The following is a 72089-nucleotide window of genomic DNA, read 5'->3' on the forward strand; positions in this document are numbered from 1 at the left end:
AACAAATTGAAATGCATCTTTAACACTTTAACACCATGTTGTTGAAAATCGACGTGATGAGACCGTGAATTCGTGAAAATACAGGTTGATTCTTACATTACACTGCAAACAGCAAACAGCTAATTCTACTAACACTTTTTATTAAGAACATATGCTTCCGTTGCAGCCTTAGAGCGCGTTAATCAGCAAACAGCTATTAACTCTGTAAAGTACAGTCATGCTCAAAAGTATTCGAACGACCTGAATTGCATTTCGCCTGATACGCATACCACCCACATAACACAGCTATCTAGCACGTCCTCTAATCGCTCCTTGGTACAGTCGTTACTATTGAAAATGGTTCCAACAAGTCACCGCTAGAAAACTCAGCTCTGTATCGCAATAACTCAAGATGTAAAGTAATACCACGATACTACAAATATCAGGTAACATCTTATCACAGATAAGACTATCCTTAAGGCTTGAAAGCTCACATTTATTGTAGTAAATGACATACCTGAAATGTTACCACTCTCTTTAAAATCGTCGTATTCATGATTTCCTCTTCAAAGTAACATACCGTACTTGTTATTTAACACAAAATGACATTAAAAATTTAAGTTATTCACGAGCAGCTAGTTGAGAAGACGTATGAACTTCAAATGTCACGACGAACCGTCTCGTTCAGCATATGGTTTCAAACCCAGGTCATGCAGACTAAGATTTCGTGACTGACGGATACTAACAGTCATTCCTGACTAGGCATACAGAGAGTGATAAACCTCGATTTTAGACAGTATCAGCGAATATCAACTTTAAATTACATAACGTAAACATTTTTTACGGACGCGAATTCCTACCCAGCAACTATTGTCTCTGTTAACGAACTACGAGAGATGTTAAATATTACTTCTTCACAAGCAACTTACTTGAAATACCGTGAGGTAAAGCTTTGTGTTGGACAGGGATTCGAACCCAGAACCTAATCGGATTGTTATCGAAGCATAATCAACTGTGACATATCGGATCTTCTCGGCAGTAGCTAGATGTTTTAACTGAAATGACGAGACGAAACATTAATTTTTTCCTTCCCACGACTCCAACCCGGCACCTATCGCTGTTATATTCTACAGAAAACGAACGTTAAATATGGGTTTGCTACATCAGCAGCGACATGTGAGCATGTTTAAACTAGAAATAATATGACGAAGAGTTCAGTGCTGAATGGGTACAAATAGTTCAAATGGCTCTGAGCACTATGCGACTCAACTTCTAAGGTCATCAGTGGCCTAGAACTTAGAACTAATTAAACCTAACTAACCTAAGGACATCACACACATCCATGCCCGAGGCAGGATACGAACCTGCTGACTGGGAATCGAACCCCACACATATCGTTGTTGACTACACACAAAGAGACGTCAGCTACCGAATTTTTCTCCACCAGGAGCTCGGAACAACATCCTTGAACTTACAGTGATCTCTCAAATAGTTCTGTGTCTCACTGGGAGTAAAAAACGTCAGATGTCGTTAGTGTTGACAACGAATGAAAATGCATTAAAGATCATAATTATTATCCACCAGCAGATAGGTGCTCTCATGCTAGATCCTGATGATACATAATGAAAACTTCAGTGCCAGGCCAGGATTCGAACTCATTCAAGCGCAATATGTGGACACGTTGAGGAATCTGCAGTTTTGAACAAACAACAAATTGTAGTCGAGCTGTATTGTCGCGAAGGAATCAAATTCCGCGTTAAGGGCGGACTGAGTTGCATTCCAAGCTCAGAACCAATTTTATCGACATACAGAATCTCAAATAAAAGATGGAATAAGTGTCCTGTGACCCTACATAGCGTTTGTTTCGTCACTAGAAATAAATAACTAGTATAAGAAAGGATACTGGTGATAGAGTTCCCACATTTCGCCACTCCTGACTGTATTGTGGTTCATCGTAACGTCTTCTTGGTGGAGTAGGAATGTCATGTTTAATGTGAGTTTCATACCACAATGCCATTATACTTCCTTCACTTGGCGTAGCCAGAAGAGAACATAATCTGTCTCTCCCTATTAAAAATCATCGGCAGAAGGTGGAACCGAACCCAGACCACCATCATAGGACCATATCATCAATCCAACAGACCACCAAATGTTGTTCTCTCATTTTTCTATCATAACACCGTTGTGGCACACTCGATGAGAATTCTGACACACAGGCTCCCCGTGGTGGTTTGCAGCATGTTCAGTACATTCATTTACTTGGTTGACCGAATCGCCATGAACTAACTACCCCGGTGACCCAGTGCACACATCCGAATCTATTTTGTAATCACCGAAAGAAAATCACGTAGCTGCCACCTACACAGAACTGCCAAGAGTGTAGACTGCAGAAATTTATGTAGGAAGAGTACCTTTCCATTTGTTGAAAACGTCGTGCAGTGCAAAAGAAAAGCTGTAACTAACTGTCTTTCAGAAGTCTAGATCTGGCCATATGCATTATATCACAGCACTGTGGAATGCAGAAGTTCTGGAGGAACTGTTCTTGACTTCTTAAGACGCTGTAGCTACATGACAGGTACTAACGTAACGGTAAGAGTCGCGCACTGTAGATAAGACGTCGCGAGTTTTGTTACATTCGCTGCTACTTTTTACAACGCAATTCTGCTGTCTTCTGAAGTTATCAATTTAATGGAACTTTGAACATAATTCCCTTCACTTATCAACCCAAAATAGCCGCATGAGCAAAATGGGCTAACTTCTGCAACATTTTGTTCTTTTCAGATTTAATAGACGGCCAGGCAGCAGATGCATCTCGAAGATTTTGTATTATGTATGGGGCGAGCGCATAGTGCCAAAATAGTCAGAAAAGTATTTTCTAAATTATCTGTCGTCTGGTAGTGGCATTTTATTCTTCTTCAAACCTTGTTTGACTGCTTTAACTCAGAACAAGTTTTCTACATGCATGTAATCAATAACCTGCATGTGCATTGTCAGACTGTTATAGATAACATCAGAGAATTCGCATATATCGTTGATAATTAATTTCCCTCTCATGTTTAGTATTGTTTTAACAACACTAAAAGAAGCCTTACGAAAACTGTGCACTTTATTATAATAAATGAAATAAAACTACCCACGATAACCATACGACCAAAGTCTTTTTTAATAAAACTGAGTTCTGTACACAAGCGTGCTTCTAGCGGCACGGATTTGTAAAATACTACTCACTTAGATTTCGATTGGGTCTGTGTTTAATTGGTATGCTGCGTCATACTCAACAGGTATGCAAATGTGGCATTTCATAAATAAAGTTATGTATTCCTAGAAATCCGAAATTTGCTTGTCAGCAGCGGAAAGAAGCGTTACCTGTTGTACAGCACTGTAAGTTTTGCACCATTGCACTGTGAGCTGAAATTATTGTCTTGCGATTTCCTTATCGATGTTTGATCTGACTTCATATAGCTCTTTCACAGAAGGGATGAAAAGAAGTCATAGTCAGCGAGACTGGAACCGCGAACCATAACAGATGCTATTTCACAGGTCAGCACGTCCCCAGGGACCTAGCGAAGAGGTATGTGTTCTGCCTTCCTCTTACAAGGCCAATAGTGACTAGAACTCGTAAACCGCTGTTTAAAGGACGATATTAGTTGCCATTTCCACGTGCAACGGCTTTCCTGGGCTGAAAACCGTAAATTTACAATCTTTTGTTACACCTCAAGCGATAATAACTCAGATTATTCAATGGATATGACAGGAAAAATCGAGTGAACTTTGAGGCTTAATTCCGTGCACACCAGGAAGTAACCTGTCGATCACCTTGCCTTGTTGCCAAATGTCAGTTACAGTACCAGCAGGAAGAAGACGAACTGATGTGATCTTACAGCGGGCCGGGAAGTGACCACAACTGGCGTCTCAAAGACGTGGCTGCTACGGCCTGGAATACGTAATGCGTCTGATTCGCATTTCTGTAACTAGGCTTAGCGACTGGAGCGTAGTTACTAATAATACTCAGAACTGACTGCAAACTAAGCATCATAAATCAGTAGCTCTCGTAGTTGTTTTTATATTTCTTTCGTAGCTGTACTCAAAACTAAGAAACTCATTGACGGACGTTTTCGTGCCTCGCTGATATTCGAGCACACCAAACAAACAAAAATAAAAAAAGAAAGTATGTGAGTGTGTGTTTGTGAGAGAGAGGGAGAGAGAGAAGAGAGAGAGAGAGAGAAAGAGATAGAGAGGTAAATATATATAAAAATAAGAAAGAGTGAGAGAGAGAGTAAAAATTGTAAAGAAATTGAATACCGGTATGTAAGCTAATCTTTCATTAAAAAGACACATTCCACATTATTACGGAATGTCGTGTTCATGATCTATGTAACAAGTATTAATCTAATCTAATCTAATCATATTGCTGACTAGCTGTGAAGAGTCATGAATTACCGAAATTTTCGCCAATGTCAGTAACCAAATCTAAACTTGAAAATAAAAGACGAAAGTTTTTGTAATAAACCGGGACTCCTATCAAGACCCTTTCATCACTGTTAACTAACCACGAAAGATGTCTGATATACCTCCATTCAGCAGTAACAAAGTGTGTATGCATTTAAAGATGAAGTGAATGATGTGAAGTTCTGTGATAGAGATACGAACCCAACACGTAATCGGATTGTTAACTAAGTAAAATCAAATGTTTCGTATCGGTTTTTCTTACCAGCTGCTAGGTGTTTGAATCACTGGCAAACAGTCTCCGCTACATTAGGTTACTTAAACTGGTGTCACTCTGAGCTAGAATTTATGGTCAGCGACTATGTGTAAGGACAATGAGTCGGATGCAGATTTTGCAACTGTGAAATACTTTCCTACATTATATAAGCGAAATACCTCCCCCTCATGAACCATGGATCTTGCCGTTGGTGGACAGGCTTGCGTGCCGCAGCGATTCAGATAGCCGTACCATAGGTGCAACCACAACGTAGGGGTATCTGTTGAGAGACCAAACAAACATGTGGCTCCTGAGGAGGGGCAGCAGCCTTTTCAGTAGTTGCAAGGGCAACAGTCTGGATGATTGACTGATCTGGCCTTGTAACACTGACCAAAACGGCCTTGCTGTGCTTGTACTGCGAACGGCTGAAAGCAAGGGGAAACTACGGCCATAATTTTTTCCCGAGGGCATGCAGCTTTACTGTATGGTTAAATGATAATGGCGTCCTCTTGGGTAAAATATTCTGGAGGTAAAATAGTCCCCCATTCGGATCTCCGGGCGGGGACTACTCAAGAGGGTGTCGTTATCCGGAGAAAGAAAACTGGCGTTCTACGGATCGGAGCATGGAATGTCAAATCCCTTAATCGGGCAGGTAGGTTAGAGAATTTAAAAAGGGAAATGGATAGGTTAAAGATAGATATAGTGGGAATTAGTGAAGTTAAGTGGAAGGAGGAACAAGACTTCTGGTCAGGTGACTACAGGGTCATAAACACAAAATCAAACAGGGGTAATGCAGGAGTAGGTTTAATAATGAATAGGATAATAGGAATGCGTGTAAGTTACTACAAACAACATAGTGAACGCATTATTGTGGCCAAGATAGATACGAAGCCGACACTTACCACAGTAGTACAAGTTTATATGCCAACTAGCTCTGCAGATGACGAAGAAATTGAAGAAATGTATGATGAAATAAAATAAATTATTCAGATAGTGAAGGGAGAAGAAAATTTAATAGTCATGGGTGACTGGAATTCGGCAGTAGGAAAAGGGGGAGAAGGAAACATAGTAGATGAATATGGATTGGGGGTAAGAAATGAAAGAGGAAGCCGCCTGGTAGAATTTTGCACAGAGCACAACTTAATCATAGCTAACACTTGGTTCAAGAATCATGAAAGAAGGTTGTATACATGGAAGAAGCCTGGAGATACTGACAGGTTTCAGATAGATTATATAATGGTAAGACAGAGACTTAGGAACTAAGTTCTAAAAAGCCTAGAGATACTGACAGGATTATATAATGGTAAGACAGAGACTTAGGAAATAGGTTTTAAATTGTAAGACATTTCCAGGGGTAGATGTGGATTCTGACCTCAATCTATTGGTTATGACCTGTAGATTAAAACTGAAGAAACTGCAAAAGGGTGGGAATTTAAGGAGATGGGACCTGGATAAACTGACTAAACCAGAGGTTGTACAGAGTTTCAGGGAGAGCATAAGGGAACAAATGACAGGAATGGAGGGAAGAAATACAGTACAAGAAGAATGGGTAGCTTTGAGGGATGAAGTAGTGAAGGCAGCAGAGTATTAAGGTAAAAAGACGAGGGCTAGCAGGAATCCTTGGGTGACAGAAGAAATGCTGAGTTTAATTGATGAAAGGAGAAAATATAAAAAATGCAGTAAATGAAGCAGGCAAAAAGAAATACAAACGTCTCAGAAATGAGATCGACAGGAAGCGCAAAATGGCTGAGCAGGGATGGCTAGAGGACAAATGTAAGGATGTAGAGGCTTATCTCACTAGGGGTAAGATAGATACAGCCTACAGGAAAATTAAAGATACCTTCAGAGAAAAGAGAACCACTTGTACGAATATCAAAAGCTCAGATGGAAACCCAGTTCTAAGCAAAGAAGGGAAAGCAGAAAGGTGGAAGGAGTATATAGAGGGTCTATACAAGGGCGATGTACTTGAGGACAATATTATGGAAATGGAAGAGGATGTAGATGAAAATGAAATGGGAGATATAATACTGCGTGAAGAGTTTGACAGAGCACTGAAAGACCTGAGTCGAAACAAGGCCCCGGGAGTAGACAACACTCCATTAGAGCTACTGACAGCCTTGGGAGAGCCAGTCCTGATGAAACTCTACCATCTGGCGAGCAAGATGTATGAAACAGGCGAAATTCCCTCAGACTTCAAGAAGAATATAATAATTCCAATCCCAAAGAAAACAGGTGTTGAAAAATGTGAAAATTACCGAACTATCAGTGTAATAAGTCACGGCTGCAAAATACTAACGCGTATTCTTTACAGACGAATGGAAGAACTAGTAGAAGCCGACCTCGGGGAAGATCAGTTTGGATTCCGTAGAAATGTTGAGACACGTGAGGCAATACTGACCCTACGAATTATCTTAGAAGCTAGATTAAGGAAAGGCAAACCAACGTTTCTAGCATTTGTAGACTTAGAGAAAGCTTTTGACAATGTTGACTGGAATACGCTCTTTCAAATTCTGAAGATGGCAGGGGTAAAATGCAGCGAGCGAAAGGCTATCTACAATTTGTACAGAAACCAGATGGCAGTTATAAGAGTGGAGAGGCATGAAAGGGAAGCAGTGCTTGGGAATGGAGTGAGACAGGGTTGTAGCCTCTCCACGATGTTATTCAATCTGTATATTGAGCAAGCAGTGAAGGAAACAAAAGAAAAATTCGGAGTAGGTACTAAAATCCATGGAGAAGAAATAAAAACTTTGAGTTTAGCCGATGACATTGTAATTCTGTCAGAGACAGCAAAGGACTTGGAAGAGCAGTTGAATGGAATGGATAGTGTCTTGAAAGGAGGGTATAAGATGAACATCAAAAAAAGCAAAACGAGGACAATGGAATGTAGTCGAAATAAGTCGGGTGATGCTGAGGGAATTAGATTAGGAAATAAGACACTTAAAGTTGTAAAGCAATTTTGCTATTTGGGGAGCAAAATAACTGATGATGGTCGAAGTAGAGAGGATATAAAATGTAGACTAGCATTGGCAAGGAAAGCGCTTCTGAAGAAGAGAAATTTGTTAACATCAGGTATAGATTTAAGTGTCAGGAAGTCATTTCTGAAAGTATTTGTGTGGAGTGTAGCCATGTATGGAAGTGAAACGTGGACGATAAATAGTTTGGACAAGAAGAGAATAGAAGCTTTTGAAATGTGGTGCTACAGAAGAATGCTAAAGATTAGATGGGTAGATCACATAACTAATGAGGATTGGGGAGAAGAGAAGTTTGTGGCAGAACTTGACTAGAAGAAGAGATCGGTTGGTAGGACATGTTCTGAGACATCAAGGGATCATCAGTTTAGTATTGGAGGGCAGCGTGGTGGGTAAAAATTGTAGAGATAGACCAAGAGATGAATACACTAAGCAGATTCAAAACGATGTAGGTTGCAGTAGGTATTGGGAGATGAAGAAGCTTGCACAGGATAGAGTAACGTGGAGAGCTGCATCAAACCAGTCTCAGGATTGCAGACCGCAACAAAAACAACAACATAAGCGAATATTAAATTTGAACTTGGGTAGCTTAGAATGAAAATCTTTCTGTCCATTGCAAAGGAAAACATTTGATTTTCTAAAACATTCTCTGTCATACTCAACTTTTAACAGGTCACGTGGACCAAATCATATGGAAGAACTGACAGCGACGTACATCAGAAGGCAGTAGGATCTCATGGCTTTTGGTTTGGCAGTATTCGACAGCCATTTCTAGTCGCAAGTAAATGAAGAAAGGCAGCGCGTTTTTTTGTTATCAAGTAACGTCTTCATCAATTACTTCAGTTTTAATGTAATCTACTAGTAATTGCTGATGTTTGATATTAACATGAAAAGGATTCCGTAGACAGGGAAAGAACCTGTTCTTGGGCAACTACTTCCATAAAGACCAGAAGGCATTAAATGCTCTTCAAGCACATGTGTTCCAGCAGCAGTATGAAGAAAATGATAGTAAGAAGTACGGTAATAATTGAATTATCCGGTAACTTCACACTTCACAGTGGATTTTCTCAAACTAAGATATTTCCTGAATTAGTGAAAATTTCAAAATGGCTTCACATCGAGGCTATGATGCCTAGAAGAGTCTTTACATAGTGCTGACGTGAGAATAGCATAATCTCCGCGTCAGGAGCTTCCTTCTACTTAACCATTTAATAGACTCGCATTTTTTCCACAGTGAATAATTTTGTAAGCTAAGCACATAATCCGTTACAGCACACTCCTGGGGCGGGGAAATGTGGTCTGGTGGAACGAACTATCACAATACACTTGTGTGTGGGTACAAGTATTTACTTTTCAGAGGCAGAAACAGATTTACTTTACCTCTCGTAACCTCAAGAGAAAGATGTTATAATCCAGAATCCGCATTAAACATCACGATCCTTCATTCCCAACAGGGCAGAGCCGGTTTAAATTGCGAAATGACACAGGTGGAGGTCATGGTAAACAGAAATACTGTCGCCAGTAAACTTACTTACATTAGAAAATTTTATTTTATTTGCCGGCTTTTGTGGCCGTGCGGTTCTAGGCGCTACAGTCTGGAACCGAGTGACCGCTACGGTCGCAGGTTCGAATCCTGCCTCGGGCATGGATGTGTGTCATGTCCTTAGGTTAGTTAGGTTTAATTAGTTCTAAGTTCTAGGCGACTGATGACCTCAGAAGTTAAGTCGCATAGTGCTCAGAGCCATTTGAACCATTTTTTTATTTCATTTGATGAACCGACAGCCATTTAAAGGAGCAGGGCTCTTATTTTACTTGTACTTGACTGAACTAGAGACGTTGAAAAATTTGGTGCTGGAATGTGATTCGAATTCGAATCTCCTCTTTCGAGGATCTGACTCTCTCGGAACAGTATAGTTCGATCATTTCGTTCCTTTTTCCAAGACTGCAATATTCTCTAGGTCTCCTCCAAAGGTAAGTATGTGGGTCCGAGTCCTGTTCCAGTAAAAAAAAAAATTCATAATTTCATTTCAAGCCCTATCACGTGCACACCGGCCTGCTAGTGAAAATTACCGTGCATTTTTAATGTCTGTTCATGTGTTGAAACAATTTCTTGTCAAGCACGCATACATCTTACTGTTGGTGGGTAAACAACTGATACTTAAGCTATATTCGTGGACGATTAAGAAGAACGATAGGAGTGCGGTAGGACTGTCGCTCAGGCCCAAAAATTTGTATCCTTATTTTAGATTCAAACACCTAGCAGCTGGTAAGAAAAACCGATACGTAACATTTGATTTTACTTAGTTAACGATTACGTGTTGGGTTCGTATTTCCGTCACACTACTTCACATCATGCACTTCATCTTTAAATGCATACACACTTTGTTACTGCTGAATGGAGGAATATGAGACATCTTTCGTGGTTAGTTAACAGTGATGAAAGGGTCTTGATAGGAGTTCCGGTTTATTACAAAAACTTTCGTCTTTTATTTTCAAGTTTAGATTTGGTTACTGACATTGGCGAAAATTTCGGTAATTCATGACTCTTCACAGCTAGTCAGCAATATGATTAGATTAGATTAGATTAATACTTGTTACATAGATCGTGAACACGACATTTCGTAATGATGTGGAATGTGTCTTTTTAATGAAAGATTAGCTTACATACCGGTATTCAATTTCTTTACAATTTTTACTCTCTCTCTCACTCTTTCTTATTTTTATATATATTTACCTCTCTATCTCTTTCTCTCTCTCTCTCTCTTCTCTCTCTCCCTCTCTCTCACAAACACACACTCACATACTTTCTTTTTTTATTTTTGTTTGTTTGGTGTGCTCGAATATCAGCGAGGCACGAAAACGTCCGTCAATGAGTTTCTTAGTTTTGAGTACAGCTACGAAAGAAATATAAAAACAACTACGAGAGCTACTGATTTATGATGCTTAGTTTGCAGTCAGTTCTGAGTATTATTAGTAACTACGCTCCAGTCGCTAAGCCTAGTTACAGAAATGCGAATCAGACGCATTACGTATTCCAGGCCGTAGCAGCCACGTCTTTGAGACGCCAGTTATGGTCACTTCCCGGCCCGCTGTAAGATCACATCAGTTCGTCTTCTTCCTGCTGGTACTGTAACTGACATTTGGCAACAAGGCAAGGTGATCGACAGGTTACTTCCTGGTGTGCACGGAATTAAGCCTCAAAGTTCACTCGATTTTTCCTGTCATATCCATTGAATAATCTGAGTTATTATCGCTTGAGGTGTAACAAAAGATTGTAAATTTACGGTTTTCAGCCCAGGAAAGCCGTTGCACGTGGAAATGGCAACTAATATCGTCCTTTAAACAGCGGTTTACGAGTTCTAGTCACTATTGGCCTTGTAAGAGGAAGGCAGAACACATACCTCTTCGCTAGGTCCCTGGGGACGTGCTGACCTGTGAAATAGCATCTGTTATGGTTCGCGGTTCCAGTCTCGCTGACTATGACTTCTTTTCATCCCTTCTGTGAAAGAGCTATATGAAGTCAGATCAAACATCGATAAGGAAATCGCAAGACAATAATTTCAGCTCACAGTGCAATGGTGCAAAACTTACAGTGCTGTACAACAGGTAACGCTTCTTTCCGCTGCTGACAAGCAAATTTCGGATTTCTAGGAATACATAACTTTATTTATGAAATGCCACATTTGCATACCTGTTGAGTATGACGCAGCATACCAATTAAACACAGACCCAATCGAAATCTAAGTGAGTAGTATTTTACAAATCCGTGCCGCTAGAAGCACGCTTGTGTACAGAACTCAGTTTTATTAAAAAAGACTTTGGTCGTATGGTTATCGTGGGTAGTTTTATTTCATTTATTATAATAAAGTGCACAGTTTTCGTAAGGCTTCTTTTAGTGTTGTTAAAACAATACTAAACATGAGAGGGAAATTAATTATCAACGATATATGCGAATTCTCTGATGTTATCTATAACAGTCTGACAATGCACATGCAGGTTATTGATTACATGCATGTAGAAAACTTGTTCTGAGTTAAAGCAGTCAAACAAGGTTTGAAGAAGAATAAAATGCCACTACCAGACGACAGATAATTTAGAAAATACTTTTCTGACTATTTTGGCACTATGCGCTCGCCCCATACATAATACAAAATCTTCGAGATGCATCTGCTGCCTGGCCGTCTATTAAATCTGAAAAGAACAAAATGTTGCAGAAGTTAGCCCATTTTGCTCATGCGGCTATTTTGGGTTGATAAGTGAAGGGAATTATGTTCAAAGTTCCATTAAATTGATAACTTCAGAAGACAGCAGAATTGCGTTGTAAAAAGTAGCAGCGAATGTAACAAAACTCGCGACGTCTTATCTACAGTGCGCGACTCTTACCGTTACGTTAGTACCTGTCATGTAGCTACAGCGTCTTAAGAAGTCAAGAACAGTTCCTCCAGAACTTCTGCATTCCACAGTGCTGTGATATAATGCATATGGCCAGATCTAGACTTCTGAAAGACAGTTAGTTACAGCTTTTCTTTTGCACTGCACGACGTTTTCAACAAATGGAAAGGTACTCTTCCTACATAAATTTCTGCAGTCTACACTCTTGGCAGTTCTGTGTAGGTGGCAGCTACGTGATTTTCTTTCGGTGATTAAAAAATAGATTCGGATGTGCGCACTGGGTCACCGGGGTAGTTAGTTCATGGCGATTCGGTCAACCAAGTAAATGAATGTACTGAACATGCTGCAAACCACCACGGGGAGCCTGTGTGTCAGAATTCTCATCGAGTGTGCCACAACGGTGTTATGATAGAAAAATGAGAGAACAACATTTGGTGGTCTGTTGGATTGATGATATGGTCCTATGATGGTGGTCTGGGTTCGATTCCAGCTTCTGCCGATTATTTTTAATAGGGAGAGACAGATTATGTTCTCTTCTGGCTACGCCAAGTGAAGGAAGTATAATGGCATTGTGGTATGAAACTCACATTGAACATGATATTCCTTCTCCACCAAGAAGACGTTACGCTGAAACACAATACAGTCAGGAGTGGCGAAATGTGGGAACTCTATCACCAGTATCCTTTCTTATACTAGTTATTTATTTCTAGTGACGAAACAAACGCTATGTAGGGTCACAGGAGCTTCTGTATGTCGATAAAATTGGTTCTGAGCTTGGAATGCAACTCAGACCGCCCTTAACGCGGAATTTGATCCCTTCGCGACAATACAGCTCGACTACAATTTGTTGTTGGTTCAAAACTGCAGATTCCTCAACGTGTCCACATATTGCGCTTGAATGAGTTCGAATCCTGGCCCGGCACTGAAGTTTTCATTATGTATCATCAGGATCTAGCATGAGAGCACCTATCTGCTGGTGGATAATAATTTTGATCTTTAATGCATTTTCATTCGTTGTCAACACTAACGATATCTGACGTTTTTGACTCCCAGTGAGACACAGAACTATTTGAGAGATCACTGTAAGTTCAAGAATGTTATTTCGAGCTCCTGGTGGAGAAAAATTCGGTAGCTGACGTCTCTTTGTGTGTAGTCAAGAACGATATTTGTGGAGTTCGATTCCCAGTCAGCACTGAACTCTTCGTCATATTATTTCTAGTTTAAACATGCTCACATTTCGCTGCTGGTGTAGCAAACCCATATTTAACGTTCGTTTTCTCTAGAATATAACAGCGATAGGTGCCGGGCTGGAGTCGTGGGAAGGAAAAAATTAATGTTTCGTCTCGTCATTTCAGTTAAAACATCTAGCTACTGCCGAGAAGATCCGATATGTCACAGTTGATTATGCTTCGATAACAATCCGATTAGTTTCTGGGTTCGAATCCCTGTCCAACACAAAGCTTTACCTCACGGCATTTCAAGTAAGTTGTTTGTGAAGAAGTAATATTTAACATCTCTCGTAGTTCGTTAACAGAGACAATAGTTGCTGGGTAGGAATTCGCGTCCATAAAAAATGTTTACGTTATGTAATTTAAATTTGGTATTCGCTGATACTGTCTAAAATCGAGGTATATCACTCTCTGTATGCCTAGTCAGGAATGACTGTTAGTTTCCGTCAGTCACGAAATCTTAGTCTGCATGATCTGGGTTTGAATCCATACGCAGAACGAGACGGTTCATCGTGACATTTGAAGTTCATACATCTTCTCAACTAGCTGCTCGTGAATAACTTAAATTTTTGATGTCATTTTGTGTTAAATAACAAGTACGGTATGTTACTTTGAAGAGGAAATCGTGAATACGACGAACTTAATGAGAATGGTAACATTTCAGGTATGTCATTTACTACAATAAATGTGAGCTTACAAGCCTTAAGGATAGTCTTATCTGTGATAAGGTGTTCCCTGATATTTGTAGTGTCGTGGTATTACTTTACATCTTGAGTTATTGCGATACAGAGCAGAGTTTTCTAGCGGTGACTTGTTGGAACCATTTTCAATAGTCAAACGACTGTACCAAGGAGCGATTAGAGGACCTGCTAGACAGCTGCGTAATGTGGGTTGCATGCGAAGCAGGCGAAATGCAATTCAGGTCGTTCGGATAGTTTTGAGCACGACTGTACATATAGCTTGTGTTATGCGTGTTATATTGGCAGATGGTTCTTGTGACTGGTGTTTTTTGTGGAAGTGCTGTCCTACTACAAAAGATGCCGGAAGTAGACGTACTTCACGGTAACTGTACCTAACAACAAATTACAACTACGTAGGAAACACTACAAGATACGAAATGTATCAATTTTATCTTACTTACGCGGAGAAAAGGCGTGCACATCTTAGAAAGTTGTTTACGTTTTCGGATATATACTTATATCCAATTATACCACTCGACTACCTAAGGAATTTTCGCCACAACGAAAATCAGCCGTATCACATGTGTTCGCAAAGCATAAGCTTTATGTAATTTTAAGCATGAACAGCCGTCTGATGAGCTTGTGGGCTTAAAACAGGTAATGTCGCTATTTAGAGTAGAACAGAATGGAATTATTGAGACGCCTGGCTGCTGATTTTATTTATTGGAAGACATAATATTGTAAGTCTTATTGTAAAACTTTTATTTATTGTAAGGCCTGTGCACCTTTAACACCTATATACTTATCTTTCCATTGCGGTTAACAGCGTATGCCCACCTATGCTCACTGGACTGGTAATTGATATATTCCAGCAGCTCATCCCGTGGGTTTCACTGATGAATTAGTTACTGTGGTCCATCACTTCAGGCTAAAATCGTTATACCGATCGAAACAGATGGTGGAAGTCAGTGGTATGGAATAATAAAGAAAAGAAAAGAAAGAAAAACTGAGTAAGAGGCAGAAAGTGAAAGGCGGAGAGGGAACGACGAAGTTAAAATTTTTAAAGTTGTAACACAGACCCCTACAGCAGACGGCTACTACTCATTATGTATTTACATGGTGATTAAGTGCATGATGTGTACTACACAGAGTCAACGACTCCCACTTTGACTACAGATAATGTGATTTTACGTCCTACATCTTGTGAAGAAGATGGTTTTAAAATCAACGAAACCATGGGCAAGGTTTCAGAAACGTATATTTTCGAAATGCTTGGCTGTTTTTCCAGTGCATTGGAGCCCTTGCATGCATAGTTCCTGAAGCGCAGCCAAGTTCTGAAATATTCAAATTCATTTATCGGAAAGGTTACACTACTGTTCTCAGCGACTTTAAAATTTTTATTCTTGTTGACTGCTTGGTAAAGGGTAAAACGGTAACAGATCACGCTACGCATGTCTGCAAGCTCAAAAAGGTTAATAAATACACTCCTGGAAAAAAGAACACATTGACACCGGTGTGTCAGACCCACCATACTTGCTCCGGACACTGCGAGAGGGCTGTACAAGCAATGATCACACGCACGGCACAGCGGACACACCAGGAACCGCGGTGTTGGCCGTCGAATGGCGCTAGCTGCGCAGCATTTGTACACCGCCGCCGTCAGTGTCAGCCAGTTTGCCGTGGCATACGGAGTTCCATCGCAGTCTTTAACACTGGTAGCATGCCGCGACAGCGTGGACGTGAACCGTATGTGCAGTTGACGGACTTTGAGCGAGGGCGTATAGTGGGCATGCGGGAGGCCGGGTGGACGTACCGCCGAATTGCTCAACACGTGGGGCGTGAGGTCTCCACAGTACATCGATGTTGTCGCCAGTGGTCGGCGGAAGGTGCACGTGCCCGTCGACCTGGGACCGGACCGCAGCGACGCACGGATGCACGCCAAGACCGTAGGATCCTACGCAGTGCCGTAGGGGACCGCACCGCCACTTCCCAGCAAATTAGGGACACTGTTGCTCATGGGGTATCGGCGAGGACCATTCGCAACCGTCTCCATGAAGCTGGGCTACGGTCCCGCACACAGTCAGGCCGTCTTCCGCTCACGCCCCAACATCGTGCAGCCCGCCTCCAGTGGTGTCGCGACAGGCGTGAATGGAGGGACGAATGGAGACGTGTCGTCTTCAGCGATGAGAGTCGCTTCTGCCTTGGTGCCAATAATGGTCGTATGCGTGTTTGGCGCCGTGCAGGTGAGCGCCACAATCAGGACTGCATACGACCGAGGCACATAGGGCCAACACCCGGCATCATGGTGTGGGGAGCGATCTCCTACACTGGCCGTACACCACTGGTGATCGTCGAGGGGACACTGAATAGTGCACGGTACATCCAAACCGTCATCGAACCCATCGTTCTACCATTCCTAGATCGGCAAGGGAACTTGCTGTTCCAACAGGGCAATGCACGTCCGCATGTATCCCGTGCCACCCAACGTGCTCTAGAAGGTGTAAGTCAACTACCCTGGCCAGCAAGATCTCCGGATCTGTCCCCCATTGAGCATATTTGGGACTGGATGAAGCGTCGTCTCACGCGGTCTGCACGTCCAGCACGAACGCTGGTCCAACTGAGGCGCCAGGTGGAAATGGCATGGCAAGCCGTTCCACAGGACTACATCCAGCATCTCTACGATCGTCTCCATGGGAGAATAGCAGCCTGCATTGCTGCGAAAGGTGGATATACACTGTACTAGTGCCGACATTGTGCATGCTCTGTTGCCTGTGTCTATGTGCCTGTGGTTCTGTCAGTGTGATCATGTGATGTATCTGATCCCAGGAATGTGTCAATAAAGTTTCCCCTTCCTGGGACAATGAATTCACGGTGTTCTTATTTCAATTTCCAGGAGTGTATGAGTCAGCACGCCTGGAATAAAAGAAGGAAAATTAATTTTCATGGTCAATAAAAGCCTCCTAGGCAGTGGCCAAATTATCGGACATGCCATACGATGTGTCGGAAGATATATCTTATTCGAAAGTACACGAATCCTATTACTTTCACAATTTCCTCTGTCAAAAGCAATTAGTGACTGAAATTTTTTTCAGGCTAGTGAAGAAGTCTGCGGCAACTGCGAAACGGATTTTCACTTACCTTTCGGAACTGCATTTCCGTGGTGCAGTGTACTTAGGATAAAGACAAAGAGCAATAACGTCAAATAATTTCCGCAACAATAGCTCTCTCAACGAAGCAATACCGCCTGTAATGCTGGACGCTCAGCCCCGGCATGGGTCTGAGTTGATGGTTGATGGTTGGAGTGCTGACACATTATCTGTGTATCCAGTAATGGTGGCAGTTGATCATGGGGATCATATCAACTTGCATCGCATCAAAACAGCCTGAAGATGACGCAATGAAGCCACAAAATAAAATATAATCATAAGGACGGCTGTAAGGGATTTTATTTTTTGTAACGATAGTAACGGCCGTCGTCCCAGAGACCACCTGCTAAAAGGATGGACATACAAAAGATTTACGGAGATGGTCAACAAATTAGAATGGCAGAGGATACAAGAGGGGCGTTGTGCATCATACAAAGGTTTGCTGTTTAAATTCCGACATCATACGTCCAATGAAAAGTGATTTAACATGTTGGCCCTTTCCAGATCGGACTCATGATTGGGACGAGAGTTAGAGGCCTGAAAGCTAATACGCTAGTTTATGGACAGTCGTCATAGCCTCTCACATTTTATGAATAAGACAGGCGAAATATAACAGTACCGGAAGTACTCTGTGTTGCACATCGTAATGTAGGTGTGGATGTATATTTCATAGAGATTTCTGCTACATGAAGCCTCTCGTCTAAAGAAACAAAAAAAGAAAAAGGTGTCACTCTTTCAACATCTGTAATAATTCTTATTTAAAGTTATTTCTTTCCTTCGTCCTGTGGGCGTTTGCATGCTTACGTATGTGTTGTGTGTGTGTGTGTGTGTGTGTGTGTGTGTGTGTATGCGTGTATATCTGCGCGTATGAAAAATTTAGGAAAGGTATTGTAATTATTTTAACAGCAACGCATGGTTTTGTCACTTTCTTTTCTGGTAATCTGACTGGTTTCATGTGGCCCGCCACGAATTCCTCTCTTGTGCTAACCTGTTCATCTCAGAGTAGCACTTGCAACCTACGTCCTCAATTATTTGCTGGATGTATTCCAGTCTCTCTCTTCCTCTACAGTTTTTGTCTAGTACAGTTCCCTCTAGTACCATGGAAATCATTACCTCAAGTCTTAACAGATGTCCTATCGTCCTGACTCTTCTTCTTATCAGTGTTTTCCACATATCCTTTCCTCTCCGATTCTACGCAGAATCTCCTCATTCCTTACCTTATCAGTCCACGTAATTTTCAACATTCGTCTGTAGCATCACATCTCAAATGCTTTGATTCTCTTCTGTTCCGTTTTTCCCACAGTCCATCTTTCACTACCATACAATGCTTGGCCCCAAACGTATATTCTCCGGAATATCTTCCTTAAATTAAGGACTATGTTTGGTACTAGTAGACTTCTCTTGACCAAGAATGCCCTTCTTGCCATTGCTAGTCTGCTTTTGATATCCTCCTTGCTCAGTCCGTCATTGGTTATTTTACTGCCTAGGCAGCAGAATTCCTTAACTTCATCTACTTCGTGACCATCAGTCCTGATGTTAAGTTTCTCGCAGTTCTCATTTCTAATACTTCTCATTACCCTCGTCTTTCTTCGATTTACTCTCAATCCATACTCTGTACTCACTAGACTGTTCATTTCGTTCAGCAGATCATGTAATTCTTCTCCACTTTCACTCAGGATAGCAATGTCATCAGCGAATCCTATCAATGATATCCTTTCACCTTGAATTTTAATTTCATTCCTGAATCTTTCCTTTATTTGCATCATTCTTTCCTCGATGTACAGATTGATCAGTAGGGGCGAAACGCTACATATATTTTTTATTCCCTTTTAAATACGAACACTTTGTTCTTGATCGTCCACTCTTGTTATTCCCTCTTGGCTGTCGTACATATCGTATGACCCGTCTCTCTCTATAGCTTACCCCTACTTTCCTCAGAACTTCGAAAATATTGCACTATTTTACATTGTCTAACGTTTTTTCCAGGTCGACAAATCCTGTGAACGTGTCTTGATTTTTCATTAGTCTTGCTTCCATTATTAACCGCTACGTCAGAATTGCCTCTCACGAGCCTTTATGTTTCCTAAAGCCGAACTGATCGTCATCTAGCGCATCCTCAATTTTCTTTTCCATTCTTCTGTATATTATTCTTGTAAGCAACTTGGATGCATGAGCTGTTAAGCTGATTGTGAGGTAATTCTCGCACTTGTCAGCTCTTGCCGTCTTCGGAATTGTATGGATGATGCTTTTCCGAAAGTCAGATGATATGTCGCCTGACTCTTACATTCTACACACCAACGTGAATAGTCGTTTTATTGCCACTTCCCCCAATGGTTTTAGAAATTATGATGAATATTATCTATCCGTTCTGCCTTATTTGATCTTAAGTCCTCCAGATTCTAATACTGGATACCCTATCTCTCATAAAGCGACTCCTGTTTCTTCTTCTATCACATCAGACAAATTTTGCCCTGACAGAGGCTTTCAATGTATTCTTTCCACCAATCCACTCTCTCCTTTGCATTTAACAGTAGAGTTCCCGTTGCACTCTTAATGTTATCACCCTTGCTTTTAATGTCACCGAAGGTTGTTTCGACTTTCCCTTTATGCTGAGTCTGTCCTCCCGACAATCATTTCCTTTTCGATGTCGTAAAATTTTTTCTGCAGCCATTTCTTCTTAGGTTCCCTGGGCTTCCTATTTATTTCATTCCTCAGCCACTTGTACTTCTGCATTCCTGATCTTCCCGGAACATTTTTGTACTTCCTCCTTTCATCGATCAGTTAGTGTTCCTTCTTTTACCCATGGTTTCTTCGCAGTTACCTTCTTTGTACCTATGTTTTCCTTCCCAACTTCCGTTATGGCCCTTTTTAGAGATGCCCATTCCTCTTCAACCACATTGCCTACTGAGCTATTCCTTATTGCTGTATCTACAGCCTTACAGAACTTCAAGCGTATCTCGTCATCCTTAGTACTTCCGTATCCCACTTCCTTACGTATTGATTCTTCCTGACTAATGTCTTAAACTTCAGCCTAATCTTCGTCACTACTACATTGTGATTTGAGTCTATGTAAGCCCATGGGTACACCTTACAGTCCAGTATCTGATTTCGGAATCTCTGACTGACTGTGATGTAATCTATCTGAAATCTTCCCGTATCACCGGGCCTTTTCCAAGTATACCTCATCCTTGAAGAGGTTGTTCGCTATTACTAGCTGGAACTTGTTACAGAACTCAATTAGTCATTCTCCCCTCGCATTCCTTGTCCCAAACTCATTTTCTATTGTAACATTTTCTTCTACTCCTTCCCCTACAGCCGCATTTCAGTCTCCCATGACCATTAGATTTTCATATCCCTTTACATACTGTAGTAGTGCCCTTTCAGTGTCCTCATACACTGTCTCTTCATCTTCAGCTTGCGACGTCGGCATATTTACCGGAACTATCGTTGTCGGTGTAGGTTTGCTGTCGATTATAATAAGGATAAACCTATCACTGAACTGAAACTTTCTGGCAGATTAAAACTGTATGCCGGACCGAGACTCGAACTCGGGACCTTTGCCTTTCGCGGGCAAATGCTCTAACAACTGAGCTACCCAAGCACGACTCGCGCCCCCTCCTCACAGCTTCACTTCTGCCAGTACCTCGTCTCCTACCTTCCAAACTTTACAGAAGCTCTGCTGCGAACCTTGCAGAACTAGCACTCTTGGAAGGAAGGATATTGCGGAGACATGGCTTAGCCACAGCCTGGGGAATGTTTCCAGAATGAGATTTTCACTCTGCCAGAAAGTTTCATATCAGTCCGCACTCCGCTGCAGAGTGAAAATCCTATTCTGTGGCTAAGCCATGTCTCCGCAATATCCTTTCTTTCAGGAGTGCTAGTTCTGCAAGGTTCGCAGGAGAGCTTCTGTAAAGTTTGGAAGGTAGTAGAAGAGGTTCTGGTAGAAGTGAAGCTGTGAGGACGGGGCGTGAGTTGTGCTTGGGTAGCTCAGGTTGTTGAGCATTTGCCCGCGAAAGGCAAAGTTCCCGAGTTCGAGTCTCGGTCCGGCACACAGTTTTAATCTGTCAGAAAGTTTCATATCAGCGCACACTCCACTGCAGAGTGAAAATCTCATCCTATCACTGAACTGTTCACAGTAACGCCCTCTCTGCCCTACCTTCCTATTCATAAGGAATCCTCTTGCACCGTTTTCTGCTGCTGTTGATATTACCCTGTACTAATCTGACTAGAAATCTCTGTCTTTTCTTCACTGACTAGATTGAGCCTTTCTATTTCCCTTTTCCGATTTTCTAATTTCCCTACCACGTTCAAGCTTCTGACTTTCCACGACCCGACTCGGAGAACGTTATCCTTTCTTTGATTATTGGATCTTTTTGTCATGGTAACCTCCCCCTTGGCAGTCCCCTCCCGGAGATCCGAATGGGGGACTATTCCCAATTTTTTTTGCGAATGAAGAGATCGTCATGACACTTCTTCAATTACAACCACATGTCCTGTGGATACATGTTACGTGTCTTTAATGCAGTGGTTTACATTGCCTTCTGCATCGTCATGCCGTTGATCATTGCTGATTCTTCAGCCTTTGGGGCAGTTTCCCACCCGTAGGACAAGAGAGTGCCCTGAACCTCTGTCCACTCTGCTGCCCTCTTTGACAAGACCGTTGAAACAATGAGGGGTGACTTCTCATATCGGATGCCTTCGGCCACTAATGCTGATTATTATTCAAAATTTAAGCAGTGGCGGGATTCGAACATGGGGCCAAAGATACTACCCCTAGATACCAGTACAATCAGATAAACGCTTTGCTATTTTATTATCGCATACCACAACCACGAAGCTACTTACGTATGCGATTAGGTTAGGTTGTAGTGTTGTTCATGCGGTTAAGACATCATCCGAGGTTACCACACCACGTATGAACTCGAGGGACATGCATTGCACCCACCCACACAGGGTAATTTTGTAAAATACGAGAACATCGTAACGGACAATGCAAATCACGTGAGTCAGCACTTGAAAACTGTTTATAGAGCGAAAATTATTTACTATGATCGTAGCACAGCAAGGTAAGAAACTAAATTGCCTTCCAATGCTCTAGTTCGGGCACAAATATTCAGGGGGTGCGAAAAACTTTCTCCATCATCATCATCATCATCATCACTATACCACCACCGCTTCCACGATGTTTTACGCTTAATATGGAACTTCTCAGATTATATTACTTTATTAACTGTGTAACAGAGTATTGTTTACAGTTATCTAATCGATGATGCAAGATGTAGGTGAGACTAGGTGACACGTAATAGCTTCCATCTCTGAAATGGCCACCAAGCGTAGCATTTCCATCTAATCAGGGGCTGATCTCTCTATCTATAAGTCTCTGGACACTGAATGGAAATTTCATGGATTGTTCTGTTATCACAAGTGTCCGGCGTCCACCAAGAATCGAACAGAGTAGGTGTGAATGCAGCACACTGGTGCCGAAACCTGTTAGAGATTTCACTAAGATATTTTCACGTTTCAGTGCTGCAGATGATAGTATCCCGTTGAAGACTACGAAATCGGCTGACAGTCCGAGGCTATATCTGGCTGATCGCAATATTTCCTGGAAGTGTTCCTACACAAGAGGATGTGGCTTTCCTTGTTTCGAGATGTTAGGTCGGTGGAGAAATCTCATTTTCCGGTTCTTGGATACACGAGGCGAGCTCTTAGGCCGATGCCCAGTTCCAACACACATCCTCGCACAGTTGACGAGAGCCATGTCACTGCAGGCTTGCCACCTGTTCCTCCTGTTGTCTGTGGCAGCAGCAGTGGCACAGACTCGGGAAGAGACAATCTCTACCTCAGCCGCTACCACACCAGAGCCAACCGCTACCTTCGTATTCATCCCCACTAGATGTCGAGATGGGTACGTTATGGTAGCAGGACAGTGCCGGAGAATGTGGACGCATGGCCAGCAACGTAGCTTTTTGACAACTACAGCAGAGCCTACCCCGGCTTTCGCACCGACAACAACACCTAACCCGGAGCCTACAATATTTTATTCACGCGAGAGATGCCGTGATGGCTTCGTGCGTGTCAGAGGGCACTGCAGGAAGCTGCTAAAGGTCAGTTGTCGAGAAATAACCACCTAGAGACTAGCTGACTGTTACAAACATTGGTGTGATAATATCTAGTGGTGTTTTTCAACACTGTTACCATTAATTTCCTTTTACTTGGATGAAACCAGCTTGAGTGTCCTCGCGATATTAAATTTAAGTAAAACCCTTAGACAAAATATTAGTCATTCCCTATAGAAGGACACGCAGGCACTGTATGGGGGAGGGGGGTATATAACTAGTACCAGACTGTCATGTAATCACGACTGATGTAAATCATGTCCAGAGCAGTAAGATCACTCGATGTAAAGACTTGACAGCATGACAGAAATCAGCTACCGTGTTTGGACGTGCCCATGGTTACACCATGAATGTAGTTTTCTTATTTGTTCGTGTATAACCGCGGGCTGTGCAACATGTCAATAAAGAATTTTGTGCCACGGGTATGCAACTCGCACCCATGTAATACTGCGTAAGAACAGTGGTCGCACAAAGATCCTCATCTACAGCGACTGGAGACGAGGATGACGACTTCTGAAGGACAGTCGGTTTCAGTCCGACAGTGAATTTGGTCTATTTAAACCAGTTTCCAAGGAACACTGCGAAGGATGAAATAGATATCAAGATTCGGGTACTTCTCGGACAGCCGTTTCTAGCAGCATCACACAAAGATTTGCGTCTTCCACGGGTCAAATAACAAAGACAGTAGCCGACCGGAAGACGTGCATTGTGGTCCAAAGAATTGCCATACATCCTCTTTTCAGATATCGCGGCCCATTGAGGCATTTAACTTGCAGTTTATAGGAGGTCCCTTCAGTACGGAGGCGGTTCTATGATATTTTGGCAGTGTTTTTCGTACCATGACTTTTGCTCATTCGTTTAGGGCGCCCTGAACATGAACCATGCTGACCAAGTGTTGCCTTTTGTTTTACGTCTTCATGACGAATATTCTGTGGAAACCCCCGTTTTCCAAAATGAAAACAGCAGTATTCGCAAGGCTGTTCGATTACGTTCCTACAGCACTTCGAATCGCCGCTAAACCACCCGATGTTAATCGATTAGAAATCAGCATATCCGCAAATAGTAGCTTTACAAGCTCTAAACATCAGTGAGTCGAGCATGGGACATGAAGTAACATATGAGGTTTACTCCCATTTTTATGTAATTAGAAGGTTGTGTGAGAGCTATAATGGGCGCTATAAAAATACTTGGAGGTCACAGGTTGTGTGGGGACCACTTTCTTTAATTATGCATTTCGATTTATCTTGATGGTACAACATGTGTGCTAGCAACTGATCCCTTCTTTCATAAACAGTGGCATAAATTTGTTTCTCCTATTATAATTTATTTGACTTACCAGTTAAATCAGCAGCATTGTTCTACAGCATCACATATCAAAAGTAACTACTCTCTTTCTGTATGCGCTGCTGACAGTCCTCATTCCATTACCATACAAGGCTACAATCCAGACAAATATCCTGAGAATTACCTTCCTAAAACTTTAATTTATATTCGATGTTAACAAATTTCACTTTTCTTATGCACTCAGCATTTTCTGTTTTCCCTTCTTTTACCATCCTCCGATTTTTTCTGCCCAGAAAGGAACATCTACTACTTTTAGTGTCTCACTTCCTAAAATTCTCCTACAGTATCATCAGATTTACTTTCATTACACTCCATTACGCTTGTATTACTGTTGCTGATATTCAAATTATAATTTTTCTTTTTCTATCTGAACTTTAATTCCATTTCCAAATTTCTCCTTGGTTTCACTAATAGTTTGCCCAGCGTGCAGATTGAATAATATAGAATGTATGCTATAAACTTGTCTCAAACCCTTCTCAACAACTGCATGTTTTTCATGTCCTTCGCTCTTATAACTACAGTTCCTTTTGTATTCTTTACAATGTCCGCCTGCGATAGCTGAGTGGTCAGCGTGACGGATTGCTGTCCTACGGGCCCGGGATCGATTCCCGCCCGGCTCGGGGATTTTCTCCGCTCAGGGACTGGGTGCTGTGCTGTCTTCATCCGGCACGGAGGTCGCCCAATGTGGCGTCGAACGTAATAAGACCCGCACCAAGGAGGCCGGACCTGCCACGCAAGAGGCCTCCCGCCCAATGACGCCAAACGCTCATTTACAGTTTTTTCCATACAGTTGATATGTTTCGTATTTGTTATGTTCATAATTAATTACTTTTGGTATTTTTCTGCTTTGCTATTAGAACTCGTACTAACATTTGACATTTCAGTAAAGTTTAATTTATCCCAAGTTTTGATTATTATCTGTAACAATTTGGTATTTAATCTGTTATCAATATGTTGGAACTTCAGTACTGTTCAATTTCTTCCAATCTTTAGCTTTTTTGATTAATAGCTTGTCACCGATTTCATTATACCGAAGACAATATTTTTTCTTTCCGGTCAACAGGATAATTTACTCGTTTCTCATATTGAGAGTGACATTTCTTCTGTCATACCTACTGAGCAATAAGTATTTTATTCTGTATTTGAGTGCTCTTGTTGCATCGCTGTTCAGTTCTCTTTCTCGCTCTATTTCGATTCATGTCAGATAATGGTGAGAATCTAAGTTGACTCCTATAACCATGTACGTGTAAGTGTTTCGAATCACGCTTCATTTATCATTTCATGTGTACTTACATATACTTACTTATTTCATGTAAATTTACGTATTTCAGTTCATTGCCATAGCTTTCTCAAGATTGTAAACATGTTTTTGAAACTATAGGGAACACGCCCTGGATCAGCTGATTCACAACCCGCACCCATGTCTGAGAAGCTGTTCGAAGAGGCAGTCAACGCTACTAATGGCAGCCAGACCACTCAGCCTATAGGGAAGTCAGCGCAGCGTACAATGTGCCCAGAAGGTTCCAGGTTTAAATTTGGAATGTGTCTGACCCCTCTTTTTGTGAGGCTAGTAACACTGCCAAAACATTGTCCAGCTGGATACGTGCTAATCGAAGACTCCTGTAGGAACATCAAGGTACGATGACGTAATATTTTTAAGTACCATTTTGCAAATTACTTAAATGCTCGTACATTCTGCGTCGCCGGCGGGGGTGGCCGAGCGGTTCTAGGCGCTACAGTCTGGAACTGCGCGACCGCTACGGTCGCAGGTTCGAGTCCTGCCTCGGGCATGGTTGTGTGTGATGTCCTTAGGTTAGTTAGGTTTGAGAGTTCTAAGTTGTAGGGGACTGATGACCACTGAAGTTAAGTCCCATAGTGCTCAGAGACATTTGAACCATTTCTGTGTCCCCCGTGTGTTTCAGAAGGATTGTAAAAATACCCCCTTGAGCAGCTGCAGAAGAGACAGCTAAAGGAGAGATTATGTCAACAAAGCGAATGGGATGGTTCTGAGTGTCATGTGACTGAGATGACATCAGAATTTGTACTGGTCATAGGTGCAACTCAATAGGGGGAGTATGGCCAGACGGTCAATATAAGCTCGTTTTTTTGGAGGCCGAATCGAAAGCGCTCGAACATAGAATTCCCCATCTAAGTGCTTTTGGAAGCGCTGTATTTTTTATATACTACTGGGTCAAGAGCGTAGCCTGAGGACCACGGTTGCCAGGAAACATCCCTCTTCATTTTGGCATAGGCAGTATCGTGAATCCAGTGATACCATTCGACAGCTAGCAGGGCATCATTCAGGCAAGTGGTTCAAATTTCCCGTATGGAGCATATTTACATGGGGTGAAATGGCACCCATGAGAAGTTCGTCAATGGAGACAGAAACCTTTTTTGCAATCATATGCAGCTCCGCATAAGTGAACTGTCCTTTCAACATCATAGTACATTACCCCATCCAAGGGCATACCCAGTGAGGGACAGAAATCCAGCTACCTCTTTTTCTAGAAAAAAATTTCATCCCAAACTGAATTCGGATAAACCTCATCATACAGACATACGAGTATGTATCTGTTCAGTGCTAGTGTGGAGAAAGAAAAAGTAGTAGGGGGAAGACTGAAACATATTTCTCGTAAAATCTTAAGATTGCTTATACGTTCACTTCTGTACTCTTTACAACTGAGAATGAAAGATAGTTTTAGGTTATAAAAGCTTCCAGTAGAGATTTATGTTCCATTCGCTATGGTAAAGACCAGTGGTAAAACTACTAAAATGTGAATATTAAATATATTCGTATGTAGCTTGTTGTCATTTGCCTGACAGCAAATTAGTTTTGCAAATCGAACACACACATACGTTATTAATGTTGGGTAGGTAATATACTGCCAGAAAAAAAGCACCTGGAAAGACGATGCCGATTTGGTTCCCACGGTAGCATATGCCACTCAAGGTATAATAGATGTACTGACAAAGGTTTCAACGTTGTTCACCAACAGATAGCGTAGACGCGTAGCTCCCAGAGCCACAAGTCTCAGTATCGTGCAGACATGTGAAGCAAGCGGCCAACCATGCCACGGAGATGCCCACATACTCCCTACCGCCAACTGAGCAAGTTTGAGAAGGGTCAAATTGTGGCCCTCCGAGTGGCGGAGTGGTCATTTCGGAGAAATTCCACACGCGTTGGACCTGCTGCGTCAGCTGTGCAACGACGCTCGTATCAGTGATCTTGTGAACAGTCTCACAACCGTAGTCGAGGTTCTTAAAATCCACGCAGCACAGATGCCCGCCAGAGTCTTCGTATTGTAAGGGCATCAGTGGCAGATCGTACGGCTATTATAGCATAGATAATGGGGGCAGTGAGCTCAGACGTGTCAACACGAAGTTTTGCGAACCGGTTATTAGCAGGGGGACTCTGGGCCGTACACCTCTCGCCCGCCTTCCTCTCATGCCATAGAATCGATGTGTACGGCTCGATTGGGGCTGTCAGAGCATCCACGGAATGGCGCGCCGTGGTCTTCAGCAATGAAAGCAGATTCTGCCTTCATGCAGGTGATGGTCGTTTGCGCGTACGACGTAGACCTCGTGAGGGCTGTCTCACAGAGCGCATTCGTCCAAGACGCATTGCCCCCCCCCCGCCCCCCCCCCCTCCTCAACAGTCGCTTGAGTCTATTATCACATTTCAAGAAGTTTGTGACTGAAACGATTTTTCTTCCATGTAAGAGGTAATACTATTAGATGGGTATTTTCCAACCATTTCAGAGTCGCCATTTTAAAAGATGTGAAATGCAAACTGGTCGACACATTAACATCGATGTAAGAGAGAACATTTCCGAAAACCTGGATGCACTTTTTTCTTTTTTGAAAAAAAAAAAAGAGAAAAGGAAAGGAAATCAGGTTCAGAAATATTATGCTGTTCATCGGTGATCGGGAAGCCATATTGGACGTTGCAAGATCGTCTTCATAGACCGAACTTAGTAAACTGGTGTAAAATATTGTTTCTCGCATGTTGTATGAACATAAAAAGCCAGTTCCGCGTCACTGTGGATATTTGCTGCGATTATGTTGCAACTCGTGTTTTAGGTTGGTAGGCAGTGTCCGTTTTCTTCTCCACGAAGTGGAACGACGCCGGAAAGGGTGTCGTATCGCTATTAGAAAGGCAGTGATAAAGGTTTCTGGAAAGTGCTCGTCAGTTATTGCCCTCCCTTTATTTTATTGCATATTCTGATACTACGTAAACACATATGCACAGTTTACCAAGCCCTTATTTCCTATTCGTGTAGATGGTGCTGCAATCGACAAATACCCCATGCTCCTATTTTTTAAGTTAATAATGGACGCATTGGACCTTGCATTTCATTTTCAGTTAAAAGTAAACCTTCGTGTTCTAACAGTTGATATTTATGTTCGAAATTTACTTTAATGTTGAAAATTTGATTGTACCGTGCAATATGGTCACCTGTTTCAGTGTCTGGTTAGAAACTACATTTAGCATGATCCGGGAACGACGACGTGAACTTAATAATTTACTGTTCCCGTCTGGACTCTTGACTTCGGTTAGTCCTCTTGCCTGTCGCTGTTGGGGTACATGGGTTCAGTAAGTCCCCTTGCCTCTCACCGTTGGAATGTCTGTTTCCGGTGAATATGCTCGGCAGGTGCTCCTGTCACTATCACGTCATCGGCATTTCACCTTATTACAACGGTCCTGGTTCGTATTCCGCCGGTTGTTGCGTAGCGGGTAGCACAGCAGTTAGGGCGGCTGGATGGAATCACTCACCGAACTGATGCACCCTGGTGACGGGGTTAGAGGGCTGTCATTGAAATGAGGCACGCGACGGTTTGGGAACTCTCCACAGTCAAAATCCCATAGGGCAGAAAACTACGTTACCATACTGTAGTTTATTTGCCAGAAATTTCAATGGCTGACCACATTATTTATACTGCATCACCAGCTTTACGGCGCGCAAGTAACGTTTGATTATCAGTATCAACTGCTAAAACTCAAAGTTTTACATTTACATTGTAAATGATACGTTGAATCAATTGTGTAGGTTCCGAATTGGGAAAACAGGCATAATCGATGTCTATCGATTTCTATTGTATCTTCCACCAAAGGGAAAAAAATGGTTTGGCAACCCGTGCATATTTTTAGGCTTAGAATCGAAACAGGCAGTAACAGGAGGGGGGAGTTCCCAGCTGAAAATACAAAGTTGACCCCGCCCACTCAGGAGCGGTGGTTGGGGGGTGGCCAGTAGTAGCACAGTCAGACGTCCACTTCATTACTATTAACTTATTAAACTAGAATATCTTTTTCGTACGAGGCATCATCTTCGATATATTTAGTTGTGTCAAGTTGAAACAAATAGTCTGTGTAGTCGCTCCATTCACCTATCAAAGTTGATTTTCAGTACTGTAAAAATGATAAGAAATACAACCCTGTAAATGTTTTCTTTCGAAATTATGCACCCACGAATGTTGGGAGCCTTCTATTTATAACGACAAGCCAAAGCGTGGCTTTAAGCTCTAACATCTTGAATAATTATCCAGGCATGGTTGTTGCAGTGCCCATTCTGAGTAGGTACGCGTGGCGCAGTGGAGCAGTAAAATGGAATTACGTCGCAGTTTTGGGTTACAGAGACCTAATCCACCATTGCGTAGGAAAAGGGCAATTACAATGAAGGAAAACTTGAAACTGTGGTCTCTTTATTTTTTCCGGCCCGCGTCCTTAAAAATGATTACAGTAAAGCGATGTAGCTAAGGCCGAACATTATTTATTACTTTGCTACAGTCCTTATTGCTAGCGGTTCTCGTTAGTCTACGTCCATGGTTTCGTCGTAATGAAAATTCTTTCCAAGACGCAAGCGGAAAGTTAGGTGGATTAGCCAAGATAATGTGGTTGTAACAGGGCATTACTAACACAACAGTCATACTAACTACAAAAATATGTTTGTGTAATATGACTTTTTTACTTACTAGAAACGAAATACACACATCAGAAAAGGTTTTGCATCACCCCGGTTACGAGAGTTTCGGAACCTGTACAGAAAATTGGAAAAGAGATCAACATAAACATAATTTCCGCCTTTCTACTGCTCATGAAATCCACATATTGCATGTTTTACTACCATACAGCGAGAATTTCAGAGGTGGTTGTCCGGATTGCTGTACACACCGGTACCTATAATACCCAGTAGCACGTCCTCTTGCATCGATGCATGCCTGTATTCGTCGTGGCATACTATCAACCAGTTCATCAGGGCACTGTTGGTCTAGATTGTCCCACTCCTACGGCGCCTCCTATGACCACCAGCGGCGTACGTGTGCCACGTAATGCCCCCTTAAAACAGCAGGGAACCTCCACCTTGCTGCACTCGCTGAACAGTGTGTCTAAGGCGTTCAGACTGACCGGGATGCCTCCAAACACGTCTCCGACAATTGTCTGGTTGAAGGCATATGCGACACTAATCGGTGAAGAGAAATTGACGCCAATCCTGTGCGGTCCATTCTGCATGTTGTTGGGCCTATCTGTATCGCGCTGCATGGTTCGTGGTTGCAAAGATTGACCTCGCCATGGACGTCGGGAGTGAAGTTGCGCATCATGCAGCCTATTGCGCACAGATTAAGTCGTAACACGACGACCTATGGCTACCGAAAAGCATTGTTCAACATGGTGGCGTTGCTGTCAGGGTTCCTCCGAGCCATGAACCCGTAGGTAGCGGTCATTCACTGCAGTAGCGGCCTGAGCGAGTCATCTCATCGACAGTTCCTGTCTCTCCGTTATGTCCTCCATGTCCGAACTACATCGCTTTGGTTCACTCCGAGACGATTGAATACTTCCCTTGTTGAGAGCCCTTCCTGGCACAATGTAACAACACAGAGGCGATCGAATCGCGGTATTGACCGTCTGAACTACAGACAACACGAGCCGTGTACCTCCTTCCTGGTGGAGTGACTGGAACTGATCGGCTGTCGGACCCCCTTAGTGTAATAGGCGCTGTTCATGCGTGCTTGTTTACATCCTTGGGCGGGTTTAGTGATATCTGTAAACAGTCAAAGGTACTGTGTCTGTGATAAAATACCCACAGTCATCGTCTATCTTCAGTAGTTCCGGGACCCGGGGTGACGCGAAACTTTCTTGTGTATTTGCCATCAGGTTCCGAACTGTCACGAGAAGCAGAACGCTCTTATGTACTTAATCGTGAAGCTGCCATCTTCCTGCAGTTTTTAATCTTTTACTGACAGAAAAAAAAGTTGTTCACAGCAAGAAGTTGACCCGAACATAAATGATGTCGACCGCATGTATGGGGAGCTTGGGAGTTTTTTATATGTGTACATTACATAACTATCGAACAAGCATGCTGATGTAAACCTGTGCCTTATCACAGATCGCATATTTGTATATTATTAACTTCCTATTACATTTCCAAAAATACAGCATGAAGTGCAACTGAAACCGTGTGCTAAATAATTGCAGTTCATTATCTATTCTATTGAAGTCGTGAAATCTTGCGCCGGCCGGGGTGGCCGAGCGGTTCTAGGCGCTGCAGTCTGGAACTGCGCGACCACTACGGTCGCAGGTTCGAATCCTACCTCGGGCATGGGTGTGTTTGATGTCCTTAGGTTAGTTAGGTTTAAGTAGTTCTAAGTCCTAGGGGACTGATGACCTCAGAAGTTAAGTCCCATAGTCCTCAGAGCCATTTGAACCACTTGAAATCTCGCCACGAAACTCTGATGAAGTTGAACGATGTCCACAGTCGTTACATCGTTACCTAGAAATATGTGCTGTTATACTCATGAACATGGCGATTTCCTTCGAATGACAAAGAATACGCAGAGCCACTCGTAGTGACGCGCGATGGTGAGGTATGTCACTGAATACTGGTTCTGTTAACCGACAGCCTTTAAGACAAAATTCATAAAAGGCCACATGACCTTCACGGAATTCCAGGCTCCAAATATTTTACACAAAGGGCTTCCTTCTGGCTGCAACCTGGCACGTCGTTCCCAAATTTAATCTTGAGTTTGTGCCCACATGATACACAATACCCTGCTGAGTCGCAGCTAACTACGGTGCACCGTCTGTCGCCACACGAAGAAGCCGTTCACAAAACAAACACTGTGATTGTCTAGTTTTTAGGAAGCACATATAGAAGTTCCTGGAAAATTTGCACTTCCAAATCAATACCTGGCATAAATATTGAAAAATGTTCACAGTCTGTTACACCTGTAGTTTTGCCAATTTCTAGTCAGTAAATAACATACACTTAGGTGACAAAAGTCATGGGATAGACACTCATTTCGTTTCGGACCTCCTCTTGCCCTGCTTAGGACAGCAACCATGGAATCAGTAAGTCGTTGAAAGAAACCTGCAGAAACATTGAGCCACGCTGCCTCTACAGCCGTCTGTAGTTATGAAAGCGTTGCTGGTGCAGCATTTTCACCACGAACTAACCTCACGATTATGTCCCATAAATGTTCGATGTTATTCATGTCGGGCGATACGAGTGGCACTGTCATCCATAAAAATTCCAACTTACTTTGGGAACACGAAGTCCATGAACGGCTCCAAGTAGCAGAAAATAACGATTTCCTGTTAGTAATCAGCTCAGCTGGACCAGAGGACACAGTTCATCCCATGCAAATACAGCCCACATCATTTTATGGAGCCACCACCAGATTGCTCAGTACCATGTTCACAAATTGGATTTATAAATTCGTGGGGTCTGCCCCATTCTCGAGCGCTACCGTCAGCTCTTACCAAATGAAATCGGTAGTGGTCTAACCATGCCACGGATTTCCATTCATCCAGGGTCCAACCATTACGGTCACGCGCCCAAGAGAGGCGCTGCAGGTGATGTGGTGTTGTTTGTTACCAATAGCACTCGCGTCCGTAGTCTGCTGCCACAGCCCATAAACGCCAAATTCTGCCGCACTGTCCTGGCGGAAACGTTCGTCGTACTTCCCACATAGATATCTGGGTTATTTCACGCGATGCTGTTTATCTGGCAGCACTGACAACTATACCCAAACGCCGGCTACTCTCAGGTGTTAAGCAAAGGTCGTTGGCTATTGCATTGTCTATGGTAGTGCCTGAAATTTGGAATTCTCGGCGCACTCTTGACACTTGGTATCTCTGAATATTTAATTCCTTAACGGTTTCCGAAATGGAATGTCCTATGCGTCTAGATCCAACTACCACTCCGCGTTCAGAGTCTGTTAATTCCAATCGTGCTGCCGCAATCAGGTCGGTAATCTGCCCTTTTGTGCCTTGTTTATGCTATACTATCGCTATCTTTACATGTGCGTATCGCTATCCCATGGCTTTGTCACCTCAGTGTACACTGATCAGCCAAAATATTACGTCATCCCATCGCGAAATCACTGCCGCCTGGCCGCATTGCGAGCATGAGATGCGGTAAGGGAAGTACATACATAAGTGGAGCAGAGACAAGCAGGGAAGTACTGTAGTGACGATAGAAGGAAATCCACTGCCAAATGCCACTAAGACAGAGGACATACTGTTTTGGACAGCATAATAAACAAATGAAATCACAACGGTAGATGCATCTACTACCAAAAGCCTCCACCATTTACTCACTACTGCTATAGTCAACAGCACCAAGCTACCTCCTTAGAATAGACAATGCTGCGTGTTCCAGTTGCAAAACATTTCTGCCCATCGTTTCATTGGTCTTCCAGTATATTTTCTTACCTTATGCCAATAGAACAACACCCTTCCTCGGATCGTCTCCTTTGGTATTCTGTAATCATTTGTATAGTGTACAATTTTTTTTGCCAGAAGAATTTGTTCTTAGTTCTTATTTTGTTTTCCAGTGGCAGTTCTGCATGGAAGGATAACACTCTTATACTGCTCTTATGAATCTCATTTCGGCAGCCTATATTTTCTTTTCAACAGCTTTTGTCAACGTTCATGTTTCAAATCCGTAGTGAAAAGCAGGCGCAGACATTACTTTGTAGAAATTCATTCGCTTTCCTTTGCTAGATTTAGTTTCCAGGCTTCTATTTACTGCACCGTATATTTGGCGGAACATTGGTAATTTGTTTTTAAACTCTATTTCACATTCATAATTTATGTACGTTCCGTAGTAATTAAAACTCGTTACTTCTTCTAACATAATATGACTGATTACAAGTTTGGTTCCAACGGTATATTTAGCTTTGAAGGCCATTGTCTCTGTATTATTCGTGAAAATTATAAAATTATAAATCTCACACAGCTTTTGTAACACATAGACTGCTCTTTGCGGCTCTTCTACAGTTTTACTTATAATAATCTGATCATCAGCAAATATAATCGTATTAAGAATAAAATTTGGTGCGATGAAATGACGTCGCTAATTTTATACATTCACCCTCTAATCAGATCGTCTATATAAAGTATAAACAGAACTGGAGACAAGCTACAACCCTGCCTTATACCTTGGTTCACATGTATCCATTTTGCTATATATTACTTTCATTCGTGTATCTTTATATACATACCTTTTAGTGCTTAGTTAGTTAGTTTGTTTTGTTTTAGGGCGCAAAAAACAACTGAGGTCATACGAGCCCATTTTAGTGTTTTAATTTGGTGATTCAGATACTCTTTTTGAGTCATGGTTTCCCTTAAATTTTTCCTACTTGCTCCGTCAAGTGTGTTTGCATGATCAAAGAAAGCGATATGAGCTTCACGGTTATATACCCTCCTTTTTCTGTTATCTGTTTAACTGTGAAAGTAGCATTTGTACAGAATCGCATCTTTCTAAACCGTTTTGTTCTCCTAGTAATAAAACGCCTGCAATGGCTCATACTCTTTTACATAAGATTCTTGCATGTATTTTATGTCCTGTACCCAAAACACTTATTCTCCCATAATCTTCATACATGTTTATATCCCCTTTTTATATACTGACTAACTTGGCCATGTGACCTGGATCTTGGAATTTGATATCAATTGTAATATATATTAATTAGATTGAGAAATATCTGATTTAGTATTTGGATCCCATTTCTCCATAACCCTGCATTTATTCCATGTTCCAGTCCCTCAGTTTTAGTGTTATTTATAATTTTTGAAAGATAATAAGAGTTATATTTCCATTAGTAGGTTCATCATTTTCTTCTTTTCTTTCAGGGAGTTAGTGTACCACGAATTTCTATAACTTTACATCAGCTGTTCCTCTTCAATACATTTATATTTGCTGTATCTCTTTCGTCACTGTCTAGATACGTAAGCTCTTCATAGGCCATCGTTTGTCTCCAATGTATATCAGCTTCATAGGTGCTTAGAAAATTGTCCCAAGACTCTTGGTGAGCTTACCTCACAGTATTTTTCGATTCGTTTCGTTTTTTCTCTCTTGCTTCATTCGTTTGCTGTCGTAACGCTTGTAGGTGAGCTCCTTTCTTTTCTCTTACTGTGTTTACAATTTCTTCATGCCATATCGTTAACCACTTTTTTCTCAGGGTACTTTCTTTCTTTACCTACCATTTTCTTAGCTACTGTTGTCACAGCTTGTATTATATGATTCAGTCCCTCATATTTTGGCTACTTTATTGTTTTTGTAGGTAAGCAGACAACCTTCATTGCTATAAAGCTCTTTCACGCATATCATTCTCTTCCACCTTGATAGGAGAGGTATTTTTGATATCAGCAAATAATGATTTCTTGATATATCACTTCACCGAAAGACTCTCACATCTTGTACTTGTGATGACCTTTTTTTATTCATAAGAAGAGAAATTTGTTAACATCAAGTATAGATTTCAGTGTCAGGAAGTCGTTTCTGAAAGTATTTGTATGGAGTGTAACCATGTATGGAAGTGAAGAGAATAAAAGCTTTTGAAATGTGGTGCTACAGAAGAATGCTGAAGATTAGATGGATAGATCACATAACTAATGAGGAGGTACTGAATAGAATTGGGGAGAAGAGGAATTTGTGGCACAATTTGAAGAAGGGATTGGTTGGTAGGACATGTTCTGAGGCATCAAGGGATCACCAATTTAGTATTGGAGGGCAGCGTGGAGGGTAAAAATCGTAGAGGGAGACCAAGAGATGAATACACTAAGCAGATTCAGAAGGATGTAGGCTGCAGTACGTACTGGGAGATGAAGAAGCTTGCACAGGATAGAGTAGCATGGAGAGCTGAATCAAATCAGTCTCAGGACTGAAGACCACAACAACAACAACAAGGGCATAGTCATTAGGGATTTATCTCGCCTTCCATACCAAGTAAGTTTATGGATGTCTTTTTTCTTTCACAGATAGTACGCTAACAGAAAAGATCGCACAAGTCAAAAATAACTTATATAGAATAATGAAATTTCGGGAGTAGATTTTTCTGGGTAACACATTTAAGTGTTTTACATTGCAAGATCATAGGTTAATGGAACCATGAGATAAGACTTTGAAAATGTGAAATGCCGATACATTAAGAACCGGTGTAACAGCCAGAATGGTGAATGCATGCATGCAGACGTGCATTCATTCCGTTGTACAGGTGCCGGTTGTCAGTTTGTGGGAAGGAGTTCCATGCCCATGGCACTTGGTCTGCTAATACAGAAATGGTTGTTGCTGTTTTGGATGTGGCTGGAGTTGTCGTTTGATGGTGCCCCGCATGTGCTCGATTGGAGACAGATCTGATGGTCGAGCATGCCAAGGCAATATGTCCAAACTCTGTAGAACATGTCGGGTTACAACAGCGGTGTGTGGCGAGCATCATCCTGTTGGTAAACACCCTCTGAAATGCTGATCATGAATGACAGCACAGGAGATCGAGTAACTGGATTGGCGTACCTATTTGCAGCCATTGTGCGAGGGATAGTCACCATAATGTTCCTGCACCCCTCAGCCATAACCCCAAGAGTAGGTCCAGCACGTCTTCCAAGGAGACTTGTTATTTGCAGGCATTTCAACTAGCCTCCTTCTAACCAAAACACGACCGTCACTGGCACCGAAGCAGAACCAGCTTTCGTCAGAAAATACAACAGACGTCCACCTTGCCCTCCAATGAGCACTCGCTTGACCCCATTGAAGTCGCAAATGGCGTTGGTTTGATGTCAGTGGAATGCACGCTACAAGGCATGTGGCTCTGAGCTGATCTTGAAGTAACCGTTTTTAACAGTTCGTTGTTTCACTGCGGAGCCAACTGCTGCTCAGATTGCTACTGCAGATGCAGTATGATGCGCCAGAGCCATAGCTGGACACGATGGTCTTCAGTCTCGGTCGTGCCACTTGCCTCCCTGTGCCTGATCTTCTTGCGACCGTACATTCCCGTGACCACCGCTGCCAACAATCATGTACAGTTGCTACACTCCTATCTGCAGTGTCGCGGAAAGAACATCCAGCCTCTCGTAGCCTTATTACATAACCTTGTTAGAACTCAGTGAGGTGCTGATAATGTCGTCTTTGCTGCCTGAAAGGCATTCTTGACTAACATCAACTCGCCGCGTCCAATCTCAAAGACAACTAACTTTCACAACTTCTACAGCGTGTACTTAAACCATCCTCATAGTGCACTACTAGCGCCACTCTTATCCAACTGCCGTGAATTATACATCTTTCAGATAAATTATCACTCCTATAACTTTCGTTTATGTCGCACACCTCATTCTTGGTGATGCGATTTTTTCCCGACATTGTATTTCTAATTCTTAGATTCTTAAATACTGCAAACCGTCGCGGCTTCTCTCCATTGTCGTCCAAAATACCGTAACCAAATTTATCTACAACATATTTAATCGGTATGTACCCACTCGGGATTCCAAATCTCCTGTTAATCTAGGGCAATCTCTGTTAACTTTTGTTTATTTCTCTATTTAGTTCTTCATAGATCTTCCCCCTACCTTCCTTTCAGCCTTCTCCAGGGGTTCATACTCCTATTACTGCCAAGTGACCTCTAAACATTATAAATCTAAAAGCATCTTCTCATTTGCAAGATCTTTTTAGCCTACTTATTATCAATACTTACTACAGCTGTACTAACTGCTCTTTGTTGTTTACCAAATCCACTAGAAATCTACATGCAGTCTCCTATACACTGAATTCCTTTGAGTTTCTTTTTGTCTTCGGTTCGAACCAATGTATTAGATTTTCTTTCCTCTAGTTCTTTATTACGTTCTATTTCGTTATTAACTAGACCACTAACATTACATGGTGCCACGAGCAGTTTTTCCCATATTCCAAAGTCTTAATCTTTTATTTTGCCTAACCGTCCTGCTTTTTGTCGATCTGGCTTCAGTTTTATAAAGCTTTTTCTTAAGAAAATTCTGCTTCATAGAGTTACAGGCCCCGTCAAGAACAGTCTAATGGTGGGGCTGTCACCTTACTGCCTCCACTCTTGCAAGACTTTTAATTGAAGTTTCTTCCGCTAGAGCAGTTGCTTTCACTCAGCTGTCGAACGTATCTTTTCGTTTGGAGTAGGAAAAGAAGAAAGCAAAAAACAGAAAAATGTTCAAATGTGTGTGAAATCTTATGGGACTTAACTGTTAAGGTCATCAGTCCCTAAGCTTACACACTACTTAACCTAAATCATCCTAAGGACAAACACACACCATGCCCGACGGAGGACTCTAACCTCCGCCGGGACCAGCCGCACAGTTCCAAGACCGCTCGGATAATTCCGCGCGGCGGCAAAAAACACCATCGGGTCACGACACCCGATACAGTCTGGATTGAAAAACTAAGAGTTAGTCAAGACAGGCTCTTAGGAAAGCATACTACAGAACCCAGACGCATGTAAGTGGAACAAATGTCAGACTTAGCTAAGGGCCCATGTTATTATTACCCATATACTCTCAAGATGGGAGCCCCCAGGGTTTTGTTGTCATCTGAAGTAAGGAAAACTCAGGAGTAGTTAAAGGGAAAGATGGGAAATTGTGAGACACCCTTTGTATGACTCCTCGGCAAGAGGCCTGCCCGACATGGGAGACCTTGCCGGTAGTTACGCTACCTTCGGTTCCCCATTTCGAATGAGTAGCAGCCTATTACTTAATCGATCTGCCCATCTAATCTTCAGCATTCTTCTACTGCATCACACTTCAATAGCTTCTGTTCTCATCTTGCCTGACTGTTTATCGTACATGTCTCACTTCTGTACAAGGTACACTCCAGATAAATAGCTTCAGAACAGACCTGCTAACACAATTCTTTTTTTTCAGAAATGCTTTTCTACCTCTTGCAGTCAGAAATTTACACCCTCTCAACTATGGCCAGCCTGAGCTATTTTATTGCACAAGTAGCAAAACTCAGCTACTTGTAATAGTATATCATTTCCTAATCTAATCCCCTCAGCATTGCCTGCTTTAATTCTACAACATGACATTAACGTTATCGTATTATTGTGGATCTTCATATGAGTATATGAATAATAATAATAAAAAAAATTTGCAATCAAGACGGATTTAAAGTAACATTATAAAATCACTGATTGCTGTTATCCCATAAGACATTATGTCTGTTTTTGCAAAAACTCATTTTCCTTCGTCTTGTCCCTGAACTTCAGTTGCCTCACGAATTTCCTCCTTGGGTTCGTTTACTGCCTACTGAATGTACAGACTGAGTAATATTGGGGATAGGTGCAGCCCTGTTTCGTCCCCTTCTCTACTACTGCTTCTCTTTCATGTCCATCAACTACTACAACTGCAGTCTAGTTTCCGTAAATTGGTAAATGTCCTTTCGCTTCCTGTATTTCATCCCTGTTATCTTCAACATTTCAAACAGCATCGTCCTGTCAAAACAGTGAAAACTAATCTCAAAATTTACAAATACTGTAAATTTTGGTTTACCTTTCTACACCCTGTCTTCTGGGATGAGATATGAGGTCAGTATTACCTCACGTGTTCCTGCACTTCTGTGACACCAAAATTGATCGGTTTCTACCAGTTTTTCCGTTGTTCTACACATGATTCGTGTCAGTATTTTGCAACCGTGAACTATTAAAGTGGTGATCGCTAGTATTCACACCTGTCAACACCTGCCTTCTTCACAAATGGTGTTATTACATTCTTCCTAAAAATCTGAGAGTGTTTTCCCTGTCTCATACACCTCGCAAATGTTTTGTCATTGCTGACTCTCGGAAATATCTCAGTAATCTAACGTAATGTTGTCTGTCCCATGAAGCTTGTTTCCCTGAACCTCTTTCATGGCTCTGTCAAATTCTTCTTACTATGTCTCATCTCCCATCACAGTTTCACTTACTTCCTCTTCTCTTTCTATAGTAATGTCCTTAAATTTCTTACACTTTTCAGATATTCCTTCTTTGGTGAGTACTGATGTGCTTTCCGACTTATTGATGTTCATACGTCTTCTTCTCTTTTCGTATGGGTTATATTTTTCTTCATCCCTAGTCATGTATGTTTCTACAGTCTTCCACTTGTCATCCGGTTTAACAATACTGATTTTACGTCAGTTTTATTTTTTACACGTCGGTATTCCCTTTTGCGTACTCATTGTACACCGAGCGATGTGGTGCAGTGATTGGCGCAATGGACTCGGATTCGAGAGGGCAACGGTTGAAACCCGCGTCTGACCACCCTGATTTAGGTTTTCCATGATTTCTATAAATCACTTCATCCAAATGCTGGGATGGTTCCTTTGCAAGGGCACGATCGACTTCTTTCTCCGTCCTTCCTTAATCCGATGTGACTGATGAACTCTATGTCTGGTCCCCTTTCCTCAACCAATCAACCAGCCAAATTAACGTACTGCTTTATTATACAGATGAGACATTATGATTAATTCTTACTAACATGAAATAGTAGTAATAATATATCAAGCATTCATTTATACTTAGAAACGTTTCCACATTGTAAATGTGCTTGGTCAGGAACAAAGGTCTCCAGTTAATGTCAAACGTTACTTCCTTAGCAACCGCACTTGTGTTGTTGTTAGATTTCGAAAATTACGTCATATGTAATGCATCAGTATAAGAGACTTCTACCTATACATACACGGTTACTATTATCAACACTATTGCTTTAACTTATAAATATAATTAGGAAATAACTAGACGGAGGTAGAACAGTTGGTATCAACAGCTCTCTGAACAATTATATTTAGAGTGTTTTCGAATTCATCCAATATTCACAAATGCTTTTGACTTACATATTTCACGTACAACAATGTCTGACCGAAATTTTTCCACAGAATGGTATACGAAAGGATAATTTAAAATCATGAAACAGGAGAATCAGAAGGTTCATGGATACATTCGTAATGGCTGACATGATACTGGTAGAAAATGAAATGCTTGAACTTGCTTCTTAGAAATATTCGACATCTTCGATACTTCCTAATAAACCTAAAAGTGAATGGTGATACCTTCAAATTTTCAGTAACTGAACAGCAATCTTAGACTATTGGTTTAGCCCGAAAACTTTACTTTTCCCAATCTGAAACAGACGGTGTAAAAAAATAAGACCAGCAAAAGGCCAGATTATTCAATCTCATATGTACACACTGTCGACTACTGATGGATGGCTTATTCAACAGCTGTTATACTGAGACCAATGTTGTCAGTACAACAAAATATACCACTCTCCATGACGATTACAAGAATAGTTCTCGTAGTTAATTAGTGAAATAATCATGTTCTAATCTCTTCTTTTATCCCTACCCTTATACAGGGTGAGTCAGCGTTATCTGACTAGTATCAGATGGGTCAGCACAGAGGAGGGCTGGGCTTTGGCTCATTGTTTTCCCCTGGAGCAACAGTTTATTTACAATGGACAGGTGGGCTGTGCAACACAGTGAAACATAGCGCATTCGTCGTAGAGACGTTCTTTAAGCATGTAAAGAAATGTGACCACCATGCAAAGGAGGTTCCGTCTCCAATTCAGCTTTCCAGTTAATGGTGCAATTCTAATCCACAATACCATTCTGATATCGGTTAAGAACTAATGAGACTGGTTCTGCATTGAAGAAAAAACTGAGAGGTTGTGCAAAGACCTCCATTTCACCTGAAAACATGCAAGCTGTGTGTCTTGCAATTCAAAAGATTCCCAAATGATCGGTAAGCCGACACACACAGTCTCTTGGGTTATCAACTTGATCAGCTCGACTCATTTTACACCATCTAAATTTTCATCACTACAAAACTGATATTGTTCAGGATGTGAAGCCTCAATATTTTGTGAGAAAGAGAAGCTTTGCTGAAACAATGAAAGAGGTGCTGAGGAAGCAATCTGGAATTGAGATTTTAATGACAGACAAGGCTCATATTTACCTAAACGGTAGTGTTAATAAACAGAACTGTCGTTCTTAGTCTCCAAGTAACACTCAGCATCTACGCCAGTGACCACTACATTTTGACAGGGTTGCAGTGTGGGCTGGGTTAGGTAAATTTGGCGTCATAGAGCCTTATTTCTTCCAAGAAAATGGGAGAGATGTAACTGTGAACTCTGAGCGTTGTTTGATCATGTTGCGTGAATTTCTCGTCACAGAACGTCGTCGCCTTGGCAGAAATCGTGGAAATGTTTGGTTTCAGCAAGACGATGCGAAAGCTCGTATTTCCAATCTGTGCGTATTTGAAGAGAGGAAATTGTTTCTGGGAAAAGTGGTAACTAACCGGGGAGTTGAAACTTTCTGGCAGATTAAAACTGTGTGCCCGACCAAGACTCGAACTCGGGACCTTTGCCTTTCGCGGGCAAGTGCTCTACCATCTGAGCTAACGAAGCACGACTCACGCCCGGTACTCACAGCTTTACTTCTGCCAGTATCTCGTCTCCTACCTTCCAAACTTTACATAAGCACTCCTGCGAACCTTGCAAAACTAGCACTCCTGAAAGAAAGGATATAGCGGAGACATGGCTGTGAGTACCGGGCGTGAGTCGTGCTTCGGTAGCTCAGATGGTAGAGCACTTGCCCGCGAAAGGCAAAGGTCCCGAGTTCGAGTCTCGGTCGGGCACACAGTTTTAATCTGCCAGGAAGTTTCATATCAGCGCACACTCCGCTGCAGAATGAAAATCTCATTCTGGGAACATCCGCCAGGCTGTGGCTAAGCCATGTCTTCGCTATATCCTTCCTTTCAGGAGTGCTAGTTCTGCAAGTTTCGCAGGAGGGCTTCTGTAAAGTTTGGAAGGTTGGAGACGAGATACTGGCAGAAGTAAAGCTTTGAGTACCGGGAGTGAGTCGTGCTTCGGTAGCTCAGATGGTAGAGCACTTGCCCGCGAAAGGCAAAGATGCCGAGTTCGAGTCTCGGTCGGCCACACAGTTTTAATCTGCCAGGAAGTTTCATGTCAGCGCACACTCCACTGCAGAGTAAAAATCTCATTCTAGAAACATCCCCCAGGCTGTGGCTAAGCCATTTCTCTGCCATATCCTTTCTTTCAGGAGTGCTAGTTGTGCAAGGTTCGCAGGTGAGCCTCTGTTAAGTTTGGAAGGTAGGAGACGAGATACTGGCAGAAGTAAATCTGTGAGTACCGGGCGTGAGTCGTGCTTCGGTAGCTCAGATGGTAGAGCACTTGCCCGGGAAAGACAAAGATCCCGAGTTCGAGTCTCGATCGGGCACACAGTTTTAATCTGCCAGGAAGTTTCATATCAGCGCACACTCCACTGCAGAGTGAAAATCTCATTCTGGAAACATCCCCCAGGCTGTGGCTAAGCCATTTCTCTGCTATATACTTTCTTTCAGGAGTGCTAGTTGTGCAAGGTTCGCAGGAGAGCTTCTGTTAAGTTTGGAAGGTAGGAGACGAGATACTGGAAGAAGTAAAGCTGTGACTACCGGGCGTGGGTCGTGCTTCGGTAGCTCAGATGGTAGAGCACTTGCCCGCGAAAGACAAAGGTCCCGAGTTCGAGTCTCGGTCGGGCACACAGTTTTAATCTGCCAGGAAGTTTCATATCAGCGCACACTCCGCTGCAGAGTGAAAATCTCATTCTGGAAACATCCCCCAGGCTGTGGCTAAGCCATGTCTCCGCAATATCCTTCCTTTCAGGAGTGCTAGTTCTGCAAGGTTCGCAGGAGGGCTTCTGTAAAGTTTGGAAGGTAGGAGACGAGATACTGGCAGAAGTAAAGCTGTGAGTACCGGGCGTGAGTCGTGCTTCGGTAGCTCAGATGGTAGAGCACTTGCCCGCGAAAGGCAAAGGTGCCGAGTTCGAGTCTCGGTCGGCCACACAGTTTTAAGGTGCCAGGAAGTTTCATATCAGCGCACACTCCACTGCAGAGTGAAAATCTCATTCTGGAAACATCCCCCAGGCTGTGGCTAAGCCATTTCTCTGCTATGTCCTTTCTTTCAGGAGTGCTAGTTCTGCAAGGTTCGCAGGAGAGCTTCTGTAAAGTTTGGAAGGTAGGAGACGAGATACTGGCAGAAGTAAAGCTGTGAGTACCGGGCGTGAGTCGTGCTTCGGTAGCTCAGATGGCAGAGCACTTGCCCGCGAAAGGCAGAGGTCCCGAGTTCGAGTCCTGGTCGGGCACACAGTTTTAATCTGCCAGGTAAGTTTCATATCAGCGCACACTCCACTGCATAGTGAATATCTCATTCTGGAACCGGGGAGTTCTTGACTCGCAGCCCTGGCATTAGACCTTACTCCTTGTGGCTTTTTCTTGTGAGGCTTCCTCAAGAACAAAAATAAACATCAGCACGTCACTTATTGTGCTTCAGTTAAGGGATAACTTTGAGCGAGAGATTCATGCTGCACCGCATGACATGTTAGAGAGAGTGGTGACAAACTTCGCGCAGAGGGTCTGTGAGTGTCCTGAAAAAGAGGGCTTATACTTAAAGGGCATTGTCTTTCAGAAGTAATCAGTTACCGTAAAAAAATGGCTGTAAGCACTATGGGATTTAACAACTGAGGTCATCAGTCCCCTAGGCTTAGAAATAGTTAAACTTGACCTAAGGACATCACACATATCCATGCCCAAGGCAGGATTCGAACCTACTACTAGAGCAACAGTGCAGTTCCAGACTAAAGCGCCTAGAAACGCTCGGCGACAGTGGCTGGCAGTTACTGTCAAAATCAACATACAAGATGAGACAGTTATTCTTTGTATATCTTTTGAAATAAAATAAATTGCTTTACCTTAAAATGTCATTGTGTTCTATAAATTCAGAAGCCATCAGAGAGTGCTGACTCACATTGTATTTTTGTTGTCATTCATTTATATTATCAGTTCCCATCCTTTATAATCTTTTACATCTTGTAACATTTTGACTTGTCTGCTTCTTCTTTAATTCTTAATTATCTTTGGAGTGTGATTTCATCCTAAACTGGATATTTATTATTAGTATACTTTTATTGTTTGTTGTTCAGGTATTTTAAAGCTATTTTTTGATTAATCTTAGCAGCTAAATAGTTCTGGTTTGTTCGGTTGCAATTTTTGCGCTTTTAGTGAACCATTTTGTATCACGTTGTAACGCTACCGCCCTGCTCGGACGTACGTTGTCTCTATAAAGCCTGTACTGTAATACGTTCACGGGCTTCACTTTATAAACAAGGATTTTAGTACATAAGTTGACCGCGTGTACCTAATAGAAGCAAGATCGGACTTGTACTCAGTCAATAACTACAGTGATGTATCAAGCAAAAGCAAAGTATAATCACTCTTTCGCATGGACAAGAAGTACACACAGTAGATGCTACCTATAATTAATAATTCGGTCGCCAGCCTACTTAGGCAATGAGTGAGTTTTCCTTGTACAAGTGGGTGCATGTACAAGCGTAGTAACACGTAGTAATGATGCGTTATATGGCAAAGTTTGGAACCAGAAAGATCCACTGAACTAAAGTTTTCTCTTTTTGTACTAATTTGGACGAGCTAAATTTACACAACACCACACAGCAATGATTACTACGAACTGCATTTTGTCTGTTGAGCAGACTGAAATCGGGCATAGATTGCCCTAGCATCGACAATCTTGAAAGTACACACATAATATCATTGTTAATGATGGAAAAACATTAATACACAATAGAATTAATATAGACTTAGCTTTACTGGTCAAATCTGATCAACACATTTCAAGGTTTGAAAGAATGGACAAGAGAAGGGGGGGGGGGGGGCCCTGAAACTGTTATGGTCGTTATACTGAAACTATTAAGTACTGAACGCAAATTTACACTCAAATTTAGCAATCTATGGATAACTACTCTTTTGTCTTACTTCTGAATAATTTAACTGTCATTATTTCTGTCTCAAATTAATTAAATAACATCGCTAACTCAATTCAAAAAACTCTCTTCCAATTTAGTCACGCTTTTGTTCTTTACCAACATTTGCAATAACACACAGCACTTTAAAGTTCTTTATAGCATAGATTAATCTGCTGATAATTTTCGTTAACACTAACATTAAACTTTCAGTTCAGGATACTCGGGTTGCACAATACGAGGTAAGGATCCTGTCTAGGTCAGTGATCAGGATAAGTCATGGCTGAAGCAATTCTGGTAAAAGTCACGTTATTATTGAACAGTTAGAAACATTTTCGACACTGGTCCACACAGATACACTTCTAAAGATGAAATAAAAGTTTGACCTGTGCAAGTCGGTGCGGCGGATGGCGGGCAGCGAGATAGCGGGCAGCACGGCACACATGCAAGCACGGCTAAGGCTCTCACTGCAGCGGCACTTTCCTTCTTCTTAGCGTCGTTATCTTTCCAACTTTGTGCCTCAGACTATAGCCATGCCAAGTAGTCGTCGGAATCGGTTCATCCGAGGCTCAATGGAATCCACTTTTCCTGGGTAGCCTCCTCGGTACAGTACGTGCACTTCCGACTGTTGCTCGCCTCCGACTGTAATACTGTGCCCGTTGTGCCGAACCGCGCCAGTGTGCGTTTTCCCGCCTCGCCTGCCTCCACCTATTCCCGCTCCCCTACAGGTAGGGTATTCACCACAGGTTTTCTACTACACATATCCTAATGCATTACCTACGTATGGACCAAGTGTATAAATTACAATTTTCACATCTTACAATAGTTTTAACATTAAATACACTTCCTTTTGATTACCACATTATTTGAAATCTAACATAAATAATAATATTCATTTCAAAAGTTACTCACAGTCTCTTTAACATAACGATACGAACCGAAAAAAAAGTTCAAAACATTACTTACATTAATTTATCTAAATTCATAAAGAAAAAAAATTATTATATGTACAGTTGTCGTTACACATGCCCCTGTTTCCAGAAAGTTATCTTAAGTCCAAATTTTATGGGAACACTAAATCTTACAATTATACAGTGGTTCCGAATCTTTACTTAATTGTCCAAAAAGATTTACACTACATATTTCCTTTTACTCACTGTATGTAGGTTCACACTTTTTTAACACATCAAGAATAATTACTTGTCATTTACTCAAGTGCCTTTTGCACAGTCCAACTTCCCATCATAACATCACTAAAATAGCAATTTAATCATTTTTTCTAAATTTCTCAAAGAAATAATTTAAAATTCTGAAATACAAACATTTAACTACAAAAACAATTGCATATTTTGTATACACTATAAGATAATTTGTCGCTGCTTGCTTTGAATAGCAGTCCATTTTCTTACTTACTAAACAAAACACACACACATATATTCAGAAAACTAACTACACATATTTGCGGCCTATTATGCGGATTTGGGCAGTCCTTTTCACTTTATATTGTCACATCTCCTGGATCACATTTACAATTTTCCATCGCCTATATATCTGCCCTCATTGGTATTTGGCAGTCCTTCATATTATTGTTCATACACTGCCCATTTTCATTTTTGACAGTCCCATCTTTTATCTGGCTGATAGCATTTATCCTTTCTTTTCAGTCCTTTTCTCCATACATTTTTACAGTTACAGTACAATTGGTAATCTGAAACTTACATAACCACATTAGCACACTTTCAAGGGTATACAGACATTTACAAAGATTAGATACATTTAGAATAACTTGGGTTCAGCATAAGATACAGCACATTTACTCGTTCCTAGGAACATACAGTTTCAGGTCCACAATATTTCTTACACCTAAAGGTCTTTTGGATTTTGGGTAGATCAGGTAGTAAGCATTGTCATGTGGAATATTCTGTATTATATATGGTCCATTATAAATATATTTAAATTTTGAAATTTCCTGGTTTAGTTCACTAGACTTTTGGTTGGTTTTTAAAAGAACATAATCTCCAATTTTAAATTTTGAAACTTTTAAATTTTTATTGTGTCTTTTAGATCTAGATTCAGCTTTTTGCTTTGCCCTTTTTATCACCAATTCTTTCTTTTGATCCCATCCCAAACTTGTACAAGGTGGAAACTCTGGTTTTTCTTCAATTAAACTTTTACTACTTCTGCCTAACAAAATTTCTTCCGGTGGAAATCCTGTAGTTTCATGATGTAATGTTTTCATGACATTCTCAAAATCCGATATAAACCTGCCCCAGGCTCTAAATCATGCCCCTTCCTCTTTTTTCCGCAACGCACCTTGGTCGACTGTGACATCGTCCCAAGATACGTTCCTGACCTGTGAACCATTCATATCTGGCGGATTTTTCGGTTTCTGGAGTCCAAAGTCTTTGCTTACTTGAACTCTTTGCAAAATAAACACTGACTCGTCCGGTGGCTCTTTCTTTCTTTGTTCAGTCTCAACATCTGGGTTTTGTTTTGAAACTTCGTCATCATTAGTTACAATATCCCAATTAACTGCATCCCCTTTATTTTCACTGATTTTCTCATACCCTCTTTCAGTAAAAGTATATTCATTTTCCTTTACACCTGAAAATTCATCTTCACTAGAATCACCACTACTCTCTTCCTCAACATCAGATTCACTTAAGTACGCTACTTTTGCACAATAGGGAGAGTTAGTACATTCATTTTCGTCTGTATTTGTGTATCTTTCATCATCCGAACTATCGTCGGAATCCGACCATTCCAGATCGCTTTCAGGTTCTAACATAAAAGCTTTTCTGAGACAGGCACTAAATTCTTCCTCTGTATTGTCGTCAGGCTTGGATTTTAATTCAATCTCCTCTTTTGGTAAAACGGCCTCATCATCAGCTTTATTTACATCTACTGCGACTTCATATTTAGTGTAATCCTCGTGGACTTTAATTACTTTCAGGTCATCATCTACCCCTTCTCCACAGTGCCTCTCGGTAGCAGCTTGTACTATTGGCGGACTGTTAGCAGAAGTTATTTCTTCGTCAATGCTGAGGATTTCATCCTCCAAATCCTTCCTATCATTAACCTTCCTCCTATTGGCAGCACGCGTACTTTTCGCGGCGCTATTTATTCTCCCCTCTTCAAATTTGGGCCACGTCACTTTATGGACGTCCCTACTATCTCTCTTTCCACCAACTAATTTCTTCGCCTCATACTCCCTTTTAAAGTCCTCCCAGTCACATTGCTTTAGGCCCTTATACAGATCATCGATCTGCACACGCCAATCAGTTACTTTTGCTAATTCATCCTCGCCTTTTATCTCATTGCAAACACTGCTAACCGCACCTCTTTGTGTATTCACAGTTTCATTTATTGTTTCCTTTGCCACGGAATTATCACTCGTAAAACTTTCCTTAGCTCTTACGGCTACGTTCGTACCTACTGCTGCCTTATTGCTAGCGGCTTCTTTCCGAACAGATGTTCTGCTAGGCTGGGCCGTTGCCCTCTGATGCTCCACTCGCCTGTTAACATGTAGCGCTCTGTGCTGCAGAGATGACTCATTCTGGCTCGCACCTGACGCTTGTTTCGCCACAACACGTCGCGGCGTTCCATGACTGTCCCTATCCTGTCTCATTACATTACGGTCGGTCCGATGTCTTTTCTTAAATCGGGGCCTGTATGTGTTGTCCGCTTCCGTTTGGCCCGCAACGTTCGCGGTAATTAGTTTCCTGCGTCGTTATTATTTTGCGCGGTATACTCTCGACCGCGACCTGGATAATTTCCTCTGCCTCTTCCTCTGCCTCTTCCTCTCTGTATTACATTGACGCGAAATCCATCGCCGTCATTTCGTTCGTCATTGTGTCGGTTACTACGGTTACCAAAATTTTGATAATTGGCACGACTTTCGCGCCAATGATCTTCGTCTTCGACTCTTTCGAGAAATGCTTGGAAGCTGCGATGATTGCTTCCTACATACCTCTTTGAATCTTCTGGAAGCTTTTTATATAACTCCCAGATAATTTCTGAATCTGATCTTCGGCCTCTTAAATGCGTCAATTTCCGGTACCAATGCTCGCAGAAATCTTTCAAAGAATTCCTGCCCCTGTCATCATGCTGTTTGGCCATGATGAACTCCCGCCATAAATGGTCCTGCTTTTGTTCAGACCAATATTCTTCCGTAAATTTCTGCCTAAATTCTTCGAACGTCATTCGTTCGGTATTTAAATTTATTCCCCAGCGCTTAGCATCACCCGCTAAGGCGCTAATTACTACATTTATCTTTTCCTGATCGGACAAGTGCTCAGGAAATACTCTCTCGCAATTTTTGATAAAAGCTAACGGATGCCACCCGTTATGTTTCTTGGCTGGATCGAAGCGTTCCTCGCCTTCTAACAGCTTCGTAATTGGTGTGCCATTACAGACAACACCAGGCCTATCTTTAATTTTGCTCTCCAGATCGAAAATTCTGCCTTGAATTTTCGTAGTATTTTGTTCACAATTTTGAACACATCCGGATACTTTTTTACTTAAATCCCTTTCAGTGTCTAAAACTACCCTTTTCAATTGTGATATCCCATGTTGACATTCGTTTACGATCTCAGTTTTGAGATCGAAAACTTTTTCGTCTACCTTAGTTTCAACCAGAGGTTCTACTTTCTCTTGGATGTTGAGAATTTCAACATCGAATCTACTATTAATGTTTCCAATTTCCTCCTGCATAGTATCCATATTTTTGTTAATGGAAACAATTTCAAGTTTCAGTGTATTTACCACAGAACTTAAATTACCCACTTTTTGTTCTACCTGTTCTATTTGTTTACTAATTTTAATTCCCTGTCCTTCGACCTGTGCTTTAATTTGATCCACCTGTATTTTGAGCTGCTGATCAACATGTGTTTTAAGCTGATCAACATGTGTTTGAAGCTGATCATTCTGTGTTTTGAGCTGCTGATCAACATGCGTTTGAAGCTGATCATTCTGTGTTTTGATCTACTCACTCTGTCCTGAAATTTGTTTGGTTAATTGTTCAAATAAATCGTTTATGCTTAAAATTTTCACATTGTTTTGTTCTACGGAATCGGTGTATTCCGATCCTACTTCAAAAGTTTCTTTCAGTTCTTCCTTTATCTGTGGAGAATCAAACATGTCAGTGGATTCATTCACATAACCACTATCATCTACAAAGTCACCTTCCACTTCCTGTTTTATTCCTTGCTGTGTCCGAGGCGATCTCAACCTTTCAATCTGTTCATTGACCTGTTCGTGGTATTGTATGTACGCCAATTGTCTTCCGCTAACGCCATCTGTTATCTGGCCGCGTAAACTCCGGCTACTGCCAGCCGCATTCTCCATTTCGCTCGGCGCACCTACCCCGTCTACGTTTCTGTCCATACTAAATGCCAACTACACCACAATATTATACTTGACTCACACTGCAGTTTATTTTACTGACTTTTATTGCAATTCGTGCCACTGAACATCCACTGTTCGATCTTTACATTAATTTGTAACTGACAACAACTGGATGTCCTGTCACCGGGAAGCCACTTGTAACGCTACCGCCCTGCCCGGACGTACGTTATCTCTATAAAGCCTGTACTGTAATAAGTTCACGGGCTTCACTTTATAAACAAGGATTTTAGTACATAAGTTGACCGCGTGTACCTAATAGAAGCAAGATCGGACTTGTACTCAGTCAATAACTACAGTGATGTATCAAGCAAAAGCAAAGTATAATCACTCTTTCGCATGGACAAGAAGTACACACAGTAGATGCTACCTATAATTAATAATTCGGTCGCCAGCCTACTTAGGCAATGAGTGAGTTTTTCCTTGTACAAGTGGGTGCATGTACAAGCGTAGTAACACGTAGTAATGATGCGTTATATGGCAAAGTTTGGAACCAGAAAGATCCACTGAACTAAAGTTTTCTCTTTTTGTACTAATTTGGACGAGCTAAATTTACACAACACCACACAGCAATGATTACTACGAACTGCATTTTGTCTGTTGAGCAGACTGAAATCGGGCATAGATTGCCCTAGCATCGACAATCTTGAAAGTACACACACAATATCACTATTAATGATGCAAAAACATTAATACACAATAGGATTAATATAGACTTAGCTTTACCGGTCAAATCTGATCAACACATTTCAAGGTTTGAAAGAATGGACAAGAGAAGGAAGGGGGGGGGGGGACACCTGAAACTGTTATGGTCGTTATACTGAAACTATTAAGTACTGAACGCAAATTTACACTCAAATTTAGCAATCTATGGATAACTACTCTTTTGTCTTACTTCTGAATAATTTAACTGTCATTATTTCTGTCTCAAATTAATTAAATAACATCGCTAACTCAATTCAAAAAACTCTCTTCCAATTTAGTCATGCTTTTGTTCTTTACCAACATTTGCAATAACACACAGGACTTTAAAGTTCTTTATAGCATAGATTAATCTGCTGATAATTTTCGTTAACACTAACATTAAACTTTCAGTTCAGGATACTCGGGTTGCACAATACGAGGTAAGGATCCTGTCTAGGTCAGTGATCAGGATAAGTCATGGCTGAAGCAATTCTGGTAAAAGTCACGTTATTATTGAACAGTTAGAAACATTTTCGACACTGGTCCACACAGATACACTTCTAAAGATGAAATAAAAGTTTGACCTGTGCAAGTCGGTGCGGCGGATGGCGGGCAGCGAGATAGCGGGCAGCACGGCACACATGCAAGCACGGCTAAGGCTCTCACTGCAGCGGCACTTTCCTTCTTCTTAGCGTCGTTATCTTTCCAACTTTGTGCCTCAGAATATAGCCATGCCAAGTAGTCGTCGGAATCGGTTCATCCGAGGCTCAATGGAATCCACTTTTCCTGGGTAGCCTCCTCGGTACAGTACGTGCACTTCCGACTGTTGCTCGCCTCCGACTGTAATACTGTGCCCGTTGTGCCGAACCGCGCCAGTGTGCGTTTTCCCGCCTCGCCTGCCTCCACCTATTCCCGCTCCCCTACAGGTAGGGTATTCACCACAGGTTTTCTACTACACATATCCTAATGCATTACCTACGTATGGACCAAGTGTATAAATTACAATTTTCACATCTTACAATAGTTTTAACATTAAATACACTTCCTTTTGATTACCACATTATTTGAAATCTAACATAAATAATAATATTCATTTCAAAAGTTACTCACAGTCTCTTTAACATAACGATACGAACCGAAAAAAAAGTTCAAAACATTACTTACATTAATTTATCTAAATTCACGAAGGAAAAAAATTTATTATATGTACAGTTGTCGTTACAACGTGAATAGTCATTAGTGAGATTCGTCTTCCGAGATAAAAATAACTCGTAATTAATAAAATTAATAGCACAACTTTCCTTAGGTCCACTGTTGTATCTGTGTACTATGGCACTTTTTTATTATGTTTGTCATGTAGATAAGAAAAAATGTTACCTTTATTTTGCAAAGGGCGTGTAGCTTGTTGTGAACCAAATATTTTCCTGTTCACATCAAGCATAATCAGTGGTCTCTAAATAAAATAAAATAATTCATTTATCAATATCTTGCTATGACACATGTAGTTTTGTCCAACTGTTTACAAACATAAAGCTCCAATTTATCATTGAAGTCTCTTTTTCCTATTTTTTCCATGTGTCAGTTGGTTCTCCTGTAGGTACTAGATGCACATACTCCAGTAGGCGTTGATAATACACTCCTGGAAATTGAAATAAGAACACCGTGAATTCATTGTCCCAGGAAGGGGAAACTTTATTGACACATTCCTGGGGTCAGATACATCACATGATCACACTGACAGAACCACAGGCACATAGACACAGGCAACAGAGCATGCACAATGTCGGCACTAGTACAGTGTATATCCACCTTTCGCAGCAATGCAGGCTGCTATTCTCCCACGGAGACGATCGTAGAGATGCTGGATGTAGTCCTGTGGAACGGCTTGCCATGCCATTTCCACCTGGCGCCTCAGTTGGACCAGCGTTCGTGCTGGACGTGCAGACCGCGTGAGACGACGCTTCATCCAGTCCCAAACATGCTCAATGGGGGACAGATCCGGAGATCTTGCTGGCCAGGGTAGTTGACTTACACCTTCTAGAGCACGTTGGGTGGCACGGGATACATGCGGACGTGCATTGTCCTGTTGGAACAGCAAGTTCCCTTGCCGGTCTAGGATTGGTAGAACGATGGGTTCGATGACGGTTTGGATGTACCGTGCACTATTCAGTGTCCCCTCGACGATCACCAGTGGTGTACGGCCAGTGTAGGAGATCGCTCCCCACACCATGATGCCGGGTGTTGGCCCTGTGTGCCTCGGTCGTATGCAGTCCTGATTGTGGCGCTCACCTGCACGGCGCCAAACACGCATACGACCATCATTGGCACCAAGGCAGAAGCGACTCTCATCGCTGAAGACGACACGTCTCCATTCGTCCCTCCATTCACGCCTGTCGCGACACCACTGGAGGCGGGCTGCACGATGTTGGGGCGTGAGCGGAAGACGGCCTAACGGTGTGCGGGACCGTAGCCCAACTTCATGGAGACGGTTGCGAATGGTCCTCGCCGATACCCCAGGAGCAACAGTGTCCCTAATTTGCTGGGAAGTGGCGGTGCGGTCCCCTACGGCACTGCGTAGGATCCTACGGTCTTGGCGTGCATCCGTGCGTCGCTGCGGTCCGGTCCCAGGTCGACGGGCACGTGCACCTTCCCCCGACCACTGGCGACAACATCGATGTACTGTGGAGACCTCACGCCCCACGTGTTGAGCAATTCGGCGGTACGTCCACCCGGCCTCCCGCAAGCCCACTATACGCCCTCGCTCAAAGTCCGTCAACTGCACATACGGTTCACGTCCACGCTGTCGCAGCATGCTACCAGTGTTAAAGACTGCGATGGAGCTCCGTATGCCACGGCAAACTGGCTGACACTGACGGCGGCGGTGCACAAATGCTGCGCAGCTACCGCCATTCGACGGCCAACACCGCGGTTCCTGGTGTGTCCGCTGTGCCGTGCGTGTGATCATTGCTTGTACAGCCCTCTCGCAGTGTCCGGAGCAAGTATGGTGGGTCTGACACACCGGTGTCAACGTGTTCTTTTTTCCATTTCCAGGAGTGTATATCACAATTATGTATTGCTCCTTACATAACATTTCTAGCAGCATGCTTCCCAAGACCATGATCACTTTGTCAGGTTGACTAGCGGATCATGGAAGTTGTACAGGGTGAGTGTTAGAGTGGGTAAAACAGACGGTGCGTAGTGTGGTAGTGGGGACACCCTACACCACCATACAGTGTAAGAAATATACAGAGTAATGATATTTAGTTTTATTTCACTTGATGAAATTAGTGCAGAGCATGCAGTCCCACCTTTACTACAAACTAGGATTTCACAGAACAAACTTATCATAATCGCAAATAAAACATTGACAGTATCACACCACAAATGTAACAGTAGTAATAATAGTGTATGAAGTCTACTCAGTTATTGAAGTCCAAGAAAGAGACAGGCATAAATAAAATGCTTCACCTGTGAGAATTATTATTTGGGAAATGTCCGCTGAAAAATTGGGACAGTAAGTTGAAATAAGATAAAACCTGTGATCAAATTGAAGGAAAGACATTACTGATGTAATAGGAAATAGCTGATTGGGTGTTTTAAAATTAAATATTGAAGTTTGTCCCTTTATATGAGGCCGAACATTGTTTCAAAGCAAGATTTCTACTACTAGAAAGTATTTATAAGAAACACCAGTATGATGAAGTGGAAAATAAAACGTTTTATTTTTTATGAGTTTTTGGCGCTGGACTTTATACTGGACTGGAGGATGGCGCTTGATACTACCTTCCGCTATTGGTTCCTTATAACTAACATACATCACACATTGATGGCGGCACATCACATATCTGCGAAATCATTACGCTACACTCAAAAATACATATACTGTTAAACTTAACAAGTTGTAAATCAAAGTGAGTAGTGCTGCAGTACTTTCCGAAATCCAAAAAGCACATAAAATACATTATTGTTATCAAGACAGGGCTTACCTTCATGGAACTTGTTTTATTTTTATACCTGTTACTTTCATTATCCCAAATGACATATTTACGATTTTTGATGGTGCGAAAAACACGCTTTAAAGTAACCAATTAGCTGGTAGTGAAATATATGTTGTAACCCTTTTGGATAGAACCGGAAAAGTTTCACATCTTGATTAATATGTGTTTAGTATTGTTGACAGTACTGGAATTATACTAGTTACTATACAATGTCTCAACATGAATTAATGTATGGTTTTACCTTTCACAGGGTACAAGACCGTGAAGAAGAGTTAATGACGCACACCTGTTCTATACCTGATGAGGTCCATCTTGGTACTATGTCTACACACTGTCTCACCACTTACCAAAATGTGCACAAAGAAAAAAGTAGAAAATAAAGTTTTTCGTATTATGCTGTCAAAACAATAAATGATATTTTAAGTATGTTCTCTGTTTGTTTCATTAACGGGGATGGTGAAATAAGAAGAAGTAAATTTAAATTTAGTGAAAGTCACTGTTTAGCCATATCAACAGGATATAAACTTAATTTATTATTCACAATGGTTATTACTGAATGTGTAGTGATATTAGACTACATACAGTGATAACGATGAGATTTGGTAGAGTAACATCGAAATATCACGATGATACTAATAATAGATTTGAGTTTTATTTTTTCTATGCTAGTTTTTGTGGGATCTTTTCCAGACACTGAGTAATTTAGGTGGATGTAAAGATCCAAAAAACAAGACACCAATTGAGTACGGAACCAAATATGAAAAAATATTTCCAGTCTGCCTGGACTCGTTAGACAGCTCACATTAACCGAGATACCTATTAAAATGTTATGTAACAAATACGCTAATTATTTTAACGAAATTAATTATTTAAATGATATCATGATGATCACAAGTACCAGAATTGCAGTGTCAGTACCTCTAAATTTAAAATACCTACATCTACAACTACATCTACATGACTACTCTACAATTCACATTTAAATGGCAGAGGGCTCATCGAACCACAATCATACTATCTCTCTACCATTCCACTCCCGAACAGCGCACGGGAAAAAAGAACACCTAAACCTTTCTGTTCGAGCTCTGATTTCTCTTATTCTATTTTGATGATCATTCCTACGTATGTAGGTTGGGCTCATCAAAATATTTTCGCTTTCGGAAGAGAAAGTTGGTGAAGGAAATTTCATAAAGAGGTCTCGCCGCGACGAAAAACGTCTTTGCTTTAATGACTTCCATCCCAACTCGCGTATCATATCTGCCGCACTCTCTCCCCTATTACGTGATAATACAAAACGAGTTGCCCGTTTTTGCACCCTTTCGATGTCCTCCGTTAATCCCACATGGTAAGGATCCCACACCGCGCAGCGATATTCTAACAGAGGACGAACGAGTATAGTGTAAGCTGTCTCTTTAGTGGACTTGTTGCATCTTCTAAGTGTCCTGCAATGAAACGCAACCTTTGGCTCGCCTTCTCCACAATATTATCTGTGTGGTCTTTCCAGCTGAAGTTGTTCGTAATTTTAACACCCAGGTACTTGGTTGAATTGACAGCCTTGAGAATTGTACTATTTATCGAGTAATCGAATTCCAACGGATTTCTTTTGGAACTCATGTGGATCACCTCACACTTTTCGTTATTTAGCGTCAACTGCCACCTGCCACACCATACAACAATCTTTTCTAGATCGCTTTGCAACTGATACCGGTCTTCGGATGACCTTACTAGACGGTAAATTACAGCATAATCTGCGAACAACCTAAGAGAACTGCTCAGATATTCACCCAGGTTATTTATATAGATCACGAACAGCAGAGGTCCCAGGACGCTTCCCTGGGGAACACCTGACATCACTTCAGGTTTACTCGATGATTTGCCGTCTATTACTACGAACTGCGACCTTCCTGACAGGAAATCACGAATCCAGTCACACAACTGAGACGATATCCCATAGGCCTGAAGCTTGATTAGAAGTCGCTTGTGAGGAACGGTGTCAAAAGCTTTCCGGAAATCTAGAAATACGGAATCAACTTGAGAGCCCCTGTCGATAGCGGCCATTACTTCGTGCGAATAAAGAGTTAGCTGCGTTGCACAAGAACGTTGTTTTCTGAAACCATGCTGATGACGTATCAATAGATCGTTCCCTTAGAGATGATTCACAATGTTTGAATACAGTATATGCTCCAAAACCCTACTGCATACCGACGTCAATGATATAGGTCAGTAGTTCGATGGATTACTCCTACTACCTTTCTTAAACACTGGTGCGACCTGTGCAATTATCCAATCTGTAGGTACAGATCTATCGGTGAGCGAGCGGTTGTTCACGAGAAATAGGAAATAAATTCTAAATAGATAAGTTAAATTCCATGTCCAGTGAAATTTCTACATTTATTTACTCAGTATGTGTTCACATAAGATCAGCAAGGTACAATAAATTTAACATCACAAAACCTAACGCAGTAATGAGATTACGCAACATGCAAACATTGATATAGTATACTAGTACAACATAAGGATGGCAAGACTGTGCTGGTAATGGGCGAGCAAACCGATAATTCGTAATGGATTTAAAAGACAACCGAAGAATTTACCGTTAGCTTCAAGTTGGTTGAGTGGTTACGTAAATGTGACCGCAGTGTTAAACATAGTCCCAGACACCATACTTTGCCCGATTGGTCGGCGACGCGAACATTGATATGTATGGAATGACGATTCCAGATCGAATACAACTCTTAGTCTCCTAGTCTCCTCAGACTCTTTAAACTCTGCGCCGCAGATGCATCTTAGCAATCGTGTGTCGGCAGCTGTAGCTGAAGACATGCAACCAGGAGAGCTCCAAACATGGTGTGCTATGCCCATATGCCCCTCGTCCCCAACGTCCTTTTGTCCCTGGAATCCATCAGTAGAAAAAAATTTTTAAGTCCAGAGCAAGTGCAATAAGGGTGTAATGAAGGCCAAGACCTATTCCAGCCTCAGTCCAAGAGTGCCTTCCAACTCCAGTCCGAGGTTCCTCCGCCTCTATGCTCCAGAGTTCGTTGTTATAATTTCATGCAGTTTTCTCCACCAACTGGAGGACTGGCTCCAGAGTTTCTCTCCAGTGGAAAATTAAGTAGCAGAGCTACATCTCCCACTTACAGAATTGTTTGGAATACGCAAACGGCACATGGAGAAATGGGCGATCAAAATTTTCCCTCACTTGCGGCCAGATCAGTGTGTCCTGCCCCCCACAAAACAGAAAACTAAGTATAACCCAAAGTGCCGACTGATTCTCATGCTACATGGAGAGATGCTATATCTACGAAAACGCTTCGAGCCAACACTCCAGGAATGTTCTATTTTAGCGAAATAACTGCTTTCGTATTTTCTACGTCCAGATAGCACCCTCTAAAAACATTATACCGCTAATTACCAGCACAGTCTTGCCATCCTAATGTTGTACTGATAAACTGTGTCAATATTTGTATGTTCTGTAATCTCATTACTACATTAGGTTTCGTGATGTTAAATTTATTGTAACTTGCTGATCTTATGTGAACACAAGCTGAGTATGTAAATGTAAAAATTTCACAGGGCGCATAAGACCCCAACATTGCCTCTGCATTTTTCGAGGCAGCCTGATATCCACAGGCTCTGTTCCCTATTAGATCACTGCCAGGCTCATCCCGGGACCAGCTAATGCACTGCATGGCCACGGTAGTTCAGTCCAGGTCAGCAAATCTCTAATGCAGTTGGAATCTCCCTTTCTGCACAACTAGGAGGTATACTGTAACCAGCTTCTCTCTTCCAGTCGTTTCCAAGGCTCACACACAACACGAAGCTAGCACGCAGTTGACATGACTGAAAACATGCTTTATATGCACCTGAATGTAAAAAAAATAAGCGGGAAGAGATGAAGTGAAACTGCAGATGGATGACGAAGTCACTCGTCTCTCTCAGGAAATCTGCTTAGCATCACAAACATGATTTAATTAGTTACAGGAGCTGTAAAAATCAAGAAACAAATCACGAATTAGAGGAGGTAGCCCACCCTCAGGTTGACACCCCTTTTTACCTCCAGAGCTGCGATAATAATTTATGCAGAGGATGCCACATGAAACAAGGCATACTGTGACATCACTAAATCTATTTTTCTTTCAGCTCTTAACTTCACTGAAATAAATGATCAGCAGAAGGAGATGGGAAGTGACCTAGCCAATATCTAAAAGAGTCATTCATATCATAATCACGACTCTTGAGACATAAATTTCTTGATATGTAATACTGGTCAATCTCAGTTTCATTGTTTTTAGAGTATTAAAAATACTGGCCAACTTGACTTGATTCGCTCAGACTTGATACGCTACACAACAGCAGCATTATTAAACACACATCCATACAAATTTACTTTGTAAATTCTGAATTGTATGGTTCTCTGTCTGGTTCTAGTAACATTCACACCTCCATTCTACTGGTGCAACCCTCAATTAAGAGATTCAAGTAAATTACTTATTAACAGAACAGCAATAAACGCGTTCATAAGTTACTTTAATAGAATTCAATTGCTTCTACTAAACATACATTCTAATAGTCACACATACTTGCAAAAATAAGGTACACACTACATGAGTGTCTATCATACCTATTCAAATTTAAAACGCTAGAATGAATAAGATGTAAACTAATGTATAATAAATGAAAATGGATCAAAAGGTAGTTTCTGCCATAAATAAGTAAGTACAGTAAATAATTATACAAATGAGTTCCTAGAATGTACATTCTAAACTCTCTAAACCAACAGACATGACGTGGAATACCACGTGTTAACTGTATAAAATAAAACACTAGTTATCAATGCGATAACGAAAATCTTACATGTGTATCTCTCTTGGACTCAGCAGAATCTTTATTTAGATTCACATGAATCAGAAAATATTTTAAAATGTCTCCAAGCGAATCAGTAACACTATGAGTGCCATTACATCGCTGTAGAAGCAACAAGAAGTCGAGTAACCCTGAGTCACACTATTGACATGGAACTTACAAATATGAATTCAAACGCAAAACGTGGGCTTCACATTTTCCTTTTTTATTAAAAACTTCTTAATATCTAGCTGTAAGAGAACAAACAGAATACAAATCCTAGCAGTGTCTTCTTGTATTTTGCTGCCGGCCCTCACTGCTGCTCCATCCCTATTGAACTGCCGGACACACTCCCTTCCTCCAAAGATAGTACCACCGTACTAGATATCGATAACTGCTGCTACTCGCAGACAGACGACGCTAGCAACTGTAGTGGCGCCAGTACACACAAGAAGAAAACGAGATGCCACTTGTAGGGAAGCAGCCTACTCACGCTGTAGTAAATTCACATCAGTTTCCATTGTGTGCCAGCCAGTCTGCTGTAACTAGCTCTGACGTCATAAATGTTGCGCAATACCTTAAAAATCAAGCAAATGACCTAAAACTTTTCTAGCATGTCAGGAATAATACTAAATTAATGTGTGTTAAATATCAGTTCGATAACTTCAGCCATTTTCGAAATTTGGACGTTTTTCTGAAAAAATCATTGGCGCAACAGAAAAGAGCTAGAGACTTCAAAATTTATATTTAGATTCATCTTTCATAATGATTTAATAAAAACAGTACTTTGGATTTCACAAAGTAAGATTTTAGTGGAAATTCATGATTTTCTGGTTTTCATCTCAAAACTGAAGGAAGCAAGATAGATTAAGTAGGCTAATAAATAAGGCTAGGATGTTTAGATTTAAATAGGTTGGAGGTCCGCTATGACTATGAAGATGTGAAAAGTTTCTTTTGAATACCTATAAAATTATTGCGATAGCGGATCTCAAAAGGGCCAGTTCAGAGCTCATCTACTGCGTGCAGTGTAATTTAATTAATTCTGTCGCCCAAAATATTTAACTTAGCCACGTCAAAATTTTATTATCAATACTTACCTGCGTGCTGAATGCACGTTTAAATTAAGAGCTTCATCGGCCATCAGCAAAAGAAGCTATAAATTATTATGTAACTTGAAGTGGTGCATTACTAGCCCAGCGGCTAGTCGGGAGAGCCGATTTGATCAGGCGTTCCCTTAGCCGTCCACACTGCGGCTTTATATATAAGAACGCTGCGCGAGGAAGCAAGGCCCCAGTTCTCTCCAGACGCTGACTGACACGCCATCTGTGTCGGGAGTCGCGTCGCATCGGTATCACTGCTACAAACAGCCTCGGGTGCCGTATTAAGTTACTAGAGATACGCGGAACCATGAAAACATTTCAAGTGAAGTGTTAATTCTGGGATGATTTTCATTATCTAGCTTCAGTTTGCGTATTGTCGTATTTTCACGTGCCGTCGCGGGACAGACATTCTACCAATTATTTAGCGTGGCGTTTGATGAAATACTCTCATCAAATTATGGCGAGCATTCATTTCAACATTTAATTCGGACATTTATAGTTGCATCAGCGCATTAGACTCTGAACTGCTCTGTTAGTTAGGTTGAAAGGATACTTGTGTTTTTTATCAGTGAATTCCAGAATATACTCAACTATTTTGGAAAATCGTTTTTGATTAGAAATCCCGGACAATCTCCTAATTCCTCAGAGCTATAAGCTGCTGCTATAATGGTATTCTCAGATGAAGTGGGCACTAGGAACTCTAATTACTGGCTTCACGTTTTGTTAAATCACTTTCTGGGTGCTAAAAAGTAAATAGAGAGCCAGTGTTGAGAACGGCGAAAGACAGCATTAACAACATTCTAAAAGCCAGAAACTGATTCAACATGCAAGCATTTATACAGCAATTAGATTTTTTACAAATTATTCGCCGCCCCACACACTATCCCTATTACACGATGCCAACCTACCAACGGCACAAATGAGAGCAACAACACGACTTAATACTACATATAGTTTGTTCTCCTCCACAAGGTTTCCCCAAAGTCAACAACGACTCCCTTTAGACTCACTCCATTCAGTGCTCTTCGTCCCATGAATACATTTACTACTTATTGTACATTTCCCAACCCTCTCTTCATTGCTGCCCCGGTGGTACTCATGTCGCTAAATATTTCCACAATGGTCCTGCTCTATTTTCCGTGATCACGGATTATAATGAGAAGTACAACAGTACCATTTCCTTACAAGTAGAGGGCACATATCCTCCAACCAGCCATGTAATTCTCTTAGGTGATACTTTTTTTACTATTGACCAACTGAGGCTCATCTATACTTCATGGTTAACTTAGTACAACGCAATGATAGGATCTCAATCAGAATAAATGGCTCATCGACATAAACTGTAACCTACGTCCTTAATTCCAAGACAAAAAGAAATCATTCCAACGGTAAGGAAATAGGCAGATGGGAGATATATCCAAAGTAAAAGCATTAAAATTTCAGAAAAATATGATGACTTCTTCAAGAGGCAGAACTGTACAAAATGAGCAAACCAATAACGTGTTGGCCCACCTCTAGCCCTTATGCAAGCAGTTATTCGGCTTGGCATTGATTTATAGAGTTGTTGAGCGTCCTCCTGACGAATATCGCGCCTCGGTCTCTCCAGTTGGCGAGTTAGATCGTCAAAATCCCGATCTGCCCATAGTGCGGAACGTCCTTAGCTTGGGAGAGAAAGGGCGAGACTGCTGGACAAGGTAGGGTTTGGCAAGGACGAAGACAAGCAGTAGAAATTTTCCTATGTGTATCTTTTTGTCTGGAGGTCTCGAGAACCACAGCCGTTCACTATAGTAAGAAGATGAAACGACTACAGCTATCCTTCTGATCTTATTTATTGTGTAGCTACCAGTTTCAGCGCTTCAGTGCGTCATCTTCAGGGCTTAGTGATGCTGAAAGGGTTTTCACTAAATGCGCTACATCAGTGGCCAACATAACTGGTTTACACTTGAAGGTCTCTTGGTCATGCAGCCGGGTTGACTGGTCGTTGTAGAACGAATTTTCGACGGCGTAACGTGTCATCATCATCAGGTTACTCCTGTTGACTAACGTCCTAGGCCGGTGGGTGGTGTGGTATATATACCTGTCGCCTCTCCCCTCCTCTGACTATGCGTATGGACCGAGGGATGTGCAGGCCGCGGTGGTGGGGGTAGCTTGCGCTGACGAGATGACTGATGGGCGTCAGTACGCATGCCGCCTTCGGCGGGTGTGGTGCCCCGTTTCCGCTGCTCCTGCAGAACTTTAACTACTGGATTCCACGCTTGGCTGAGTCCATATCCGTTGTCCTTGTTAATAAGGTTCTCGTGCAGTCGGATTTCAATCGCTTCCTTGTAAACACAGTTCCAAAAGCGGGATGTGTTGTGCAGGACTTCTGTGTTGTCGTATTTCATACGATGATTTGTCTCGAGGCGATGTTCTGCGATTGCAGATTTTGTAGGCTGTTGGAGACCGGTGTGCCGTTTGTGTTCAGTACACCTTTCCTCGATCGTGCGAATGGTTTGCCCCACATATGCTTTCCCACACTCGCACGGTATGAAATAAACTCCAGATTTCCGGAGTCTTAAATCGTCCTTCACTGTCTCTACAAGGGACTTGATCTTTGGCGGCGGGCGGTAACGCATTTCATTTTATGACGTCCTAGCATCCTGCCTATTTTTCCAGATACGTTGCCCGCCTATGGTATGTACGCTGTCGCTTTCGGTGGATCATCATCAGGTGTTGGCTGTGGTGTGGTCTTCTGCTTGAAGGCGCGTCGAATTTGGCGGTCACTATAGCCGTTCTTCTGGAACACATCCTTGAGGTGGTCTAGTTCCGGTTTTAAGCTTTCTTCGTCCGAGATCACACGAGCTCTGTGAACCAATGTATTTAGTACTCCTTCCCTTTGTGACGGGTGATGACAGCTGGAGGCGTGAAGTTACAGATCCGTGTGGGTTGTCTTCCGGTAGACGCTGTGTCCCAGTGTTCCATCAGGCTTTTTCCGTACCAGAACATCCAAGAATGGTAGCTGCCCGTTTTTCTCCACCTCCATGGTGAACTGAATTTGGGGGTGGATAGAGTTCCGATGTTGTAAGATCAGTTGGAGCTTCTCTTCCCCGTGAGGCCAAATGACGAATGTGTCGTCCACATATCTGTAGAAGACTGTTGGTTTTAGTAGTGCTGATTCTAACGCTTTCTCCTCAAATTCTTCCATGTACATGTTGGCCACCACAGGTGACAGAGGGCTACTCATAGGTACGCCGCCTGTCTGTTCGTAGTAATGTCCGTCAAAACAAAAATATGTTGACGTGAGCACAAAGTTAAATACTTTCGTGAATGTGGGCCCAAATTTCTTCTCAAATAGATCCAGCGAATCCTTGAGTGGAACTCTCGTGAACTGGTTTATGCAACCTGTCTGTAACTGTGATGTCAGCAGTCTAACCATTAACAGTAGTTGATGGACCAAGGTAAGTGATTCTAGGTCTGTATGTAGATTTTTCTTATTCCTAGTGTTGATACTACGTATTCAGACGTTGGTTGGAAATAGGGAATATTATTTGCAAAAAATATCCTTAAGGAATAAATACTGAGAAGCAGGGATTAGAATACCCAGTTCTTTGAAGAGGTTTCTACGTTATGATCTTGAATTTACACCACAAATGGGTCTTATTACATGCATTTGCACTCTGAAAACGTTTTCTCGGTTTGAAGAGCTACCCCACATTATGATAACATGTGGCGTAATAGAATAAAAATAAGCAAATTATGCAGTTTTATTTTATTTGTATCTCCTACATCTGACATCATTCACATTGGAAATACAGATTTGTCTAAGAACTTCAGCAATTCTATGGTTTCTTCCTCCCAACTGAATTTATTATCCAGTTGTAATCCCAGAAATTTAACACAGTCAACCTCTTCTATCTGCATGTCTTCGTATGTCATACACATGTTGGAAAAAAACCTGTTACTGGTTCTGAACTGTATGTTACAGGTCTTTTCGGAGTTTAGCGACAGTGAATTAGTTTTAAACCCTCTTTTTAATCTCAGTGAAAGTTTGATTAACAGTCATTTCTACATCTGTACGTATTTAATGCAATGTTTTTATCATCAGCAAACGAAACAATTGCATCATCCGGCACTGTAACAGACGCAATCTCATTAATGTACACAAGAAAAAGCAATGGAAACAGGATGGAGCCTTGTATAACACTACATGCAATTAATCCCTAATCAGATGAAGACTGATTGCTTACTCCACTGGTATATTGCAATGGCACCTTTTGTTACCATTTTGCAGCACTGACAGTGACATCATAATATTGTAATTTATTTAAGCAAATGTTGTGGTTCACACAGTCAAAGGCTTCTGCCAGTAACCTCTAAATTCTTACTTAAAAATGATGAACATTCTTACTGTACACGTAAATAGCCTCCTCTTTATCATAACCCTTAAGGAACTCAAACTGTGACTTGAACAATATGATAATTGCAGGCGGATGTTTCGGAAGATGCTTCAACACAATCTTTTCAAATGTATTTTAAAAATCCAGCAAAAGTGAAAATTTGACAGTAACCATTTATTCCTCTACTTGTAAAGAGGCTTAAATTAACCATATTTTAGACAATCTGGAAATGTTCTGCTGATAAGAGCCTGGTTAAACAGGATAGAACTCAACTCACAAGAACACTTTTACGATAGCTATGTTAATACACCATCATAAGCGTTAGAATATTTCGATTTTAAGTATTTTATGATGGATGCTACTTGTTTTGGAAAATTGAGTTTCATTTCCATTTTACTGATGTTACTTTTAGAGACTGGTCTCAGATAGTCCTATGTGCTGTTTACTGAACTTGATAACTCAAAGCTGTCAGTAATGAAACAAAGTATTTGTTTAAGAGGTTTGCAACGCTATATGCACTTGCTGCCAGTGTCTCATTAATTTTTAGAGATATCTGTTACTCTTCCTTTCTGGTCTCACCTGTCACTGTCTTCACTATAGCCCATATGGTTTTCATTTTATTTCCTGATGTAATTATCTTTTCCTCATTATAAAGCTACTTAGAGTTTTGGATTACTTGCTTCAGTATTTTACAGCATACCTATTAATGCATTACAATGCTAAAGTGAGAGTTGTTCCTAAACAGTGGATACAGTTTCTTTTTCATCCCACATAAATCCTCTATTCCTAGTGTAATCCATGGTTCATGGTTTGATCTGAGTGACCTTTAGGGGAAAACAATTTTCGAATGAGAAAGTAATATTATTAATGAATGTTTTCTGTTTTACATTTGAGCCAGAAGTATTTAAATATCTATCCGGTTCATACCTCTGAGCAGTATCCTAAAATTTATAATTTATTTCTGATTGATTTGTTTTGTCCCGTTGTAACACGCCCGGGAGTACAAATTGTGGTGGTGGTTGGGGTGGGGGTGGGGGGGGGGCGGTCTCTTTAACTGGTTCTCGCTCCGTGTTTCTTGACCGTGCGCCCTGTCCACACCATGTACCTGATAATCCAGCGGCGCTCGTATTGTTCTGCTCCACACTGCTGCTGGCTTGCGTGAAATTATGTATTTAAATATGCAAGCGGTTTTGGGGACCGAGCGAGGTGGCGCAGTGGCTAGCACACTGGACTCGCATTCGGGAGGTCGACGATTCAATCCCGCGTCCGGCCATCCTGATTTAGATTTTCCGTGATTTCCCTAATTCGCTCCAGGCAAATGCCGGGATGGTTCCTCTGAAAGGGCACGGCCGGCTTCTTTCTCCGTCCTTCCCGAATCCGATGAGACCGATGACCTCGCAGTTTGGTCTCTTCCCCCAAACAACCCAACGGTTTTGGGGAGCCACTCAATGTTAAGCACAACACTGTCCTACGTCTGGTATGAACAACTATTTTCTGAGACGATAAAAAATCACAGGTTGCACTGTCTGCATTCTAAGTCATAACTGCATATCCCAATTAACATTCTTGATGATTATCTGTCCACAATACCACTTGGACGAGCGTACGTGTAACCGACGGGACGTGGGTGATAGTTAATGATGCGGAGGCCGAATGATCGCACGAAAGTTCTTACGCTCGTCACGCATACACAGGTATTTGGTAACAGTCCTCCTTGACGCTAGCAATGATATAACACTGTTCATAGAGTTAAGTTTTCAGTTCTCTGTTGTCACTTGTACGAGCGTGCGCGTAACCGCCGAGGCGTGGCTGATTGTTGATGATGAGGAAAGTGATGACCGAACGCACGTTCTCACGCTCACTACATGGCACTGGCAGTTGAATGCTCTCTTTCATGGTAAATTATATTGCGGATCGACATTAGTTCATTCTGAGAGGCCGAACACGGCTCACATAATTGATGTGCGGTGCAACACGCAACGGGAGGATACAGAAATACGTTATCGGCGGCACTGCATATTTTTAATTACATCATTACGCACTTTCCTCTGAATCATTTCCATATTTCATCACTTTACTGCAATAGCACTTGAAGCAATACTTGAACTTCCATAGTAACAATGCCTCTCACGTGCAGAGCTACCCACGACACAACATAGGAGTTCCATGCTCGACTCTCCAAACGCGCTGCCCGCAAAGATATTCCACAACTAAGCCAGCAATATGACAATACGCTTACACTGTACTCATATTTACTAGATTTGTATCCTGATGTCTTTCAATACTGAACATTAGTTACTGGATGTCCTGATCAGGTAGCCCATTTACTATTGGTTTTCAGATACAATTTTTTTCCCTAGATTTGTCTATGAAGATATTATCAATAGCTCTCTCAGAACATTTACATACGCTAGATACAAAATCCATAAACTGAAAGACAATGTTACTAATTGCAACAATTGTCCACTGACTGAGCTTTTTAATAAATCCATATTAAAATCGCAAGTAAACACTATTTCCTTACCTGTTACTGTGAGATTGGACAACAGACTTTCCAGATTTTGTATGAAGAGGTAAAGTTTCGTGAAGGTGTTCTCTATATACTTACTATAGTAGAGGGATTAGTTTGAAATACTGTTTCTGTTACATGAATTTCTAATCGTTACTCTCAGCAAAATTTCCTAATATCAATATCCTTGAAATTAAAACAGTTTGTGACAAATGTGGCAACTCCTCCTTTCTCCATAATTTCTCAACAGAAGTAAGAGGCTTAATTAAATCCTGTAACATTTAACATATCTATACCAGATTGTATAGATCTCTACACAGCAATAGAAATCTTTAAAGATTCTCCACACTAAAAGAGTACAATATATTATTATTTGCGGTCTAGGTATCTTTCAGCTGTCCAACTAACGCGCTAGTAATTCTAATTATACAGGGTGATTCAAAAAGAATACCACAACTTTAGGAATTTAAAACTCTGCAACGACAAAAAGCAGAGCTAAGCACTATCTGTCGGCGAATTAAGGGAGCTATAAAGTTTCATTTAGTTGTACATTTGTTCGCTTGAGGCGCTGTTGACTAGATGTCAGCGTCAGTTGATGCTAAGATGGCGGCCGCTCAACAGAAAGCTTTTTGTGTTATTGAGTACGGCAGAAGTGAATCGACGACAGTTGTTCAGCGTGCATTTCGAACGAAGTATGGTGTTAAATCTCCTGATAGGTGGTGTATTAAACGTTGGTATAAACAGTTTACAGAGGATGGGTGTTTGTGCAAAGGGAAAAGTTCTGGACGGCCGAGAACGAGTGATGAAAATGTAGCACGCATCCAGCAAGTATTTGTTCGCAGCCCAGGAAAATCGACTCGCAGAGCTAGCAGAGAGCTGCAAATTCCACAATCAACTGTATGGAGAGTCCTACGAAAAAGGTTAGTTATGAAACCTCATCGTCTGAAATTGGTTCAAGCACTGTCTGCAGCTGAACGTCAACTACCCGAGGCGATGGATCGGCCGCCAGGCAGCCCGTGACGGAGCACTTCATCACTGGCCTCCAAGAAGCCCTGATCTTACCCCCTGCGATTTTTTCTTATGGGGGTATGTTAAGGATATGGTGTTTCGGCCACCTCTCCCAGCCACCATTGATGATTTGAAACGAGAAATAACAGCAGCTATCCAAACTGTTACGCCTGATATGCTACAGAGAGTGTGGAACGAGTTGGAGCATCGGGTTGATATTGCTCGAGTGTCTGGAGGGGGCCATATTGAACATCTATGAACTTGTTTTTGAGTGAAAAAAAAACCTTTTTAAATACTCTTTGTAATGATATATAACAGAAGGTTATATTATGTTTCTTTCATTAAATACACATTTTTAAAGTTGTGGTATTCATTTTGAATCACCCTGTATATTTTTCTCAATATGTCATTAATAATAGCATAGTATATCAATGTAGTGACCTAATTTATTGAAGTTTGGTTGAGACCTCAATGTAGGTGATCATCACAAGAACGTCCTTTTTTAAAAATTCAGTTAAAATAACTTGTCCATTACCTGTTATTTCATGTAAGCATGTGTGTATAGGTACTGTAGGATCATAAGCTATTTTTATGATATTATTTTACTCAGAAAGTTCAAGTGTTTTCCTAACATAATCTTAGTTATACAGGGTGAGTCACCTAACGTTACCGCTGGATATATTTCGTAAACCACATCAAATACTGACGAACAGATTCCACAGACCGGACGTGAGGAGAGGGGCTAGTGCAAATGTTTAATACAAACCATATAAAAATGCACGAAAGTATGTTTTTTAACACAAACCTAGGTTTTTTAAAATGGAACCACGTTAGTTTTCTTAGCACATCTGAACATATAAACAAATACGTAATCAGTGCCGTTTGTTGCATTGTAAAATGTTAATTACATCCGGAGATATTGTAACCTAAAGTTGACGCTTGAAACCTCCGACGTTCAGTTGCGTGTTGTAACAAACACGTGTCACGGTCGGCCAGCAGCATCTGCAGGGACATGTTTATGATGACGACCGTGTTTACGAGTGTGGCTGTAGTGAACTGTTGTGGTTTGGTCTGGTTGTCGCAGTGTCCGCATGTAGCGCTTGCTGCTATTGTTATTCTGCATTCGTCTCCGCACGCAGATCAACTGTAGTACACCGTGTTACCAGACGTCTGTGATAGTGTAGTGTTGTAGGAACTGTGACCATGGTGTATTCGAGCTCTGAAAAGACGGAGATGATACTCATCTAGGGCGAGTGTCGACGAAATGCAGCTGAAGCCTGCAGGGTGTATGCAGAACGGTACCCGGACAGAGAGCATCCAACGTGCCGCACATTGCAAAACATCTACCGTCAACTGTATGCAACAGGTATGGTCGTAGCACGCAAACGGGTCCGTAACAGGCCCGTCACAGGAGAAGCGGGTGCAGTTGGTGTGTTAGATGCTGTTGCCATGAACCCACACATGAGTACACGGGACATTGCGAAGCCGGTGGACTGAGTCAAAGTAGTGTCATGCGCATACTGCACCGTC

The 72089-nt window shown here is 41.7% G+C and overlaps 1 protein-coding gene across 1 annotated transcript; it reads left to right on the top strand.

Annotated features, from left to right (window-relative positions):
* Positions 1-22800: 22800 nt before the first annotated feature.
* Positions 22801-57150, top strand: LOC126475412 (uncharacterized). Its single transcript, XM_050103254.1, has 3 exons — positions 22801-23204; positions 25942-26196; positions 56975-57150. Exons 1-3 carry the CDS (start codon positions 22857-22859, stop codon positions 56987-56989), a joined length of 618 nt encoding a protein of 205 aa, XP_049959211.1. The 5' UTR covers positions 22801-22856; the 3' UTR covers positions 56990-57150.
* Positions 57151-72089: the final 14939 nt, after the last annotated feature.

The sequence above is a fragment of the Schistocerca serialis genome, chromosome 4 (genome assembly GCF_023864345.2).
Source record: "Schistocerca serialis cubense isolate TAMUIC-IGC-003099 chromosome 4, iqSchSeri2.2, whole genome shotgun sequence".
NCBI classification, from domain to species: domain Eukaryota; kingdom Metazoa; phylum Arthropoda; class Insecta; order Orthoptera; family Acrididae; genus Schistocerca; species Schistocerca serialis.

Coding starts and splice junctions, on each gene's coding strand:
- LOC126475412 (XM_050103254.1), top strand. CDS start 22,857: ATGTCACTGCAGGCTTGCCACCTGTTCCTCCTGTTGTCTGTGGCAGCA. Junction 23,205..25,941: donor ACTGCAGGAAGCTGCTAAAG/GTCAGTTGTCGA, acceptor TTGAAACTATAG/GGAACACGCCCTGGATCAGC.